Source organism: Periplaneta americana, chromosome 6, assembly GCF_040183065.1.
Source record: "Periplaneta americana isolate PAMFEO1 chromosome 6, P.americana_PAMFEO1_priV1, whole genome shotgun sequence".
NCBI lineage: Eukaryota > Metazoa > Arthropoda > Insecta > Blattodea > Blattidae > Periplaneta > Periplaneta americana.
Window position 1 is genome coordinate 1,528,353 of NC_091122.1, and position 67,182 is coordinate 1,595,534.

The 67,182-nt window shown below is 37.7% G+C and overlaps 2 protein-coding genes across 3 annotated transcripts in view; one reads left to right on the forward strand and one right to left on the reverse strand.

The window, feature by feature from the left end:
* The window catches only part of LOC138700884 (allantoinase), a 42,545-nt gene extending 30,996 nt beyond the window's left edge, over positions 1 to 11,549 (reverse strand). Inside the window, exon 1 of one of the 2 annotated variants that reach the window (XM_069827276.1) lies at positions 11,410 to 11,549. The gene's annotated coding sequence lies outside the window, so the exon portion shown is untranslated. Of the gene's footprint in view, positions 1 to 3,536; positions 3,616 to 11,409 lie in introns of those variants that run through there. The other variant, XM_069827277.1, reaches the window with a different exon arrangement.
* Positions 11,550 to 19,271: 7,722 nt separating this feature from the next.
* On the forward strand, positions 19,272 to 60,676 carry LOC138702147 (probable cationic amino acid transporter). The gene is made up of 8 exons (XM_069829754.1): positions 19,272 to 19,489; positions 39,898 to 40,073; positions 43,676 to 44,082; positions 44,153 to 44,334; positions 46,580 to 46,956; positions 49,344 to 49,699; positions 51,213 to 51,740; positions 54,221 to 60,676. Exons 1-7 carry the CDS (start codon positions 19,272 to 19,274, stop codon positions 51,729 to 51,731), a joined length of 2,235 nt encoding a protein of 744 aa, XP_069685855.1. The 3' UTR covers positions 51,732 to 51,740; positions 54,221 to 60,676.
* Positions 60,677 to 67,182: the final 6,506 nt, after the last annotated feature.

The window sequence follows — 67,182 nt, forward strand, 5'->3', positions numbered from 1 at the left end:
ACTACTGAAAACTTAATTTGTTGTCTTCTGAAACGTACCGTTAATAAAGACAAAGAAAACTATTTCTCGTCAACATAATATCCATTAAATGCCAACAGTTATTTTAAAGTACTTGCACTTTCCTTTTCATCGTAGTAATATAAATTTAATGCAAACCATTCAAACTTTCAGCTTCATAAATAAAAAGAAATCTGTCCCTCATAAGTTAAATAGCAAATCAATATTCTGAAGAATGAAAAACATTTATACATTTTACAGGTATTCGTGAGGTTTTTAATTATTGATAAGGAAAAAATTAAAATGAAATATTTTTCTATAATAGTTGATATTCATAATAATTGTTACCAATATCTTTTCAACATATTTCCTTCTCTCTCCTCTCCTCTCCTCTCCTCTCCTCTCCTCTCCTCTCCTCTCCTCTCCTCTCCTCTCCTCTCCTCTCCTCTCCTCTCCTCTCCTCTCCTCTCCTCTCCTCAACATAATATCCATTAAATGCCAACAGTTATTATAAATTACTAGCACTTTCTTTTTCATCGTAGTAATATAAATTTAATGCAAACCATTCAAACTTTCAGCTTCATAAATAAAAAGAAATCTGGCCCTCAGAAGTTAAATAGCAAATCAATATTTTGAAGAACGAAAAACTTTTATACATTTTATAGGTATTCGTGAGATTTTTAATTGTTGACAAGGAAAAAGTTAAAATGAAATATTTTTCTATAATCCCTTCCCTTCCCTTCCCTTCCCTTCCCTTCCCTTCCCTTCCCTTCCCTTCCCTTCCCAACTAGTCACAAGTTACGAAATGTTACTATTTTGTTGAGTCAGATGCACTTTGTAGGAATATGAAATGTATGATATTGTCTTATTATTTTATGAATTCTGTAGCGCAATAAATCGTAAAACTGTGTTTCTTTAATCAAGAAATATCTACCGTGTTAGACCATAAGATAAAGATTTTTTGAAGTGACTAAATAGCCAACGAACTTGGGTTTCAAACTAGTACTGTTTCATCTTAACCAGCGCAGACTGGCTTCCGTGAATGCAAGTCACTCTACCTTATAACACGAGCAAACAGGCAGGCTTTCTTGGGTCCCGCCTGGACTGAACCTATAAAACCCGGGCTCAATGGGTTCAGGCTAAAAGTTAACTTGCTTTGTAGCGTCACCGGAACCCAAGCCTGACGGCAACCGGGTACGGGCGTGAGTCTTGTGTGATTTGCCGGTCTCTACACGGTATATAGCACTACCACCAGTAACTAATGACCACATACCAAGCTCGGTGGTGACCTGCAGCCGACTCTACATCGGAGCGAACCCGAAATATGGGAAAGAAACGGAGATGACTATGAAAGTGGGGAAGTGTAATTACCTTGTTATGAGTTCGAGGCCCAACGCCGAATACTTCTACTACAACATAGATGAAATGGAATGCGCAACCTATGCTTTTTATGTTGACGGATCCATAATTTGTTTTTGTACATTGAGAGGTTATGTGCATTTCCTGAAAGGAAGCATCCAGCCATCCGGAATGTCTCGTCTACTTATATACGCCATTTCAACAATAACGATGACGTATTAATTAATAAATGAATAATGTATTTTGATGTTTCTTTATTTTAGTTATTTATATCTTTACACAAGGAGTCTGTGTTAAAAACAGTTGCTGTAGATCTGTGATTTCGGCATCAGATGAACTTTAAAAAATGTTGCGTGAAACTTTTTTAACGTATATTTTTATTTGGTATATTTTACGACGCTTTATCAACTGTAATGGTTATTTAGCGTCAGAATGAGATGAAGGTGGTAATGATACCTAAATGAGTTCGGGGTCCAGCATTTTTTGCTCTTAATGGATTGAGGGATGATCCCGGAAAATGCTTTCCGAGATAAAAATTATTTTATATGGAACATTTCATAGCGTGTTTTGGGAAAGCCATTGATTTAATTCCCAACATCTTCGGTCAATGTAAGAGAGCAGTGTATTATGATAATAAGTTATCAAAAGGATTTCAGTTTTGTCCTGTGAATAAGCATAAACTTGATTCAAACAAATGTAACTTTGTGAAATTCCTTTGTGCGAGATCGTGCGTATTTGCTTGTTTTCCGCACAAAACCAATCCGCGGTAAGTCTAAAATTCCACATTCAGTATTCCCAACCTAACACACATAACAATTTCCCTCTTCTTACCGCTTAAGTGACATATTCATTTTACTGCTTTAGGCTTTTAACATATTATTTTTAGAGATGTTTAACATAGTAATAATTATAAATTGGAAACTTACCACTGCAATTTCACCTAAATTGCACTGTTAATTATTGTTTTTAAATATTTGCAAAAATTAAGTAAACTCTACAACTCCACTAAAGTTACTGCATTCGTGATGCAAGTAACATCAAGGAAGCCGTGAAAAAATCAACAAGATTCCAGATTCCGATGTTATTACTGCAATATGTTATATAAATAATATTGTTAAAATATTAAAATGAAAAATCATTACATAACCTTACCGTTTGTTTTAAGTTCGCATTTATAGACTGGGGGAAAAAAAAAGACAGACGTATATCACGGCCTGCTGCAGTATAGTAAACACAGAAAACATTTTAAAGCAACAATGTTGAAGATAGATATTTTTGTTTCGCAAATTTGCCGTCATTGAACAGAAACCAAGATGGAGATTTCATTGCAACTAATTAGAAATTCGTCTTTCAGGTATGTAATAAACGATCTTCGCACAAAATAATGTACGATACACGAGCGGTATGTTTTCTTTCAATTCTCGGAAATTAAAAAAAACTCAACTACGTTTCGCTTTTTCAAACTTTTCCTCGAACATGAAAACTTCAACATACCGCTCTTGTAACGCATATTACTATTTCAGAATGAAAAGTTACATTTGTTCAGATCAAATTTCTCTTTATTTAAAGGACAAAACTAAAATTCTTTAAATAATTTATTATCATAATACAGTGATGTCTTAAATTAACTGAGCAAATTGGGAATTAAATCAGTGGTTTTCCCAAAACACGCTATGAAATGTTTCATATAAAACAATTTTTATCTCGAAAAGGAAGCAAAAACTCGAGCAAAATTGTATTATTTTTTGTTTGTTTGAAATATCTAAAGAATAACCCCCTGAAATTAATGACATTACTTACGATTTACTCTGTATATAGATTTAGTACAGCCGCCCTAATTTTAATTTAATCAAACATTGTTATTCGTACACAAATGGGGTGATTAACAAATGCGGAGAGTATAAAGACAAATAGTTAATTTAACACAGTCTAATTTTGTTCTAAAGTAGTTAACTGTGATATTAATGTCCAATTCTCTGTAATGACCAATGGCATATTATTTACTCATTACAGTTACTTAAAACAACTCATTGACGTCGTGTTTGTATGTGAATATTTTCGACTATCAATATTATTATTGCGTTGTTGTATCGAGACAGGCCTCACGGAATGAGGAGCGATTACGAAGTGTCGTGTAATCGGCTAGACAAGCATGATTCACATAGTCACTTGCTTCTTACCTTTATACGTAATGTTTCTCTGACGACAAGCGGTTTTACAGTGAGGGTCACATAAGAACACAACAAATATCGGCGTCTAGTCAGTGTTGCCAACTGTTAACATCTGTTACCATATATCACACGATCTTTCGTACTAAATGACTTATTTACTTACCGTACTTTATGTTGGAAGGTTATTCTAAATAATTCAATAATTTGTAACATATTTTCGTAGGCAAACTATACGAGAAAGGGATCAACATGTCAAATATTTTGTTTGGCATTACGAAATTCATTGGTTTGACTCATGAAACCTAACCTAAAAATGTATTTTGTTTGACCACATGAAATTATTATTACTAACTCCGAAAACTTACCTGGCCATAGTCTTGAATTATAACCACAACGCAACACAAAATAACTATTATGTATTAATATTAATACTGATATTAATTAATTATTAGTATGTTCAAATTTCACTAGCTTCCAGTAACAGGCTCAGAAATCTAGTACAATTTCAATTTCATGGAACTCCAGTACCGACAAATATTGTCGATATTTGTCTCAGCTGCCAACATACTAGTTACAAAATCACTACCATCTGTAGTATTTGCTAGTATCGAAATTCGAAAAGAAGTTGGCAAAAGAAAATTCAACCTGCAAACTAGAAAATCACCACAATCCACTAGCATATGTAGTAATGGGGAAAAATGGTTAGGTTTCACCCTTACGGTATGAAGTAAGCTGACCCGGACTATACATGCTATGCACTCGTGAGGGCATTTTACATCAGTGACGAACACTGATGCGATAGCCATGCTACTCCTGTCTTCTTATAAATGTATGCTGTCTACGAAATCAACAGATCGAAGTATTAAATCGCCTGCCTTATGGGACAAATTTGCAGTACCACCCATAATACAGAAGTGGCAACGATTTGCTGCCGAACATGAACTGACAAGTCGGCCTTGGTAGCGTAGTTGGTATAGCGCTGGTCTTCTATGCTCGAGGTTGCGGGTTCGATGGCATTTAAGTGTGTTTAAATGCGACAGGCTCATGTCAGTAGATTTACTGGCATGTAAAAGAACTCCTGCGGGACAAAATTCCAGCACACTGGCGGCGCTGATATAACCTCTGCAGTTGCGAGCATAGTTAAATAAAACATAATTTAATAGGACATTATGCAACGAGCCTACAATGACAGTAATTAAGACGCGAGTATGTTTCTTTATGAAACGAGCGCAAGCAAGTTTCATAATTTTCATACGAGCGTCTTAATTACCATTATAGGCTCGACCATATTTCTAACTTGAAATTATTCATAAGTTTTCATGTTATGGTTATGTGACGAACGGAACTGACCTGAATTGTGAGATGTGCGCAGACGCGGAAGTATTGATTTTTTCCCGAGGCACGAATATCATTGACCTTGATATAACCTAGACAACATTAGTCTTGATATAACCTGGAAATTGATTTAGAATTGAAAAACGAGATGACAAATTGAATTTATTTGAATATTATTTACAATTAACGCTAATTATTATAGTAACAGAACATAACCTTCTGCGACAGTATTGGATTTCCAGCCTCCATGACTTTTCGCTAATTGTCTTTCGATTGTATATCCGAGAATAATCGATACTGGCGGGTTTATAACGGTACAAAGGCGATTTGTCATTGGCTGAACAACTGAATTATAATGAATAGGTGTACTTTAATGAGGTGCATTAAAGGGCTACTACCAGGTGTATAATTACTACATTTCGGGATGGTCGAGCATAAAAAATTTAAACTGACAGTGGGAAACTATATTTTAGACCGCCATGTTGGAGGAGTGGGTCAGCGAGTGCGAGATGCGGTATATCAACAAGTGCCTCATTATCAGCTCAGCTGTTTGTGAATCCTACAGTCCGCTGTGCAAAGAAGAAAAGAAATGACATGGCAAGTACCCAACTGCCGGCTGCACAGCTGCGTGGCTGAATCAAGGTCGTCGAGCGAGCGAGCTGGCGTGACACTGCCAATACCAACACGACACCGAACAGCCTTTTCGGTTTAAAAACAAAGACTCTTGCAAGGTGGCGGTGGTTAGGGCTGTGTAGTAAGGTTTTACCAGACACCCTGCATTTTCCGGGGACAATCCCCAAATTTTGTTTTTTGTTTCCGGATAAAATTCGTCTCCTTAATGTCCCCAGATTTATTTACGCCCAGATATGCTGGATTTTCATTGCTAAATTAATATGATTCAGTGATCCTTGCACATTGTTATGGACGAATTTTGCAAATAAAACTTCGCCGCTTTTCCATAATCAAAACTGAAGGTGAGGGCGTGACTGCAGTCGAGTCTTGTGTTGGTATGGAAGTTAATAAAAAAGTTCAACTGGAGCAAAGAAAATAAATTTATTCCATCAATTAAGCAATGTTTGCCATCCCTAGAAGAAATTCTTATTCCACGACATGGTTGTCAGTGTCTCTTGTGCATTTCATGAAAATGCTGTTAAATATCTCAGTGTCTGGATTATTCATTCACAAGATAAGATATCTGTGGAATGTATCTTGCTAAGAACTCCTCCAGAAAGAGAAGAAATTAAAGAGGCAGTTCATTATTTTTCTTAAAATGTAATATGGACTTGACCTGGACGAAGATAATTTATTTGATGGAATTTCCTGCATCGGAAGAGCGAAGTTAAATCAAAATGATGAAATATATCGATAACGTCTAGCACACCGAGGAAATATGTACGAACAAGAGCCGCTGTTGAGTAACACCCTGTACCTGTCGTCTGATTGCCTTAATGGATCTCTCAAACAGCTTGAGATCTGGCGACGATTCTGATTAGAAAACACTGCGCCATCACGTGATGCTGCATTACAAAGTACACATTCTGGTACCTGCGGCCGGAGAGTAATATGAGCAGTGCAATTACCAGACATTACCAATAAATCACCGTAGAATATGTTAAATTGTCCACGATTACATTTGTGCAGATACCTTTCTTTTAATGAAATAATTATTTTATGTAAACATTTGTTAAATCATTCACGATTACATTCATAGAGATCGCTTTCTTTTAATGAAATAACTATTTTATATAAAGATTTGTTCATTTATCCATATAATATATATCTTTTTTTTTCATAATTGCTGGAGTCTCTATCAGCCCCAACCCTGCGCCCCCCTCCCCCGGTTCATAGCTGAACCATGATCTTTTCATTGCGGCCGATAACCGGATTTGAGAATGCTTGCTTGCTAACAAAGGAATTATAATTTATAAAGTATAGCACAAAAAGTAGATTACTAAATCTCGGTTAATATATTTATTGAAAATTATTGTAATTGCTATGTACATAACGTTTCTACCGAAAGAAGTTTTCTATTGTGGCATACATAATCAGTTTCTATGACAGCATTTTTGGAGACGTAAGATCAATACCCTTTCGTTTGTCAGTTGTCTTACGTAAGAAGAAAATTGTATAAATCTGCAATGTTGCGTTGTTTATAAATAGGCCGTTATTAAAATAAAATACCTTAAATTGCATTGTATTAATTAATGTATACAGGGAGGTAAGCGGGCAAACAAGTGTAAAGAGATATTGGAAACACGTTTTTCCGTGTAAATCACGAAATATATATACACAGAATGTCCCATAACCAGCGTATTTTTGTTTTATTTAGGCCTATCTTAAGAGTAGTTTTGTATTTACATTATAAGATTAACCAAAGCGTACCGTTTGGTGTACTTGAAAATTATACAGCGTGTTACATAAATTCGTAGTAACACAAAGCTATGTTTTTATGGGACACCTTATATTTCAGTTTATAAATGAGTTGTACTCTTTACTTACTTACTTACTTACTGGCTTTTAAGGAACTCGAAGGTTCATTATCGCCCTCACATGAGCCCGCCAGCGGTCCCTATCCTGTGCAAGATTAATCCAGTCTCTATCATCATACCCCGCCTCCCTCAAATCCATTTTAATATTATCCTCCCATCTACGTCTCGGCCTCCCTAAAGGTCTTTTTCCCTCCGGTCTCCCAACTAACACTCTATATGCATTTCTGGATTCGCCCATACGTGCTACATGCTCTGCCCATCTCAAACGTCTGGATTTGTACTCTTTATCTTGATTAAAATTAATAAATTATATAAGCAAGACGTGCCATAGCTTAGGTCATTAACAAAACAAAAACAGTTTGAAAATCCTGTGTACATTTATAGCTATTTCTTGAAAATAAAAGTAACAAATTCCAACCGATTCCTGTAATTAAAAAAAAAAAATGTTACATCCATATTTCTACACAAATATCTGTCAAAAGTTTCATAGTTTGAAGCAAACTAAAATTTACCATGTTAGTATAGGTGGAAATGGCAAAATCGTTAGTTTCAGAAAATGAAAGTGTTTCTTCATGTAAATATAAGTCAGATATAATTAAATAACGCGTATGCAGGTAGAGACGACATAAGCAAGATACATTCATGAGGCTCAGTAGATCAGCTAGGCATGTCACATGGCGCAGATGTTTCCGTTGTGTAATTATTGTACATACGCGCTAGTCCTGCCTCCGCAATAACAGTACAGTGGGGGGGGGGCGAATTTATGCATAGGCAGCTGCCTACCACTGCAAATTTTTAAATAACGAATTTTCCTTTTAAGGGGAGAGGATGGTATTTTTGATGAAAAATGACTAGATTAAAAAAAAAAAAAACAAATTCTTTAAAATACTCTGTGATATGTATGGATCGCCATTTTTAAACTTCCTGCATTATGGATTTTTAAACTTCCTGCATTATGGATTTTTAAATCACTCGCCCACTTTTATTGTTGTTTCCGGTAAATTAAATTAAAATGCCCTTTGATATGAGTGGAATGCATTGCATGACATTTTGTGGGTATTTGTGCCCTTATCGGATGTTGAGACGTCATTTTTAAACTTCCTGCGCTATGGATTTTTAAATCACACGCCCGCTTTTATCGCTTTCCAGTAACTTCATTTTTTTTTTTTTTTGCTACATTGCCAGACAAAATGGATATAATTTCTGAACTATTAAAGATACATGCAAGAAATTTAGAAAACACATTCTTTAGGCTATTAGGAAACTTTTCTCTGTAACAGAATTTTGTTAATTGATTTCATTTTAAAAATACGTCCGTTTGTTTGCAAGAAAGGAAATCAGAAAATTGTTCCTAAATTTTAATTGTTTATTTTACAAACGTAGGGACTAATATCAAAATTCTGTTACAGATAATTTGTAGAACATGCTTTTGCAAATACATTGCAAAAATTGTTTGAATCTATCTTTAAAAACGGTTTAGATATATCGGTTTTAGTACAATCCTGCATTGGGTATATATTTTTTTTAAATTTGGGCCCCTAAATAATTTTTTTTTCAAAATGCTTTTATTTGGTTGAGTTGCCACAGCTATGAGCTCTCTACATACAAAAAATTAATAATTTACACCAAATAGGAAAAAAGTTTAAAAAAATACCATCATCTCCCCTTAAGATGGAAGGCCACTATTATTACTTTCTTAATATGTTGAATGAACGCGGATCTTGGACTACAGGAAGTGTTCCAACACTCGATTAATAGAAATTGATACTTTCGGGCTGTGGTAGTGGTTCATATACGTTGTTTTCAGTGCGGATAACATTATTTATTTGTAGCACTACATGATGGCAGAGTCGTATAGGTCAGTTTCTGTCAGATGCGTTTCCAATTCACTGCGGGCTGAAGCAAGGAGATGCACTATCACCTTTACTTTTAACTTTGCTGTAGAGTATGCCATTAGGAAAGTCCAGGATAACAGAAAGGGCGTGGAATTGAACGGGTTACATCAGCTGCTTGTCTATGCGGATGACGTAAATATGTTAGGAGAAAATCCACAAACGATTAGGGAAAACACGGGAATTTTACTGGAAGCAAGTAAAGAGATAGGTTTGGAAGTAAATCCCGAAAAGACAAAGTATATGATTATGTGTCGTGACGAGAATATTGTACGAAATGGAAATATAAAAATTGGAAATTTATCTTTTGAGGAGGTGGAGAAGTACAAATATTTTGGAGCAACAGTAACAAATATAAATGATACTTGGCAGGAAATTAAACACAGAATAAATATCGGAAATGCCTGTTATTATTCGGTTGAGAAGCTTTTATCGTCCATTCTGCTGTCAAAAAATCTGAAAGTTAGAATTTATAAAACAGTTATATTACCGGTTGTTCTGTATGGTTGTGAAACTTGGACTCTCACTTTGAGAGAGGAACATTGGTTAAGGGTGTTTGAGAATAAGGTGCTTAGGAAAATATTTGGGGCTAAGAGGGATGAAGTTACAGGAGAATGGAGAAAGTTACACAACACAGAACTGCATGCATTGTATTCTTCACCTGACATAATTAGGAACATTAAATCCAGACATTTGAGATGGGCAGGGCATGTAGCACGTATGGGCGAATCCAGGAATGCACATAGAGTGTTAGTTGGGGGGCCGGAGGGAAAAAGACCTTTAGGGGGGCCGAGACGTAGATGGGAAGATAATATTTAAATGGATTTGAGGGAGGTGGGATATGATGATAGAGACTGGATTAATCTTGCTCAGGATAGGGACCAATGGCGGCAATGAACCTCCGGGTTCCTTAAAAGCCAGTAAGTAAGCACTACATGATTAGTGAAATGAAAAAAATATGTACTTATTCAATCGTGTAAATAGTTACAAAATGAAATAGAAAAGTGGGAATTTTCATGTAATATTAAGTTAACTGTACTTTTACTTATAAATAATATTGGCAACATTGACTACAACAAATTTACCCAAACACTAAATTTGCTGTCCGGTTGTTTTGTACTCCAGCGTCCAGCTGCCCAGCTGAACGCGCCTTCAAAATAAATGCAGAATTCATAAGCCTGGTTTTGACGTAGAATACGTTCTTCTCCGCGCTGAGTATGGACGTACGTTCCGGGATCCGTGGTGAAACGAAAAGGGGCAGAAATCCTAATACTGACTGCAACAAGACTATGAGTTACAGCCGAATGCTAATGTTGTTAGTAAGGCCATGTAACTACCTCCCTTCGCTATGGACATGAGGGCGCCGAATTTGCGTGTAAAATTAGCCGTGCCGTGCAGTTTCTCTCAGTAATATCTCGGCATCGAGAGCAGCTGCGCCACTCGTTTGATTTGTAATCGCGAGTTAGTTCTGCAATATTAAAGTGATAACAGACACTTGAGTGAGCCTGTTGTGAGCTGGGACTAATGTCGGAATGTCGCTTCATATTAAGAATAGATAATTATACTGCATGCCCTTCCTTAATTACTTCTCTTATCATCGATCCGTACTTTGCATTTGTAAGCCGGAACAAAAATAGAACATTCAAACCAAGAAAACTAAGATAGTTTCATTCCCGGTGTATCCTGATGCAGCGCAGATATCGAGGCTGAAGTGGAGGAATGCATATGAAGAGATTTTTGCGTGCCTACAGACGATAGAATTGTAGATCCGGCACTGACACTGGGGTTTTTTAATACGTTATTTAACGATCTTGTATCAACGGAGTGGTTATCTAGCGTCTTTGGGATTGGTAATCGCGAATTGAGCTTGTGGGCTCACCATAGGATTATCTGACATTTACCTTAGAGTTGGGAAAACCCCCATTCAGCTAATCAGCCAGAGCGGGATTGGAATCGACGCCGAGTACTTCGGAACACAAACACAAATTTGCGCGATCGAATAGTGGACTACTTACACAACAAGAGCATACATGCGTACAATACGCATGTACGTACAACATGAAGAGTGTTTTTTCCTATCTCAAATACCCAAGCATTCGATGTCAGGCGGTGTATAAGAAGTAGCTGGCATCGATCCCATAAGCCCAAGCAAGCATGCATCCTTACCGTCCAGCAGCGTCGATCAGCTCTGCGCACTGCAGCTGCCTCGAGGGCGATCTCCCAAGTGTTACATGTGACGTTATCTGCCTCACATCAACGCGACTCGCGATCCGTAGAGCGCACTAGCTCCCGTGACAACGTTTCCATGGCAACACTTATAAAGTAATTTTACTCATTAAACATCATTATGTCTGTCATGTTTCCATTACACAACGTATTCTTGTCATGTCTCCGTTACAGTATATTACACAACGTATTGTTGTCTTGTCTCCGTGATAATGTAATATACAACGTATTGTTGTCTTGTCTCCGTGATAATGTTATGTACAACGTATTGTTGTCATGTCTCCGTGATATTGTTGTCTTGTCTCCGTGATAATGTAATATACAACGTATTGTTGTCATGTCTCCGTGATATTGTTGTCTTGTCTCCGTGATAATGTAATATACAACGTATTGTTGTCATGTCTCCGTGATATTGTTGTCTTGTCTCCGTGATAATGTTATGTACAACGTATTGTTGTCATGTCTCCGTGATAATGTTATATACAACGTATTGTTGTCATGTCTCCGTCATATTGTTTTCTTGTCTCCGTGATAATGTAATATACAACGTATTGTTATCATATGTCTTATTATTATTATTATTATTATTATTATTATTAATTGTTTTTTATTAGTTGTGTTTATTATTAATTGTCATTATTGACAATTAGTTACCACTGCCACCGGTTATATACCCATTTGCAGTGTGAATAAATACATACATGTCTCCGTGATATTGTTGTCTTGTCTCCGTGATAATGTAATATACAACGTATTGTTATGTCTCCGTGATTATGTTATATACAACGTATTGTTGTCATATCTCTGTCATATTGTTTTCTTGTCTCCGTCATATTGTTTTCTTGTCTCCGTGATAATGTTATATACAACGTATTGTTGTCTTGTCTCCGTCATATTGTTTTCTTGTCTCCGTGATAATGTTATATACAACGTATTGTTGTCTTGTCTCCGTCATATTGTTGTCTTGTCTCCGTCATATTTTTTTCTTGTCTCCGTGATAATGTTATATACAACGTATTGTTGTCTTGTCTCCGTCATATTGTTTTCTTGTCTCCGTGATAATGTTATATACAACGTATTGTTGTCTTGTCTCCGTCATATTGTTGTCTTGTCTCCGTCATATTGTTTTCTTGTCTCCGTGATAATGTTATATACAACGTATTGTTGTCTTGTCTCCGTCATATTGTTTTCTTGTCTCCGTGATAATGTTATATACAACGTATTGTTGTCTTGTCTCCGTCATATTGTTTTCTTGTCTCCGTGATAATGTTATATACAACGTATTGTTGTCTTGTCTCCGTCATATTGTTGTCTTGTCTCCGTCATATTTTTTTCTTGTCTCCGTGATAATGTTATATACAACGTATTGTTGTCTTGTCTCCGTCATATTGTTTTCTTGTCTCCGTGATAATGTTATATACAACGTATTGTTGTCTTGTCTCCGTCATATTGTTGTCTTGTCTCCGTCATATTTTTTTCTTGTCTCCGTGATAATGTTATATACAACGTATTGTTGTCTTGTCTCCGTCATATTGTTTTCTTGTCTCCGTGATAATGTTATATACAACGTATTGTTGTCTTGTCTCCGTCATATTGTTTTCTTGTCTCCGTGATAATGTTATATACAACATATTGTTGTCTTGTCTCCGTCATATTGTTGTCTTGTCTCCGTCATATTGTTTTCTTGTCTCCGTGATAATGTTATATACAACGTATTGTTGTCTTGTCTCCGTCATATTGTTTTCTTGTCTCCGTGATAATGTTATATACAACGTATTGTTGTCTTGTCTCCGTCATATTGTTGTCTTGTCTCCGTCATATTTTTTTCTTGTCTCCGTGATAATGTTATATACAACGTATTGTTTTCTTGTCTCCGTCATATTGTTTTCTTGTCTCCGTGATAATGTTATATACAACGTATTGTTGTCTTGTCTCCGTCATATTGTTGTCTTGTCTCCGTCATATTTTTTTCTTGTCTCCGTGATAATGTTATATACAACGTATTGTTGTCTTGTCTCCGTCATATTGTTGTCTTGTCTCCGTCATATTTTTTTCTTGTCTCCGTGATAATGTTATATACAACGTATTGTTGTCTTGTCTCCGTCATATTTTTTTCTTGTCTCCGTGATAATGTTATATACAACGTATTGTTGTCTTGTCTCCGTCATATTGTTTTCTTGTCTCCGTGATAATGTTATATACAACGTATTGTTGTCTTGTCTCCGTCATATTGTTTTCTTGTCTCCGTGATAATGTTATATACAACATATTGTTGTCTTGTCTCCGTCATATTGTTGTCTTGTCTCCGTCATATTGTTTTCTTGTCTCCGTGATAATGTTATATACAACGTATTGTTGTCTTGTCTCCGTCATATTGTTTTCTTGTCTCCGTGATAATGTTATATACAACGTATTGTAGAGCTCCACCGCTGTGGAGTAACGGTTAGCAAGTCTTTGAAACGAGTGTCCCGGGTTCAATTCCGGTTTTTCCCGAAGTTTTGCTCCTCAAGCAAATGGAGCAGAATTGCTGGGTAACTTCTGGCGTTGGGCCTCGGGACTTCTTTCGCCTTAATTTCAACTTCACCTAAGAGTGCAGTACCGTAACTTGCATACAGATGACGTCTGAGGGAGCTGCAGGGGACTCTCGGACCTGGGTGATGTGTAGCTGCTGGCTACTTAAAGGAATGCGGTCCTGCGGACTTCAACAGTCATCCCCGTCAGCTCAGCACAATAAGCCTCAGGCTGTAGTGCAAGCCTAGGACCACAGCAGTAATGTTTTCTTACTCGTCCACATCCCGTTGTGTCCTCGTTCAGACGATACAATCACGCACTGTATTGGAAAACACTCTCCGATCAGGGATTTTGTGTCAAGGCACTCGTACAACTGCAGTCGGATTATTCCGCACTTGCGCAGATGTGTGACATCTTGAAAGCCACGTGTACAATAAATAGCACTAACAACACAGCGAGTAGTCAACGCAGAGCCTAAATCACAGTAAACTATAACTAATGCAATACTTATAGCACTATAACATATCAGTGGTTTCTATAACAACGCATGGCCACCTAGAATGTGTCTATACCGGTAGATAAAGCTTTAAACTCGATAATCGTTCGGTATAGTTGGCATATTCATATTAACTTGTTTTGTACTGAGCATGCGCAGTATGTTGTAACTGGAAGTTGGAAAATTCAGGTGACCCAAATTTTGTTTCTGGGTGTGTACAAAATGACCGGAATATTGATCTTTTCTACTGGTACACCCTGTATAATGAGATAATGCAGTGAAGGTAGATAACAAGGTTAAGGTTAACCATGTAGTGAATAATATGGCTGCTGCTTCTGCCATGCGGGGAAGAGAATTTGGAAATGAAATCCGAAGAGAAACCAAAACATTAGTGCACCGTCATTATAAAAACTGTTCGTACCGGATTAGTATGCAGCTGGTCTAATTACCTTAAGAAGGCTAGCACTGATTGAACATGCGATGCTGGGGGAAGGCTGTTCGACTTCAGAATACGTATTGTAAAATAAATAAAATAAGTTATTGTCAGAGAGACACTTTCTTTGCTTTTTGGCTAAGGCCCAGTTGTACGATCGCGGAATAGCAATTTGTATAATAGCCTAACTATAGAATAAATGGAGTGCGATGTCGTGTTGTATGACGTTCGTTTATTCCAAGGTTATCTATTCCACAGAGCTTGGCATTGCTTTAGAGAGTGTTTTGTTTTTAAAGTGCATTCACAATGCCAATATGTTTTTTTTAAATATTTCTGAACATATTATATACTATTTTGTCTACGGAGTTTATTATAAATAAATAAATAAATCAAAACTATGAGATAGAAGATCCACTTAAACTAGTTGGAATAATGAATGGTTATAAGAATGTGCTATAAAAAACTGACGTCATAACGTCTATCAAAAGGAAAGAGCATGGGAGTCTAAAGTTATGTTATATGCTCAGACTACTACCTAAAGGAATGTAGATATAGGCCCGGTTTCTTCAACCTTTGTTAAATTATAACAGTGTGTTATTCCATTTTAACTGTAAACTTAACAGTTGAAGCATTTCTTCAACTACTGTTAGTACTAACAGGCTGTTAAAACCCATGTTAATTTAACTGCCCAATTTCATGCAGTTAAATCATTTAGCTCTCTGTTAGCATAGAAGTATCCAATATGGCTGGTGCGTTAGATGCTAAACTTATATATCTGGATTATTTAGAAAATGATATCCATGAATACATGAACATAATACATTCTGTGATTTGACAGAACAGAAATTTATACAAAGGTACAGGCCATTTTCTGCCAAACCTCACTTTTCGCTTTCAACTTAGATCTGTTTGTTTGTTTATTCTCATTAATTGGTTTATACTGCGAAATAATTTACAGCAGAAGGTTTCTTTCGAATAAAGATAAATTAGTCCCACGATTTCTTTTTGATCCAGTGTTTTCCATTTCATAACAGCAATACCAATACGCCGCTCCACGCTATTGTGATACAGACGAGGAAAGAAGCAGAAACCAAACCTGAGAGAATAGAAAGACTTCTATCCTCTCTGAATCAAACAACGGAAACAAGCGAGAATCGTAATTGTCAGAGTTCAGAAAACAGAACTGAGTCTATACTTGGTTATAGGTTATGGTTAAACTCTAGAATCTCTGGTCCTAACAGAGAGTTAACAAACAGAATGTTAAAATGTGAAATGTAAAGTTGAAGAAACGCAATATTTTTAACAGTTATTCATACTTTTAACTTACAGTTAATTAACACTATGTTAGGTGCATTTTAACAAAGGTTGAAGAAACCGGGCTATAATATTGTCTTTATCCTCTGATTGACGTTCTGGCTGATATGTACATCTATCATCAGGCAGTACATCTCACTTCACGATATGTGTCGGAGGAAGAACAATTGTTTGTATGCATCTGAAGTCTGATTAGTGTAATATGTAGCGAGTCGGAGATGAATACAATGGAGGTGCAAAGGAACTGGCCACCCTACCCCATTATCTCTTGGCCTAGTTGTCTTATAAGTAGTGCCTTCTTGGTATCACTTGTGAGGTTCAGACCTGTCTTTATGACGCTCCCTTTTAACATGGTTCCTCATAAAGCTTTTCTAAGTTAGGCTACTGTAAGCATCTGATAAAATTGAGGGGAGTTCCATGCCATTTGATTCAGTTTCTGTTCGATCCTTATTGAGTCAAAATGCCTCTAAGTAGAGAAAATGTACCCGTATCGCCTTACTTGAGGACGGTCGCAGCCTTCGGTATGCGGCCTGTGCTGTAGGAGCATCTTATGGAAGTGTCCAGAGGGCCGTGGAACATGCGAAAGGAGCCCTGGATCTGGACGTCGACGGATTACGAACGCCAGGGACGATCGCTTTCTTGTCCTCCAAATCTTGAGATACTGAAGAACAACAGCGGTTCAGGCGAGAAATCGTCTAGAGGCCACAAGAAATGTCCGTGTGAGTGAGAGAACCGTGAGGCGAATACTCCAGGAGGCTAATCTACTTCAAGAAGGCCGCTATTAAAGGGCAGCATCGGAGAAGACGACTCGAGTTCGCGATGCAGCATCGAAACTGGACCGTCCAGGACTGGAGCGCGGTGCTTTTCACAGATGAGAGCCGCTTCTGTCTGAGGTCTGCAGATGGGCGAGAAACAGTGTGGAGGAGGCCTGGAGAGCCATTCTCGCCCTAGCTCGCTCCCAAACGACACCATTTGAGGGAGGCTCTATGATGGTGTGGGGGTATAAACACTGAAGCCCATACCGAGATTGTGATACTTGATGGCGGTTCCCTCACTGCACACCGCTATGTGGAAGAAGTTCTGGGGGATCATGTTGAACCATTTGCACAATTTACGGGCGACCATTTCATTTTAATGCAAGACAACGCTCGTCTGCACATCGCCCATATCGTCACACATTACTTACAAGAAGTCGGGATTCAAACTCTGGACTGGCCAGCAAGGTGTCCTGACTTAAATCCCATCGAGCACGTGTGGGCTATGATTGGGAGAAGACTTCGGTCTCAGAATATCGAGACCCTGGCTGAACTGAGGTGGTAGAATGGAACAGTCTTCCTCAGGAAGCGATTAGGAACCTAGTGGTCAATGTGCCTCGACGCCTCCAAGAGGTCATCACTGCCAGAGGAGGAAACATCAGATTTTAATGTTTCTAGTGGTTTACTAAAACGTTTTTGACAGTGTACATCAGTGGAAGTGGTGAAATTGAATACAGTGAAAGAAATTCAAAGGAGTAAAAATAACAATTACAAAAATTGCAAAATGTCATAATAAAGTGAATGTGAGGTAAAGTTTGAAAGTGCATTTAGTGTTTAAAATGTAAGGAACGTGATATTTAATTACTATTATCAGTATAATTCATTATTTAAGACCCAAGGCTAACATATTCAATAAAACAAAATTTTTATAAGTGATCCACTTTTTTTTGCCGGCGAGTGTATTGTGAAATTGATATTGATGTGAAAATTTCACATTTTTGTATAAATTATTAATTTTAATAGAGGCGTCATTTAGGAGGGCTGAATGGCAACTGCTTCCCCCCCCCCCCCGAGTTTAAGATTAAACGAATCAATAATTGAGTAGTACATTCAACTTACTATGGCTTTTAAGGAACCCGGAGGTTCATTGCCGCCCTCACATAAGCCCGCCATTGGTCCCTTTCCTGAGCAAGATTGACCCAGTCTCTACCATCATATGCCAACTCCCTCAAATCTATTTTAATATTATCCTCCCATGTACGTCTCGGCCTCCCCAAAGTTGCTTTCCCCTTCGGCCTCCCAACTAACACACTATATGCATTTCTGGATTCACATTTTATTGAATAGTACTACTATAGAAATTTTTAATATTTTTAAATTTATTATTGTTCCGTATTCTCTCCGCAATCATATTGTATTTTTCATTTAACATCTGCTTTGTATTCTGGATCCTAGTGGTCAGCCGTAGATTTCGGCCAGATGTCCAAAATTGTGGAATTTGTTGAACTGTACTTTTAATATTAAAATATTCCACTTTTATAAACGCTTAAGAAATAAAAGCTAGTTAATGACTTTGCTCAGTTGAATTGCTGCGTTAATGGTTGTTATCTATTGTAAATAAAAGTACATTTCTTTTATTGAAACTAAATTTTCCTTGTCAGTAAATCTGTATTGTTCATTTGTTCGCTCCTACGTCGTATTGACAGCAACTGCACGTAAATTACGTGTCACAAAATTAGGATAAAAATTAAAACTAGGCTTATGTGTGGAAACTGAAAATGTACTGTAATGTGGGGCAAACTTGACCGTAAAAATAAAATAAAAACCATGATATCAGGCGTATTTCTGACTTAAAATAATTAAAATAAATACTTAAGGAATGGAGAAAAAAATATGTTCAGTGCAGCTGATATCATAGTTCAAGTATTTTTATGTTCAAATTTACCCCAGTTTGCGGTAAAGAAAATAGCTCATTTCGGAGGAAATAGAGTAGCAGTGTGCTGTACGATAAGGCCTTTTCTAAAGAATCTTGACTCCCAAGCAAAAATTGAAATGATGCCCCTGAATTTTAATTTTACCATTTTTATAAACAAATATGAAGTCAATTAATCATAACTAATCACAGCACTGTTATAATAGCGTGTTTTAAGGATCGTGTTATTTAAAACTGCCGAAGTCCCTGCATCATTTATTTGCACTTCTTCTCCACAAGTGTCTACTGCCTAGTTAAAAGTTTCGTCTACTCGGCTAACTCTGACCCAAAGTATGGCTGCAACTTTTTGTGCATATTATGATGATTTTCCCCTTACGGCTTACTTGCGGCTTCCCATCTGACCAAGTACTGAGTCACTCCCTCGCGTGCACCTTTCTTGGACCGTCCGAGGTGGGGTCGCCGGATCGATACTCCGCCGCGCCCGCCCGAGCAAGAGTCGCACAAGACGCCCGCTGTGACGTCACGCAATGCCGCAGTGTGCCGCGAGGCGCCGAGCTGAGTGGACGGGTGTGTGACAGGTAAGGAGGCCACGTGCGGCTCGAACCCAGGACTGCTCTTGTTAGGTGCTTCCGAACAAGGCCGCAGTAACTTGCCCTGCATCGCCGCAAACAGCAACCGGGATTTAAGAGAAGTAATAGTAAAATAAAAGGGCGGCCAAGTCGAAGACGCGGGGTGCGAACTTGGAAAATCTGTAGGTGGACGTGGTGCGCATGTGCGCCAGCGATGTCAACACGACACACATCTGCTTCTCGGAAACGGTCCCGCCACGCAGTCCGGTTGTCTTGAGGAGGTGGAGGTTTAATTTCATTACCGTCCCTCGGCCACTTCCACGCGATGTGCCGGGCCTGCAGAGTCGCAAAGGTGCCGAAGCCCCGTTGTTTGTGTAGTACGTGCTTGGTGAGAGTTGTGTTATTACACTCATTGCTGATGCTAGGTTTACATATTTACAAATGTTCCCAGCGTCTGTCTCTTTTAATTTCATGTTACTGTAACACAATATTCAACACAGCACGCGAACAACTCTACAAGCTTTCTCTGTAGTTTCTGTGCTTTGGATTAATTTAATTGAAGTCAAGATTTCAGTCTTTGTAAGGCTTTGTTAGTTTCAGTTATAGGGATTCTTTCCGTAGATTGAACGCATACCGTGTGTTTTTATAGATATTAGACACCGGGATTTAACTTTGCCTTAAGAAACGTATGTATAAAAACAGTGAAGAAATAACTTAATCACTGGGCCATGTTTAGAAATTAGCAGGCTTTGACAATTTGTAAAACAAGAGGACATCACTTATGTTTACCGACAACTCAAAACATGATGTTCTCTTGTTTTACAAATTGTCAAAGCCTGCTAATTTATAAATGAGGCCCACTGATTAAGTTATTACTTCATTGTTTTTATATATAGGCTTATTATGGCAATATTAAATCTATATTATGTCCTATACCCAGAAAAACACGCTGTATATATATGCTATATCTTTATGCTCAATTTTATTGAGCGGGGAATGTACTTGGATACTTTTCAGCACTTAGCCTACTCATTGATTGTGCAGGGAATGCCTGGCATGTTATTTACTGGATTATTTTCGTCTGTCTGTCATCCTGGATTTCGTTTCCAGGAAGTGGCTTGCTCTGCAGTGAGCCGCGCCCACAGAGTTAGTTTTGGTGCGTTACAGTTCACTAAATTTACGGCGTACGCCACAACTAATGCATTGCGTGGCAGTCATAGTCACGAGTTCGAATCAAACCTGTAGCATGTTTTTAGGTGCGTCCGTATAATGCAGTTCAATACAAGGGCTCGAGTAAATACCCTCTCCATATCAAGAAAAATCTTTCATGGACAGATGAGTGAATAGATTTATTGGTTAGATAGATTATTTTGATGGATTGATTGATTGATTAGGTAGATTGACGATGTAGATCAGTTGATTAGGTTTATAGATTAGTTAACTGTATACATTGAATAGATTGGTTGATAAAGCTTATCGACTAGTTAAGATTGATGAAGTAAATTGGTTAGTTAGGCAGAGTAACTAGATAAACTGATTTAATTGATGAAGTAAGATAGATTGACGAGATACAGCATTAGTCCATTACACGTATAAAGGTGAAGCCAACCAATTGTTCCCACATTTACAGACAATCGGCATTAATGTCAGTCTACATGGTACTCCTCTGTTGAAGGCTGAGTAAACCCCAGGGCCATAGGATTAGATCAATGAACAAAATCCGTGACCCTATCGGGAATCGAACTCGCAGTCTTCCGACTTTGCAGCGTTACGTCTTAACCGCGACCTTACCTCGCGTCCCAAAACGTATATAGATTGATTTAATAAATGTTGTTGTTGAGAGGTAACCGTTGTTGATTGTTCAGACAAATTTATGATGAATATTTGTTGTTGATTAGGTTGTTTTTCTTTTAGGCAACTATCCGAAGACAGGTTGAACTGGCATCAATAAGGCATCACTCATAAGGCAACTAAACCAGGAGATAGTGGAGTAGGTTGACCAGATTAGGTAGATTGAAGTTTATATTAGTTGGTTAGATTAAATATATTGATTAGGTAGATCGATTAATTAGGTAATTGGTTGATGAGGTATATTGGCCGATTAAGTATATTGATAATGTAGATTAATTACGTATTGATTGATGAAGTATATTGGTCTATTAAATATTTTGATTAGATAGCTTAATTAGGTGTTTGTTGATGAGGTTTATTGGTCGATTAAATATATTGATTAGGTAGATAGGTTAATTAGGTATTGATTGATGAGGTAGATTGGTGAGGTATATTGGTCGATTACTTATGAATAGTCCACTGCAAGAATGATGGATGTCATTTGGAATACATTTTGCAGGAGAAGCAATAGAAAGTTTGAAATGCTTAGCGCTCAAAGCTTAACTGTGATTTTGCAATCATTACTGGACAATGACTATCAGTGTTAATGCCATATAACTCTCTATGTACATTCTGTATGTCATAAGCTATGCATTGACAGTCTTGGTTCATTTTCGACAAGAAAGTGACCCATCATTTTTGCAGTGGACTCTTCATATGTTGATTAGGTAGATCGATTAATTGGGTATTGATTGCTAAAGTAGATTAGTGAGGTATATTGGTCGATTACATATGTTGATTAGATAGATCGATTAATTGGGTATTGATTGGTAAAGTAGATTGGTGAGGTATATTGGTCGATTACATATGTTGATTAGGTAGGTCGATTAACTGGGTATTGATTGGTAAAGTAGATTGGTGAGGTATATTGTTCGATTACATATGTTGATTAGGTAGATCGATTAATTGGGTATTGATTGGTAAAGTAGATTGGTGAGGTATATTGGTCGATTACATATGTTGAATAGGTAGATCGATTAATTGGGTATTGATTGGTAAAGTAGATTGGTGAGGTATATTGGTCGATTACATATGTTGATTAGATAGATCGATTAATTGGGTATTGATTGGTAAAGTAGATTGGTGAGGTATATTGGTCGATTACATATGTTGATTAGGTAGGTCGATTAATTGGGTATTGATTGGTAAAGTAGATTGGTGAGGTATATTGGTCGATTACATATGTTGTTTAGGTAGATCGATTAATTGGGTATTGATTGATAAGGTAGATTGGTGAGTTATATTGGTCGATTACATATGTTGATTAGGTAGATCGATTAATTGGGTATTGATTGATAAGGTAGATTGGTGAGTTATATTGGTCGATTACCTGTGTTGATTAGGTAGATCGATTAATTGGGTATTGATTGATAAGGTAGATTGGTGAGGTATATTGGTCGATTACATTATGTTGATTAGGTAGATCGATTAATTGGGTATTGATTGATAAGGTAGATTGGTGAGGTACATTGGTCGATTACATATGTTGACTAGGTAGATCGATTAATTGGGTATTGATTGATAAGGTAGATTGGTTGGTATATTGGTCGATTACATATGTTGATTAGGTAGATCGATTAATTGGGTATTGATTAATAAGGTAGATTGGTGAGGTATATTGGTCGATTACATATGTTGATTAGGTAGATCGATTAATTGGGTATTGATTGGTAAAGTAGATTGGTGAGGTATATTGGTCGATTACATATGTTGATTAGATAGATCGATTAATTGGGTATTGATTGATAAGGTAGATTGGTGAGGTATATTGGTCGATTACATATGTTGATTAGGTAGATCGATTAATTGGGTATTGATTGGTAAAGTAGATTGGTGAGGTATATTGGTCGATTATATATGTTGATTAGATAGAGCGATTAATTGGGTATTGATTGGTAAAGTAGATTGGTGAGGTATATTGGTCGATTACATATGTTGATTAGATAGATCGATTAATTGGGTATTGATTGGTAAAGTAGATTGGTGAAGTATATTGGTCGATTACATATGTTGATTAGGTAGATCGATTAATTGGGTATTGATTGAGAAAGTAGATTGGTGAGGTATATTGGTCGATTACATATGTTGATTAGATAGATCGATTAATTGGGTATTGATTGATAAGGTAGATTGGTGAGGTATATTGGTCGATTACATATGTTGATTAGGTAGATCGATTAATTGGGTATTGATTGGTAAAGTAGATTGGTGAGGTATATTGGTCGATTACATATGTTGATTAGATAGATCGATTAATTGGGTATTGATTGGTAAAGTAGATTGGTGAGGTATATTGGTCGATTACATATGTTGATTAGATAGATCGATTAATTGGGTATTGATTGAGAAAGTTGATTGGTGAGGTATATTGGTCGATTACATATGTTGATTAGATAGATCGATTAATTGGATATTGATTGATAAGGTAGATTGGTGAGGTATATTGGTCGATTACGTATGTTGATTAGGTAGATCGATTAATTGGGTATTGATTGGTAAAGTAGATTGGTGAGGTATATTGGTCGATTACATATGTTGATTAGGTAGATCGATTAGTTGGGTATTGATTGAGAAAGTAGATTGGTGAGGTATATTGGTCGATTACGTATGTTGATTAGATAGATCGATTAATTGGGTATTGATTGATAAGGTAGATTGGTGAGGTATATTGGTCGATTACATATGTTGATTAGGTAGATCGATTAATTAGGTATTGATTGGTAAAGTAGATTGGTGAGGTATATTGGTCGATTACATATGTTGATTAGGTAGATCGATTAGTTGGGTATTGATTGAGAAAGTAGATTGGTGAGGTATATTGGTCGATTACGTATGTTGATTAGATAGATCGATTAATTGGGTATTGATTGATAAGGTAGATTGGTGAGGTATATTGGTCGATTACATATGTTGATTAGGTAGATCGATTAATTAGGTATTGATTGGTAAAGTAGATTGGTGAGGTATATTGGTCGATTACATATGTTGATTAGGTAGATCGATTAATTGGGTATTGATTGGTAAAGTAGATTGGTGAGGTATATTGGTCGATTACATATGTTGATTAGATAGATCGATTAATTGGGTATTGATTGAGAAAGTAGATTGGTGAGGTATATTGGTCGATTACATATGTTGATTAGATAGATCGATTATTTGGGTATTGATTGATAAGGTAGATTGGTGAGGTATATTGGTCGATTACATATGTTGATTAGGAAGATCGATTAATTGTGTATTTATTGGTAAAGTAGATTGGTGAGGTATATTGGTCGATTACATATGTTGATTAGGTAGATCGATTAATTGGGTATTGATTGAGAAAGTTGATTGGTGAGGTATGTTGGTCGATTACATATGTTGATTAGATAGATCGATTAATTGGGTATTGATTGATAAGGTAGATTGGTGAGGTATATTGGTCGATTACATATGTTGATTAGGTAGATCGATTAATTGGGTATTGATTGAGAAAGTAGATTGGTGAGGTATATTGGTCGATTACATATGTTGATTAGATAGATCGATTAATTGAGTATTGATTGAGAAAGTAGATTGGTGAGGTATATTGGTCGATTACATATGTTGATTAGATAGATCGATTAATTGGGTATTGATTGGTAAGGTAGATTGGTGAGGTATATTGGTCGATTACATATGTTGATTAGATAGATCGATTAATTGGGTATTGATTGAGAAAGTAGATTGGTGAGGTATATTGGTCGATTACATATGTTGATTAGATAGATCGATTAATTGGGTATTGATTGATAAGGTAGATTGGTGAGGTATATTGGTCGATTACATATGTTGATTAGGTAGATCGATTAAGTGGGTATTGATTGGTAAAGTAGATTGGTGAGGTATATTGGTCGATTACATATGTTGATTAGGTAGATCGATTAATTGGGTATTGATTGGTAAAGTAGATTGGTGAAGTATATTGGTCGATTACATATGTTGATTAGATAGATCGATTAATTGGGTATTGATTGGTAAAGTAGATTGGTGAGGTATATTGGTCGATTACATATGTTGATTAGGTAGATCGATTAATTTGGGTATTGATGGAGAAAGTAGATTGGTGAGGTATATTAGTGGACTAAATATGATTAGGTAAATCGATTGAGTATTGATTGAGTAGATAGATTGATAAGATATATCGATTTGATTTTAGAGTTGTTAGCGTCATATTTGAGACCTTTCTCTAAGCAGCCCTTAGAATTGTCTTCTTTGCACCTAATGGAATGCCGAGTTATAAATAATAATAATAATAATAATAATAATAATAATAATAATAATAATAATAATAATAATATTATTATTTTTATTATTATTTTTATTATTATTGTTATTATTATTATTATTATCATTATTATTATTATTATTATTATTATTATTATTATTATTATTTATTTGAGCTGGCCGAGTTAAGGCCGTAAGGCCTGCTCTTCCGCTCACCCAGCAGAATCTCGGTCAGTTGCTCGTAAAGATGACACCGCGTCGCCAACTGGCTTGACGCCTTTTTTCTTGTCAACGTGACAGCGTTACTGGAATTGCACCGTTTACAGAATAGAAATTTTGTTTCTCGTAAAGAAAATATGACAAAGTTCATTTCGAAGTACATGACCGTGAATTAACATGGCTATTCGGTTGTTCCTATTCTGCTCGTCCTTCATTTTTATTAGCTTTTATTAGCTTTCTTTGGTTTTCATAGTTGTTTATCTTTGCTGTGCTGTTTTCATAGATAATTTCTCTTTTACTTTTATGTTTACACTTTTGACTTCCTTATTACACTAAAGATAAAGAGACGGTATTGCTGTAGTCTATCGGTAATGTAAAACACAAATTTCGAAATTTTCGAGAAAAAAAGAGCTTATAGATATGCCGTTTGTATGTATGAAGCCACTCCAACACTATTGACTGACTTCGTAAATATTTACGACTCAGTTTATACAGAGAATAATGTAACTTACATGAAATATAATAATTTTAGTACTAGTCTGTCTGTGTACAGCGATTTCTAGTGAGGAAGTAAACTTGAATGCATGTATAGGAATTGAAGTATTTATTTTAATGAGAGTTACAGTGTTAGATAAAAAGCAAAAATATACCTTTGTAGGATACTGAACTAGGGCTCTCAACTGGTTATGAATGTTGTAATTTGTGTGTAATATTTATTTATTTATTTATTTAATGCAACAAAGACACTTCATTTACGTCATTGGTCTCAAAGAAATTGAACATACCAAGAAATAAATAAATGGTAGCAAGGCAAATGTAGTGAATAATGATGACTGGATCGGATTAATCTTGCACAGGATAGGGACCGCTGGCGGGCTTATGTGAGGGCGGCAATGAACCTTCGGGTTCCTTAAAAGCCATTTGTAAGTAAGTAAGTAAGTATTATCAGTTTATTTACGGATGCTTTGTATGCTTACATCATTCTATCAATAAGTTGATAATAGGGTACAGCGGGGCTATTTGAATAATTTTAACTTTGCCGAGAATTTATCAGGAAAATATATGCCCTATATATCGCCTTTTTCGATATAGAATGGGGATGCAATAAATTTAAAATTATTTAAATAATCTAATTATTCGATCTAATAAATACCTAACATTGAGCGGGGCTATTTGGATACTGGATGGGGCTATTTGGATAAGTAAAAAAAAAACACAATAATTGTGTCATTTTCATGAAACTGTTATTAGAAAGCAAGATAAATTTAAAAAAAGAATAGCAATACATAATTATTGAGAAACAATGAAAAAAGACTTTCTAAAACACATTTCAGACGAGTTACTTGCAGCGTCCACAAAGAAATTGTTTGCGACCCGTTGTACCCAGGCAATATTTGTGGTACCAGGTCTTGCACTTATGGCACTGGATCCATTTTTTTTTCTTTTCACCTTCAGATTCTACATGGGACCCTTTTCCCTGACAGAATCCATATCTCCACTCAGGATATTTATGTTCAGAATCTGTCACAGGCACAGAATCATCTAGGTGTGAATGCCACTGGCCTATTATAAACAGTTCACTCTAAGGTGTTAGTACACACTACATGCAATTTAAAATAAAAATATATTAATTTCTTTAGAAACTTTATCTTATATCCAAAAATGATAAAGATGTAATGTGTAGTTTAATCCTGCTGTGAAATATAGAATTGATTAATTAATTATATATTCTTACATCTCATTCAGTCATTCTAAATATTCTATTTTGTCTACATTTGAAATGGTACATGTGTTTAGAAGTAGAAAAAAAAAAAGAAAAAAAAATAGTGAATATCAAAACATAATTTAGACTTTTCAAAAAGTTCCGCTCTCTGTTATTTAAATAGTTCCGCGTGACATATTTAACTTCATGACCACGTAGTTCCCCAAAATGCTCACAGGTTGCAGCACGAGTGGTAAGGCTTGTGGATGAAAGATTAATTATCACATCTGAATGCCATTCACTTTCTATATATTTCAAAGTTTATCGAGCATTTTACAAGCTCTACAATCAATACACCAGAACCACCTACCTTCGGTACTTCAAATCATTCTTGACGAATCTTCTGAAGGTAACAATTAAAATAGATTTCTTCACTGCACAGTAGAGACTTCCACTCACAAAATGGCTTCTCCTTCCTGTTTACTTCGCTGCACATGCGCAAAAGTGTAACATTATTCAAGTGGCCCCCCCTATTCGAATAGCCCCGCTGTACCCTACTGATGGAAAAATGTCTGTGTCACGTATGAAACGATTTTATAGTGAAACATCACATTTGTTGTGTTTCCACATATATAACAGATTGCTCATCCCTATGTTAAAATCGGCAGCACTTTGAAGAGTACAACCGCCAGGATCGCCGCCCGTCCGCCGTAAACGAACACGAGATGGTAGTACAGTCGCTAATGCAATTCAAAAGGGAGTTATGACGTGACTCCTTATGTAACAACTAGATGGCAGCATAGTAAACCTGACAAGAGTTGTTATCTTCAAAGCCTATAAGGCCGAGCAATCTGGGTATATATGATCTAGGGTTTCCATAGAGAAAAAGGTGTCATAGGTATGTAGTTTTTGTAAGGTCGAGGATCAGTGACAGATTAGGTTTGGTTTGTTCAGCTTTGGTATGTTTTTCATATAAGTTTTTTTGATAACATTCGCTTTTCCGCGTTGTGCAAAATGATGGGTTTGTTTGTGAAAATGTAGGAGAAAATGATTCATCGGTGATATAAGAAACAAAGTAGAGTATCTGGGGCGGATTGAGCGGCTTTACAGCCTTCGCGGTAGTCACATCGTGTCTCTAAGGTGGTATGCTACAGTTTTGAAGTTATTTTCAATTATTTCAGTACACTTTTTTCTCCCGAGCTGTTTACATTCTAAATATCAAAATTAGTTTCAATCTGTACAAATCCGATCGATCGCGACCAGAAGCTGACAAATCCGACGGTTTATGCACATCGAAATATTTTCCATCCATTTCAAGTCCCCGCCACTAAGAATGACAGAGATTGTATTGTATTGTATTTAGTTACATTCCATGGCATTCATACATCGCTTCACAGCTAGAATATGGAACATGTCAGAAAACAAAAACAAACAAACAAATCTTTAATAGTAGGCCTATTATAAAGTCTTAATAATATGGTCACAGTCTAGTTGAAATATATACAGAAGAGTTTTACAATATAGCTGCTAGTACAACACAAAGATTTAGTATCAGTACTTAAAACAAGATAGAAATACAGTGTGAGTCAGTAGGAAAGGTACATGGTATGAGGGGTGATAATATAGGTGATATGAACATATGGCCTGTTCTTAACAGTATCTGACATACAGCTGTTTGAAAATCACGGGCGTCAGTCTCATGTCCTTCATCAGCACTCATGCGGACACGACCAAAACGACATGAGGTTGTAGTAGGATCAGTGAAACGTATCCTGGGCGTTGGATCGGTCGCGGTGGAATCATTTCTTGGCCACCGTGGTCACCCGACCTTACTCCATTGGATTCTGTGTGTGGGGTTGGCTTAAGAGCGAAGTCTACAAGCACAAAGTGGAAACAAGGGAGGAACTTCTCGCTCGCATTTTACATGCTAGTAAAGGAATACCCGAATCAGCTCAGATCAGCAGCACAGCAGCTGTCTGCAAGAGCTGCAAAGAGCATTGAAGTTGACGGTGGGCTTTTTGAACATGTTCTGTAAAGAAAAGTACACAATTACACAGAACATAAGGTAACAATGTGTCGTACGCCGGACTCCTAGTCGTTTCACTCTCCGATGTGATGTCGAGGTGGGGAGAGGAAACGGGAGTGACGTGACAAGAGGGTTGTGGTTTATGGGTGGGGGGATACGAAAATGTGGTGAAGTTCAAAGGAAAGACTGTTTTTAAAGTAACATTGTTTATTACAGAAATAACAGTGAAAGTATAACTATAGTTCCCTCCTAGTTCTGTGGTAGGGGTAACGGGGGAGTCGTGATAGAAATTGATAGTTTAGAAATTCGTCCTGAGGCTTCGATGCGGGGAGAGTTATGATGGGTGATAGCCTAGATCATATATACTAACAGATAGCTCTTTTATATAGGCTTTAGGGTTTGCAGTCGAGGCCGGCTTGATGTAGTTCAATAATCGTCAACAGATGGCACAATGACCAACACCATCACGAGACACGAACTCTGAACCGGTCTGGTCGGTCTAAATCGATTATTTCTTGCTTACGAGATATTCTCGTAAGCAACGGTATGTACTGTCGACAATTGATGACCATGGATAAATATTATTGGCCTATATGACCTAGGCAAGTTCGGAGCGAGGGAGTTCTAATTATAGTTGTCACGTGGGCGAAGCGGAGAGATAAGATAAAGTACGCCTTTGTATTGAATAGAATACAATGCAGAGTCTCGCGCAAAGCCAATCTACCTAGAATTTTTAGACCATGTTATAAAGTTATCGGTGGGCTAAATTATGATTCGTTATCTCTTCTGTTTTATATATTTGTCGTGAATATTATTTATATTATCAACTGAGTGTATAACATAATTTATCCGTTAATTGATATTTCACTAATGATAAATCCAAAGAACAATGGGAAATAAGGGACTAAACACTGAAAAATAAATAAAATAAGAGAATTTGACGTTCATAATTATAATGTTGTTGCAGTTTTGTTATACTTTACTTTGAATTATTTTAATTTGCACCACAAAAACTTATGAAAATTAATGTTAACATTACCTATTTAGTTATGATCGTAGTATATTGGAAAATTTGTGCATATAGCCTGATTACAATATATAAGTAATCCTATCCTAACCTAACCAATGGTAGTCTTGTTTATTTCAGACATGTTCGTATAATTATACAAAAACAAGAATAATCTAGTTTGCAGCCTGTGATATTGTCTCGTTTACAGTATTATATAATATACATATTACGATATTTACTAGGTACTTTAACAATATATAGTTAATAATATTATAAAATATACAGGCCTAATCCATTACCAAGAAATAGCCCTTCCCTCACATGTTCAATACTGTTTACCTCAAAAGGCCTTCAAACCTTAAAAACTATTAGAAACTGGATTAAAATAGTCATGTTGATGTAGGCCTACAACATTAAATTTTTTGTCACTACTCCTGATCCCATTCTAACAGTTTCAGGTTTTGTAATTTGTAACAATACTAACAATACTGATGGGTCATTCCATAGTCACACACGTAACATTTTCGAAGTAACTATGATCTTCACAGGATACTTAATCAAATACTTAGGAGTTCATGAAAGACACATCATTGTTTTTTAACGTAAGCATTCCAAAATATAAACAGAAAATCATAATGAAAAGGAATAATTAATAATGTAAAAAATATTAAATATTATATGGTGTGACACATGAATATTTTCTTGCCACTTAATTTATTACCAAAATGGAAAATGTTCATATTATTGTGCCAAATGTCATAAATCCATTTAATTGTTTTTGAAACAATTAAGACATTTGTGAAGTACATGTAACTGCTAAATCGCATACTTTAATAAAAATAACAGTGCCATTAACAAATAAAATATTACAAATTATATTGTGACACACGAACATTTCTGTCAAGTTGATTACTAATCTTTTCAAATGCATATAGAGATTTACCGTATACACTGTGTCTACAGTTCTTATTATACAAAGCAACACTTGATTACACTAAAGTGTCCACACCTGTGGAGTAACGGTCAGCGCGTCTGACTGCGAAAGCAGGTGGCCCGGGTTCGAATCCCGGTCGGGGCAAGTTACCTGGTTGAGGTTTTTTCCGGGGTTTTCCCTCAACCCAATACGAGCAAATGCTGGGTAACTTTCGGTGCTGGACCCCGGACTCATTTCACCGGCATTATCACCTTCATATCATTCAGACGCTAAATAATTTAGATGTTGATACAGCGTCGTAAAATAACCCAATAAAAAAAAATTACACTAACGTACACTTTCAGATTTAAAATATCCACGGTTGTTTACAAATATATGTGGTGATATCTCCTGTGTAATGTCACGTAACAAATACATCAATATAAGCTATCCACTTTTTCTGCCATTTGTAGTACGCTTTAAATTCTTCGCCACTACAAGCTTTTGTAACTTCCTCTGCTTATCTGACGTCTTTTTTTAAATTGATTATTTAACGATGTTGTATCAACTACTAGGTTATTTAGCCTCGATGGAATTGATGATAGTGAAATGATATTTGGCGAGATGAGGTTGAGGATTCGCCATAGATTACATGACATTCGCCTTACAATTGGGGAAAACCTCGGAAAAACCTCAACCAGGTAACTTGCCCCAATCAGGATTTGAACCCGGGCCCACTCATTTCACGGTCAGATGTGCCTACCATTACTCCACAGCAGTGGACCGAACATGGGTTATGTACATTAATCCTTTTGACTTTCGGTTAGCTTTCTTAAGAATACGCATAAAGAAATGTAGTGTTTTCCAGGCTATCCTCGTAATATTAGTGACTTATTTCAACCAGTTTGTTACTAAAATATATACAGTACCTAAGTGTTTACTTGTGATACTGGTGATCCATTTAATTGGTATATGAGACGAATTTAATTTTGTGTTTTACAGAAGGATACATATTGATTTACTTTTGCTCACATTGATTTTAATTTTATTTGTTGTAGTCCAGTTTTCAATAACGTCAAGCTAGTTTTGCAAGGCGGTGATATAAGATTTATCACTAATTTTTTCTGTATATTATACAGTCATCCACGAATAACCTTGCCTGAGAAGTGACATTTCTAGTCAAATCCTACAATAATTTTCAGTAAATATTTTGCACCGAGAAGCTATTATACATTTAATTTTACTTCTGAGACCAGTGAAATATATGCCAATTTTATTAGAAAGGTGCATGTATAATTATCTAATAGCATGATATTATCTGCAACAAAAACTAAAGGGCATGAAAGAAAAGAAGAAAACATTAATGCTGTGGTTCTTAGAGTTCCATTAGAGTTACACGTTCATTGTCCACTGAAAGTTGTATTTCTCTATTGAAGTGTAAAAGAGAAACTCTCATAAATTATGTCAGAAACAAAGAAAGGCACCACCCAAATATGTGGGATAATTAATTTAATAATGTTATTACCGGGACTTGAAAAAAGCAATCATATGTAATGGGTGGGGAAAAAAATACTTTTTAATCGTGCTTCTATAGTTCGACAATGCTGACTATTCAGAGTTTTGCCTGACAGGTGAGCTACCATAAATTCCTTGAAGTCCTAGTTATTACTGAAGCCAAATGTGTGTCTCTTGTCAAGAGTCCATTTTATTTATACTTGTTAAGACATCATTCTTAGACTAGTTACCGCTTTCAGTTTTGATACTACATACACTGAAATTAATCTATTATTATTCGTCCTATTTATACATTTATATTGAATGATTCGGTCTACCTTCATAACACATCTCATCAACAATACTCGATAAGAGTTGAATTAGCTTCCATGCTACGTTGTATTTATTTTGTCATGTTCCTATAGCAGGAATATTAAATAGGAATTCTTTAAAACAGATTTATATTCACTCCTATGCCTTTATATAGAATACCAGTACATATACTGTATTTCTTAAGATTTGGTTACTTTATAAACAGTATGTTAGTGCAAGAATTCTTTTTTTTCATATTTAATAATTCTGGCATGTGTCAATAAATATGCTTGAGACCTCTGTCTCTCTGAATTACTCTTTACTAACTGGAAACATATTCCAAATTTATATTTTAAAAAAGTATTAAAATATCCTCACAATTTAGAGCATAACAATTCCCGAAATAATCATCCTACATTAAATTATTAAGATAAAAATGATTCAATCTATCGCTTGTAACAATATCTTTACGGTCCTAATAAATTAAGAAATAATTTACATCCAACAGATTTATTTTAAAATGGCCTGCAGTTATTATTTTGAATTTTATTGTACCTTAATAAATTGAGTTAAGGTACAATAAAATTTCATCAAGTTTCAAACAAAGTAATTCCATCTTTCCAACAGGGGGACAATAAATACTTAAAGTAATGCTAAACTCGAAAAACTGATTGATGCAACTTAATTTCATATTCTATACCACTAACACCAAAAAAAAGTGTCTTATTGTTCATACTGATTCAAGATGAATAGTTTCTTAGTGTTTGTCCATTCCACTTTTTTTATTGTCCTTCCCATTTCTATTTCTCTCATTTTTAGTAGGTACTTCACATGTAGTATATGTTTTATTTTAATACATATAATGACCATGAAGATATTTGGATATGTCTTACAAAATTCTTGCTGAAGACCATTGTGGTAATATTCTGCCGCATCTGTAGTTTGTACATTTCGAAATTTTCGTGCTTCAGCCCAGAATTCAGGCGGGGGGAGGGGAGGTTGATGTGCCAATGTAGTTTTCCAGAATATAATAATATTCAAAACATTCTCTAATAGGAGGGGCCTCTGATATTAGCTCTGCAAAAAATCTGATATCGGTACTTCTGTTGCTGATAAATAAGAAAGAACGAAATATAAAAATTTTTAACCACTTTCGAATTTCAGGTGCTTTGTGTCTCAGCTGCTGGTTTGATATACTGTTTGTTTCCTTTAATTTTCCAGAGCAAAAACTGTCCTAAGCGAAATTTACACTCTGTACTTTTAACACTGGGAACATTTATTTTGGCAGCATTGTGTGATGCTATTTCATAATATAACAAGAGCTTTGAAATGATTAACTTCTAACTACTTACCTGGGTGAAGCGGTTCCTGTGATTTCTGAAGTGAAAACCGTTCAATTTATAAGGAATTTTTTTGTGGAGATGCATTTGATTGTATATGCAAGGTGTAAAAGTGCCTAAACTAACTGACCCCAGTGCTGTCATGGAGGCCACACGAGGCCATATATCGTATGGAACCTACAATTTTTTTTAATTAATCATATGGGGAAATGAAAATTTTGTCTGTAAGGAGCCATACGGCATATGGGTGCCTAAGTTTTGTACGTGGAGATCTATACAGATCTTAGATCATCTCTTCCTGTTCCTACTGTACCTACCGCCTATTTTGTTTGATGTTCATAAACAAAAATTATCCACCTCTTCAGCACTGGAATCCAGAATTATATAAAATAATGGTTGAAAAACAAGAAGTGCTGCAAATATACACTCCAAGATTCATCGAGACAAGTGTGCATCTATGGTGGTGCTACATGGTGTATTCTTTAAATCAAACTTGTACAATTAAATTGTAAAGCAAAACAATTTCTTCACTTCTTCTTTAATATTAAAAAAAATAATTAAATGACAATTGGAGAAATAGAGAGAGGAGAGTAAAATATATTTCAAGGGAGAAAACAAGGGGTGGGGTGTATGGCCAAGAAAAAAATTACCATGACAGCACTGACCAAACCTAACCTGTTACAGACTCATGTATGTAAGGTGAATAAGCTGAGTATGAAGGAAACTACCTCAGCGCTAATTTAACTCTTATAGATGAACTATATAAAGACCTTCAAGTGTCAATATTGTCTCAAAGGTTTCTGTGTAATAAACTTCATTTAGAAATGCCCATCTGCGATTGTGTTAACTGTAGAAGAAGGAAGAAATATTGTTGTCAAGTTACTCAAATTTCCAATTAAGGACAAGGAAAGGCTACAAAAGTTATTTTTGATTTCTCCCTTATAAATTGAACGATTTTCACTTCAGAAATCACCGTAACTACCTCAGCACTAGTTTCAGTAATTTAAGGACCAGTATAAAGTAAATTTGATTAAAGTGAGAAAGAAATTCGTAAGGGAGGCGGTCAGGAGGGATTGAGGTTGTCTACTAATTCGTTGCAAACAACTATTATAGGCTATTTCATTTGACTAACGATGATTTGTTGAGAGCAAAATACCTACAGTAGGGTAAAGAATCTAAATCAGTACGTTTGAGAACGGATATAAAAGTGTCAGGAAAATAACAGAATTACCGTATATTGCAATTAACTCTGCATTGGCAGAGAAACCGCACAGGGTATCGTAAATCTGCTGAAAATTAGAAAATTGTGTAAAAAAATGCATTCAGAGCGAATTTTCCAGCCTGATAATATCTCGCCCACGTTATAGACATAATTCAATACCGTAAGACTGATATGAAACGAATACTAGAACAATTTGTTAACCAAAGACGATGTTCAGTAGTTATTTAACAACATACAGAGCAAATAAAAACACAAACGCATATTCTAGCAATAGTTCAGATGAAAAGAAAATGATTAGTACGACCGCTTATTCGTAAAAAGAACACTGCCAGCTGTGTAGCCTACATGAAGCAATATATCAGGCCTACGTTATGAACACGTTGAATTTAATGTGGACGAGAAACGTACAGTTATTATTTATCTGCTTCCATATCGCATCATATAATACACTTGTAAAATGAAAACATATAGGCCTAGAAAAGAGGAAACAAGTTTGGATGGAGTTGTAATTCTTCCCCTTTCGGATAAATTTCAGAAGAGGGATACCTACTTATCCTTCATATTCAAAAATTGTAATCTTGTTCACACAAAATAAATTAGTGCCTTTTCGTGAGCATCATGATGTGCATTCAACAAACGCAGACAAATCTGATCTTTTTAGTATTTTGTGATAATTGTTGCTAGGGAGGTATTGTATACTGAAAATTAAAAACAATTAGATTTCGTACATCAAATGATGACAGATTATATATTGAACGCAAACAACATTATATCAGCCATGTACCAAAATGTCATCTATGTGTGTTGATGAATTTGGGTAAAACAAGCTTCTGTATACTACAATTTAGCGACACATCAAAGTCTTATTGTAACATAACCTCACATTACAATGAGAAAGAAATTTGGAGGTGGCATGACGTAAAAAAGTCATCCCACAGTCGTATTACTCTATGTACTGTTCAGGTACTCTGCCATCTAGTGTTTGTTATTGCAAGCTCATTTCTCGACACTAGCGACGCATAGCGTCCGTTATTTTCCAGTTGCGTCTAAATTTAATATAAGCTTGGTCAATCTGTTTTATATATGATCTAGGGTGATAGTAAAGTGCGACTTGAGTGAGAGGAAGGTAGGGGTAACGGGAGTGCCTGGGGAAAATCGGCTTGCTCTCGTGTGTGTTGTGGGAGGGGTAGGATAACGAGAGAGATGGAATGAGGTAGAAGGTTAGTTCTCTAGTTCGAAGGATCAACACAGCGTGCTGTGCGACTTACCGACTTCAGGAGCGGGGAAGGGTGACCTCTATCATCGACGGATCAACAGAGCGCACTCGCGACTTACCGACTCTAGAGGGGGGCTGAGGAGATGGTTGTGTTTAATCGAACAAGCCGGGATAAGAGCTGGGAGTCGAAGTCAGGATGGTGAGAGATAAGGGTGATCAGGGGAGAGAAGTGTGCGGGTTGGAGGTGGTGATGAGGCTTGTAGCGAGACTAGAATAAAATAAGTTTAGATACGTACGAAGTGAGGCTAGTGTAGGAAAGAATACAGGAGACGGGCGCAGCTTGGCTCCCTGTTCCCGGAGTGGTGGCCGTGTGCAGACACGTCCGAACAAAAGACAACCATAGCGTAGGCCTGGTTGGGAGACTGCTGCCAGTGACGGAGGTCGCGCCATCTGACGAACGAGTGGCCTGGCCTCGAAAAATCGAAAAATCGAAGGAGAATTGGGAGGAAAATTTAAAAGGTACGCAAAACGCGTCCTTGCAAGGGGTTGGGGGCTGTACAAAACTAAATATGTGAGCTCCAAGCCTGTTGGCCACTAGTCTCACTCCGGGTTACGCTGCTCCCCTGAAGGAGCTCTAGAAAATTTTGAAGGGGAAGCCGAAATTGGACGTAACCTCTTAGGTACCACATACGCGAGGGGGGCTGAGATTGATCAAGTGATCACGGAACGGGGCGAGGAGGAGTTGGCTGGTGTTTGCCGTCAGGATGGCAAGACGCCGTCATCTGTTGTTCGATGACAAGGCATGTGAAGGCCGTCGGAAGAAGCGCCGTGAAATCTAATCTGCAATTTGAGAGGTCCCTGTCCTTTCAATTTGCGACTTATTGAGTGACCTCGTATGTTTAATAGACTACTTATATTATCTGAACTAGGGCATACATCGTTTATAATAAGGGTGGAATATATTTGGGGAAGGGCATATAGGTCCGTGGCCCATTTCTTATAGGGCTCATCCCGACATTTGTCTTACGCCTGAGGAAAACCACGGAATACCTTAGGCAGGATGAGTTGTCTCATATAAGAGACTAGCCAATTTGGCTATTATGTAGGAGGTGATGGCCTGGCCTTGTGTCCAAGCCATATTTATACCCCTCGGACGCCGTTGACGTCACAGTGCCTGGGGGTATCTCTACTGCCAACGTGACTCGTCGCCGCGCGATCTTTGCTTTCTCCCTCACAAGAGGGGGAAAAAAAAAGCGAGCCAACCTGCTTTCTGAGAGAGAGAAAGCAGCGACTCTCATTTGCGCGGGTAGGTTTGAACCGTTTAAAGTAGGACGCACGGGCATCGAGAATTGATATACACAACAAATGTTTTAATGTACTACCACCTGCACTTTTCCCGTTCCTCATTGTTCCCATTAGTTTTCTCCAAAACCGTTAAGAACGGGACCTATGTTCATATAAACTTTTTTGTTCAGAATCACCAATATTTTCATCCCTCAAACCATATACAGTAGAACCTGTATTATCCGTGGTAATGAAGGGGGTGGATTGAACGGTTAATCGAAAAAATCGGATAATCCGTACCATAAAAGATTTTCATAAAATGTATAATATTTTGGCCTACAATTTCGTAATTTCCTCCGTGGTCTTGTGCTATGTAGTGGATCAGGAATTCACTAAAAGTTCAGTTCTCAACGACGGGTTCTTAAGGACCAAGGATTGATGGGTGATGATTGTCTGCGGAAAGATAAGAATAATAGAAGTCTGATGTTGTAGATTTACATACTTTAGGCACTTTAGCCTTGCTTTCTTTATTAAATCGCGTACAGTTTCTCCTTTCCCAAACCTCTCAATTATTTTTTTTTTTTGGTAATTAACACAATACGTTTTCTTATAGCTACTGCAGAAGACATTTTCCATAAAAGTTATACAATACGGCCACACGAATAGTAAGGATAAGCAGAGAATGATACACGGATTTGTAGAAGTTTTGGGGTAATTTATTTGAAAGCAGATAGTGATTATTTTACAAGTACACTATTTCTGTTGCCGATAGCAAAGCATTCCTACTACATACTGCGAGAAAAGGCTGTAATAACCCTGTGTAGAAAAACTGCACAGAAACATAACGTACAGTAGGCTACTCCATATTTTTTTCTGTAGTAAAAAAAGAAAGAAAGAGAAAAGGAGTTAGAAGAAAAAATCGGATAATCCCACAATCTGTTAATAAGTTGACAGATAATCGGGGTTCTAGCGTACCTTTCCTCCTGACTCACCCTGCATTCATGAAGCGTTATTGGATGTCATGAATTCACCTACAGAATAGAAGGCGTGAGAAATTAGGTACTTCTTTAATTTGGCCCTAAATAATCTTATGTTTTGAGTTTCACTTTTTATATCGATAGGGAGGCTATTAAAAAATTTTACTGCCATATAACGCACTCCTTTTTGATAGCACGATAGACTTGCCGATGGAGTATGAAAGTCATTTTTTATGTATATTTATGCTATGAACTGTTGAATTAGTTACAAAGTTTTCACGATTACATACGAGGAAGATTATTAATGAAAAAATATGTTGACAAGTCATGAGCATTATGTGTAGTTTTTTAATGGTCCTACACGATTCCCTAGATTTGGCACCTACTATTATTCTAATGACTTTTTTGTAGTAGGAATATACTGTTACTATCTGTGGAATTTCCCCAGAATGTTATTCCAAAACTCATTACGATGTTAATAATGTTGGCCGAGTTAGGAAGCTGTTTGCACGGTGTAGTTTGTATGAGGATTGGGTTGCAAGTGCAGCTGCATGAATTGGGTTCGCAGAGTGCAGGGCGCTGAGATGTGGCGCGTGCTGGAGGGGGCGCAGCTCGTGGGCGCGGGCCTAGCGGGCTCCTGGGCCATAGGCCTGTTGATCCTGGTGGGACAGGCGTCCGGCGAGGTGAGCGGGCCCTCCACCGTCGTCGCGCTCGGCCTCGCCGCAGTCACGGCGCTGCTCACAGGTAAGCGAGGGCTTCGGGAATGTGCTAAAAATTAATTTTATACATGGAAAATGTAAATCCCTTAATGAAAGTCCAAAATTATGTGAAATATATCCACAAATTTTCACGAAATTGATAGATATCCACAAAATTACTTCATAATCGTTATATCTTCAACAAAAATCGTGTTTTGTGGAGAATTCGCACAAAAAATTACTTTCTTCCAAATAAAATGTTAAAATTTTCTTCGACTATAGGCCTATATGAACATTTCTACGTTGATTATTCAATATTACATACGCGTGTGACGTCTGGCAACAATGTACGCAAAGTTTCAGAGACTACTTCCAGAGAGCAGCACAAGCAGACAACGGTTATTTCTCTTTCCCGCAACAACTGCCTTCGTGCCGTCACCCCTCACAGTCGAATGAAATTGAATTATGAATTTAATTAATGACGCAAACAATTTTCTGGGGACTGTTCCAATAATAATTTAAATAATGATATTTTATTATTATTTTTAAAATTTGTTTAAGGTGCGAAATATGCGCAGAATTGCTTGTTTCGTTTTTACGAAATATTCACCGAAATTAAATCATATTAAACACCGAAATCAGGGTAAAATAATCACTATAAAATCACACTCCTACGGATCAGTAAAAGCAATCACTGGTCTCCAGTTGAATAAAAGTTTACTGAATAAAGAAATGGACAAACATTCATTCAGATCTGGTATTGCAGATGGCCTTGCTAAATAACGTAACTTACAAAATGATTAATTTTCTGCTGTGAACTCAATGCTTCATATCTTATTTCACCGTATCGGGTAGAAAATAGCATTTTAAATAGTTGGGACCTCTTTGAAATCTCAGCTGCTTCTTCGAATTACTGCGACTGGTATTAGATACGTTTGTGCACTTCTTTCCCGACGCAATGTGGAAAAGCTGTCATTTTCTTTACAATCTAACAACAAATATCGAAGTCAAAGTTTTAGCCAACTTAAAAAATACCAGTTTCTGCTTCGGGAAAGGCAAGATTTTTAGGGCAGATCTTATTGGGATGGCGTGGCATACTCTCTGCCTATTTCCTCTGAAACCATATCAGATATAATAAACATATTTTTGAAGTGATTACTTTTTTCTCCATTAAATTTTCTTATGTATTTCTTAGTATTATAAGTCACAAATAGTAATGGTTTATTTTTTTAATTTTCCTGTTGTTTTGTGGTTAAGTTTACCCCACTTTACAATACATTTCCAGTTTGCACACACAGGCCTAGCTTTAACTTGTCAATTTATGCGATACGTAATTTACATGCACTTGCTGTTAATTAATGCGACGTAAGTGCGAACAAATGTACACATACAGATTTATTGATAAAAAATGTAAATGAAAAAAAAAAACTTTTATTTGTAGTACATAACAAGCACTAATGCAGCAAAGAGTAAGCCTTGGATTTATTTGATCAACGCCACTAATTAGCTCGTCTTTTATTTCTTAAGCGTTTATAAAAGTGGAATATTTTAATATTATTATTTTGAATTTTATTCGGCTTCCTCCAAGTGAAGGCTGCCTAGAAGACAAAGCTTACCAAAAAATTGTTGTTTTTTCGAGTAAATGGTAGGTACACAATTATAACGAAAAAAAAAATAATGGAGAAGGAAAAGAAAAAGAAATAACACAATTATAAATAATTGAAGACGACTAAACAAAAGATTATTCATTCCAGAAAAAAAAAAAAAACAAAAAACAAAATTTCCTAGTACGGTATCCATTTGCTATCAAGTGATTACAGTCGTCTATTAGCACTGGTTGCAAGACCCAACTTAAGTGAGCAGATCGCCATAGGAAAGAGATCAATCTATTTACGTGTAGAGATGGTTTCTTAGGATTCTTATAGATCCCTTCACTGCAGACAGAGATACTTCAGTGACAAGAGTTTGTCCTAGACCAAACTGCTTGCAAAATGCTGGAATCTTTTTGTGATAGTCCCTCTAGCCCCAATCCAATAACTTCGATCGACGTTAGATGATATTTTTCCTTATAATATGATATAGTGGGGTCGCATATGTCGCATTTTTCCTGTTTTCACATTTTTTCCTTAAATAGTACTATTTTAATTACTGTATGTATATTTATTTTTTATATTAAACTCCGCCTGTTATTACAGAGTACTCTTCCTCAACCACACAACAGTCCACAGCAGTGGTTCCCAAAGTGTGGGTCGCGATCCCCTGGTGGATCGTGAGAAGTGCTGAGGGGGTCGCGAGATGATTTACAAAATAAACAAAAAAAGGCGTTATTAACGTAAATTTATGTTCTATTTAGAAACATGAACAAGACTGAACATGAAAATAAAAATGTTCCGGTAGTTCTACAGCAAAAATAATCTATCAATGCGATAATGCGTCTGTTTTCCAGAAAGTAGGTTCTCAAATCTGAACTCTACATTCATATACTATTATAATTTTTGATTTCTCGCTTTTGTTTTTTGACAGTCATATACTAGAAACTTCTTTTGTGTAAATAGGAATTTGCGAATAGGCCTACTATCAAGAATTTAGTAGCTTCTTTCGCAAGGTCGATGTATTATTGCCTTCTTTTGACCCAAAACTGGTCTACACTCTGCGAAAAAAGTATAGTTTCAGCGTTCCATCAATTCATACATATTTCAATGAGTCTTTTCTTAACATATATTTTTTCTAATTAAACCCAGTTGAACTCAACTGTGTAAAAACGGATTCAGTATCCAATTCTGACAGTCACAGTAAGTTGTGTTGTGTTTTTTCCTATAAAATACGCACGAGAATTGTGCAGACTTAAGGCCCATTCACAATGAAAATTAAACATAACCGTAACATAAACACAGAAGTTTGCACCCCGGCTACCAAATGGGATCATTCACAATGATTCACATAAGCATTGACATAAACATTACCGTAAGACGTTAACATGAAAGTTTGCAAACATAATACAATCGTGGAGCGCTGAAGTATACGACAGAATATGAGGAAATGGCGTCGTTGTTATGTTTCCATGGTTACCAAGTATGTTTGCTGTTATGTTATGTTCCCATCGTGAATGATGGTTTGACTTCTTGATTTTACCGTAACGTTTACATTCTTAAGTTAACGCTTACGTTATGTTTAATTTTCATTGTGAATGAGCCTTTAATTGTAACTTATATCCACAAAAAAAAAAAAAAAATTCAGTACTTTTCGTATCACACGGTACACAGCAAAATTTTCCATGAGTTTTTTTAACGCACTGCAATGTATCAAATTTCTTTTTTGTCAAGTGATGTCGATCAGAAATAAAGTTTCCTTGTTAATCTGTCGATTTTATCTCTGGCTATTATTATGTTAACATCTTGGCCTTGCAGGCCAGTATTCAAAGTGGTTACATGTTCGAAAAATTTATCAGCAAGGTAGACTAGTCTAACAATCCAAAGAGAATTGTAAAGTAGGTTTGCATATTCCGATAGTTGGTGTTGCATTAGCAGTTGGGTGGTATTCGCTGGTTTTAATAAAATTGTAGTTATTTTCGATTATACAAGGATTAGTATTTCCCGAATGTGGTTATGTGCGGTCACTGGTCTATGCTCCTTTCTCCTCTGCCCGCAGCGCTGTGCCACGGCGAGCTGCAGGCCGCGCATGCGCGCAAGCGGGACTTCCCCTCGTTCCTGTCGCCGTGGCTGGGGCTGCTGGCCCACGTGGCGGCGCTCGCCGCCTGCTCGCGGGGGCTCAGCGCCACCATGGACTACATCAGCGGTGGGCGCGGGCTGCAGTGGGCGCGCGTGGGGCCTCTCCCCGCGCTGCTGGGGGGCTGCCTGCCGGACCTGCTGGCCCTGGGCATCGCCGCGGTGCCGTCGCTGCTGTTCATGCTGGGCCTCGAGCACTCGGCCGGCCTGCAGGCGCTGCTCAACGCCGGCCTGGCTGCCGCCGTGCTCTTCTTCGTGGGGGTGGGGGCGGCGCAGGCCGACACTGTCAACTGGGACGGCCACCACTTCCTGGCCGCGGGTTGCTCCGGGGTGAGTGTTATCCGGTGTCGCGTGACACGCTCCCCGCGCCACCGCGCTGAGTCCTCGGTCTCTGTTGCAGCTGTTGGCGGGTGCCGCAGTGTGTTCCTTCGGGTTCCTGGGCTTCGTGAGCCTCGCCACACAGGCTCGTGCGCAGACGCAGGGCCGCAGACTGGCGCTGGTCGCCGCGGCTGTGGTGCTCACCGTCCTGCTCCTGTCCTACTGTGCCGTCGCCGCCGTCGCCTCGCTCATGGTGCAGTTCCAGTAAGTGATCAGCATTCTATCCCGCCTACCTGCGCATAGCATGTTACATAAACAACATTTTATGCAGACTTGGGACTGCCAGATACTCGTAACTGATGCCGTGATATTATTAAAATTGTTGTTTCTTAAATTCAAGTGTAGGTCTAATCAGGAGAACTGTCGTCACCTTATTATATTTAAGACGAATTTGAACCATGAAACGAAGCATATTTCAAATATTCTGTTAGAGTTCCTTCCCCAGTCTTATATTCTTCATATTTGTTTATTACCTCCCCCTCTCTTTCTGTTCTGGATGAATGGTAGGTTCAGCAGCCCAGATCCTAGGAGGAAATATCTATCACACAACTGCTGTATCGCTTCGTTTCTGCTTTGCAGAATTATAGGTAGAGATATCCTACATATTCTATACACAGATTTTCTTATTAATGGCATGTTGTTATGTAATAAGCTGATGTTGATCCCATACTGCTTCTTGTTAGTTTGTTCAGTCGATAATGCACATCTTTTTCAGCTTTCCATTTAGCAACAATTCTTACAACTTCTAAAGAAATTTCCTGTCATGAAATGGGTTCATGATAGCGCTCTCCACACCACACTTACAATTTTCAAAAGTTTTGAGTCACTATACACTACTACACTGCATTTTCTGTTCATACATAGGAACTTTACCTTTCCATCTTTTAATTCAAATTGTTTACTTACTTTGAAATTGTCAACCACAATACAAACATTGCCCCTTTTTGTAGTCAGTAAGTGTTGTGTCCTGAGTCCTGAGACATTTGTTACTTTGTTTTTTTAAAATTCAATATAGTTCTACACTTCAAAAAAAAAAAAAGTCTGAAGAGTTATTTCACTTCCACGCTGTATAAATTTTTCATAGAATTTTTGTTTCTCTAGGAAATTATTCTTATCATTATTAGAGAGATATTATGAAATTAGATAATAAATCGGGCAAAACAAGGAAAGATATCCATATATGCAATTAAAGATGTCAAATAAAAATATATATGCATTTAAGGGAGAAAGCCCTCTAAATATGCATTTATGCAAAATAAAGTTGGCTTCATTGGAATGTTGTTGTTGTTGTTTTCTAATGCCAGGCGTTTGACAATAAAGTCATTTGACCTCTTGCACTCCAATATTTTTCAAAGATATTATCATGGCCAACCACTGAAGCACAGATTTTGAGGTGTTCCGAATCCATTTCTTGGTTTGAGTTGCACAATGGGCAGTTAGGGGACTGATATATTCCAATTCTATGCAGGTGTTTGGCCAAACAATCATGGCCTGTTGCCAATCTAAATGCAGCTACAGACGATTTTCGTGGTAAATCGGGAATTAACTGTGGATTTTGATGCAGAGAGTTCCATTTTTTCCCTTGAGATTGTGTTATCAAATTCTGTTTGTTGAAGTCTAAGTATATAGATTTAATAAATGTTTTCATAGAGTAATACGTAGATTTAGTAACAGATCTGTAAGTAGCAGTGCTGCCCTTCTTTGCTAAAGCATCCGCATTCTCGTTGCCCAGGATTCCACAATGGGATGGTATCCATTGGAATACAATTCTTTTATTGAGTGATATTAATTGAGAGAGCATTTTAGTTATTTCTGCTGTTTGAGATGAAGGTGCGTGTTTAGAGACTATTGATAGAATAGCTGCTTTGACAATATAACTGCATTCTTAAATTTCTTGATGTGGCATAGAAGATTCCTGAGACTCTCACTTATTGCAATGATTTCACCATCAAAACTTGTTCCATATCCAAGAGATCTATAAAGTGAGAAGAGACAGCACGTAACATCTGCACCTGCACCTTGTTCTCTGGAGATCAAGAATCCGTCGGTGTATAAATGAAGCCAGTTTTGTGGAGGGTACCTAATATTAATTGTCTCTAAAGACAATTGTTTTAGTATTTCAGCATTTACTTCTGATTTTAGTATTTCTTCTGTTAAATTTAGATTATATTGTATATTTAATAGAGTTAAAGGGTTTGGTTTAATTTGTAGGTTTTCTTTTAAATTCGGGATATTGATTTTCTGTTTTAATTCTTGAACATTGGATATGAAACTTTTTTGAGTTTTCAATCTACAGAGAGGACTGTATGAATGCCAATTGTTTCCTGGTAACCTAATAAGTTTTCATACTGAATCAGTGCTTTTTCTTCTATTGTCATTTTGATGCTGGAATGTAAAGACCAGAATCGGCCACTTTCTGAGTGTGTCAAGGCGTGCATCTGCTGTGCAGGAAGCTGCACTGGAGTCCGGTGCCGCTGCTGCGCGTGTTCGAGGTGCGCGACGTGGACTGGGCTCGCCTGGTCATGGCCTCCTTCAGCGTGCTCGGCCTGTCCCTCGCACTGGTCGAGGTGTGCGCGCCCCTGCATGCCCTGGTCGTGCTGCTGGGTGGCGAGGACTGGCGTGTGCTGCCGCGTGTCTTGGCACACGAGCACCCGTGCACCGGCACCCCCGTGCTGGCCATCGCAGCAGGTGCCGTGCCCGCTGGACTGCTCGCCTGCACGTGCCCCCTGTGGCTGCTCGTGCGCCTCATGTGCGTGAGCCCCCTCGCCGAACACGCCGTGTGCGCTGCCACGGTCATCATGCGTCGCTACCAGCCGTCTGCCACAGGTGATCATGTTACTTTGGTATTTACTTGGATTCTACTCTTTATATGCACAAAAAAAACAGTTCATTCTACTTACCCTCTACTTAAACTACTGATATTTTTCAGAAATGTGAATTTTTTAATCAGGTCTCCTCTGGATCCCAATTTTGCAGCAAATACCTGATAAGTTATGTTGAAGCTGGTTGAGATAACAAGCATGGCTCGAACTGTTTCTAAACTCATTCTGGATTTTTGGGATGTCCACAAAGAACTTTCTCCACAGAAGCATTACTTCCAAGAAGAAATAGCGATGGTTCTTCTTTTAACTAGAGATGAGCGATAGTCATTTACGATAATACTGTCGACTGTTGTTCCTACTATTGATAGTCCTATCGATAGTTATAATCAAAACTATCAACACTATCGATAGTCATTACAAACTGTTTTGTTAATTGGTCATAAACTGAATATGTATCTGAATTTATGTCTAAAAGCATATCATACTGAATTGAATCTGAATTATATACTAGTAACACACAATATTATAATCTGTCCTTAAAGCCCCAACATTGGCCATCATTCATTTAGTGTTTTGCCCAAGGGCAGATGTTTCACTGCAAACCCAGCATTCTCCAGTCTTTCCTATTTTCTGCCTTCCTCTTTGTCTCATATGATCCATATATGTTAATGTCGTCTATTCATCTGATATCTTCTTCTGCCCCGAACTTTTCTCCCGTTCACCATTCCTTCCAGTGCATCCTTCAGAAGGCAGTTTCTTCTCAGCCAGTGACCCAGCCAATTCATGTTTGCAGTTTTTCTTGGGAAAGGTAGCTTCCCGTTGCTTTCCACACACCACTCTCTTTTCCGCATCTTAAAAGATCCCAGGGGGCCCCAGCGTGGAGGTGAGGAGAGTGGATTTGACTAATTAGGCCCTCCAGACTGCACCAAGATTCACCGCAAGGATTAAATATCAGTTCTATCAGGGTTTTTGACTCGATCAAAGACTGGGAAATCCCAATTAGCCTTTGCCTCCCTGGCCATCATTATAATGTTTTTTTTTTTTAACATGTGACCAATTGATCTAAGAATAGTCTAACTTTCCCCTTAAAATAAGCATTTCCACTTTGTTGGGATGCAGATGGTTTCTCCTTTCGTTTTCAGTTTTGGATAACAGTCTTTCCGAGGCATTTGAAGGTCCCAGTGGATACAGATACTTTCTGACCAAATTACTTAGTTGTGGGTGAATGGTGTATGGCTAAAGGAACAGATAAGTGCAAACAAAATACTGGATTTACTTAGTTAAATAATAAGTGTGTGCCTCAAATTTGCGTAGTAGTTAAATAGGGATTTAATGTAAAAATTGTACTTGATAGTAAGGTAGGGTTTATAAATTATAATTGAGGACAACTGTCTTCCATAATTTTGTAAATTAATGGACGTCATGAAAACTGGTTCCAGCCAATCAGAAAGAGACAATCCAATGTCTCAACTCTCATTATAAATGAACTGGCCCTACTCTGCCATCTATGCGAGATATGTAGAACATTTTTATTCTACCTATGATTGAAAGTGAAGACTTGTGTGAGTCGTTCATTTACGATTCAAAAGAATACTTGGAATCATAGACTGGGATGAGTTCTGAACAAACCATGAATGAATCGTTACAAACAATTTGTAATATCATATTGAATCACTGAAAAGAACCATGTTGCCCAGCTCCAGTTTGAAACTCTTATAATATTATGAATGATTTTGCCATTTTTCGATACTATCGATAGTATTGGAAACAATTTGACCATCCATTCGATAGTTTGTCATAACTATCGATAGTACTATCGACTATCGCCCATCACTACATTCAACTTCTGAAGTTATGCACAGGGAATCATTTTTTTCAGAGAGAATTAAAAAAATATCACTTCATTTTGAGCAAAGAGTAGCATTTTCTTCATTCCAGTTTGGTATTTTCTCTGAAGTAGCGTATTCCTTCAAGCACTGAGATATTCAACAGGATTTTCATAATATTATTCATAAGAGGCATTGAGAATTACGTTGTGGAATAAGAACCACTTCTTTTAAAAATGTCAAAAGTTGCTTAATTGATAATGGACTAGATTTCTTTTCTTTCCTAGGTTCAGTTTTTCTGTTAATCTTGATAATCTTGAAGACTCGACTGCAGTTACGTCCTCACCTTCAGTTTTGATTATGACATCATGAAAAAGCAGAAAAGTTGTGCAAGAATCATTAATCCATGATAATTAATACTGACAGTCCGGGAATATCTGGGGACAAAAAACAAAATTTGGGAACTGTGGTTTTTCCAGGACTCTTTGAACACTGCTGATACATCGTTCAAAGAGCCCTTTTTCTAAGGCATCTCTCTAACTCCATTGGATAACTTTGTGAGCAGACAGCGTGACGCAGTACCAGCGCCTGGACTGCGCAGCTGAGGGGAGGCGCCACAAGCTGACAGTGCGCTGCCTCAAGTCGCAGTACTACACGAGTCTGTCCAGCCCCTGCTCAGTGACGTACATGGACCCCGAGGACATCAGCCTGGTGCAGGGTGGTGGCACAGTCGTCACGTCACTGTCTCATGGCTCCATGGCTTCCCTCAAGTCCATTGAGTCCATCATCATGGACATGTCTCTGGACGATGCCGAGGCATCTGATGACACCACATCCATGACCGATGCCGAGGCAGAAGACAGCAGCAGTAGCAGCACAGACATCGACGCGATTGTTGCGGAGTACAAGGAGCAGATTAGAGTGAGTGCACCAGAGCGATGCAGCTTCAGGCAGAATGCATGAGAGATTGAAATCCTTGCAATGTGCTTAGTTTGAGCTATTCGAAAGACTTTCTTTTGTTTGAATAATTTCAAAGAAAAATAGTTCCGGGGCTGGGTATCGATCCCGGGACCCTTCGCTTAGCGCGCGAACGCTCTTCCGACTGAGCTACCCCAGGAACTATACACGACGCCGTCACAATTTTTCCTTTGTATCCACACGACTCAAATGAGCTGACAAGACGCCAGAACTCAACTATGAGTGCACACAAATACTTGTGCGACTTAAATTGTGGCTTTCTGTTAACGTATCTCCAGTAACGAATGTATTATGCAAATCTGGCTTTCAGGTAGTAGCTCCCTGTAAAGCAGGTTTGAATAATTTCAAGGAAAAATTGTTCCGGGGCCGGGTATCGATCCCGGAACCCTTCGCTTAGCGCGCGAATGCTCTTCCGACTGAGCTACCCCAGGAACTATACACGACACCGTCACTTTCTTTTGTTTATTTCTCTAAGTATCTGCAAGCTTAACAGTTTTCCATTATTTTTGTTTTTACTAATCAGTTGCTGATAGCTTGACTGGTCTGCATGTGGCTCTAAGCACATTAAGCACTTCTGTTTACTAGTAACACTACAGCTGTGTGGACTTCTGTTTGCCAGTAACAGTACAACTGTGTGGACTTCTGTTTGCCAGTAACACCACAGCTGTGTAGACTTCTGTTTGCCAGTAACACTACAGCTGTGTGGACTTCTGTTTGCCAGTAACACCACAGCTGTGTAGACTTCTGTTTGCCAGTAACACTACAGCTGTGTAGACTTCTGTTTGCCAGTAACACCACAGCTGTGTGGACTTCTGTTTGCCAGTAACACCACAGCTGTGTAGACTTCTGTTTGCCAGTAACACCACAGCTGTGTGGACTTCTGTTTGCCAGTAACACCACAGCTGTGTGGACTTCTGTTTGCCAGTAACACCACAGCTGTGTGGACTTGTTTGCCAGTAACACCACAGCTGTGTGGACTTCTGTTTGCCAGTAACACCACAGCTGTGTGGACTTCTGTTTGCCAGTAACACCACAGCTGTGTGTACTTCTGTTTGCCAGTAACACCACAGCTGTGTGGACTTCTGTTTGCCAGTAACACCACAGCTGTGTGGACTTCTGTTTGCCAGTAACACCACAGCTGTGTGGACTTCTGTTTGCCAGTAACACCACAGCTGTGTGGACTTCTGTTTGCCAGTAACACCACAGCTGTGTGGACTTCTGTTTGCCAGTAACACCACAGCTGTGTGGACTTCTGTTTGCCAGTAACACCACAGCTGTGTAGACTTCTGTTTGCCAGTAACACCACAGCTCCTTCTGTTTGCCAGTAACACCACAGCTGTGTGGACTTCTGTTTGCCAGTAACACCACAGCTGTGTGGACTTCTGTTTGCCAGTAACACCACAGCTGTGTGGACTTCTGTTTGCCAGTAACAGTACAACTGTGTGTTGAACTACAGGTGGCAACAACGCAGCCCACGATCAGTGAGCCGAATCAGGCGACGGGGCGCCACGTGTGTCTGGCACTAGCTGGCGTTGTGGTGTGTGTGTCACTGGTGGGGGTAGCCACAGTGCTGCCGCCAGTGGCCAGCCTGTGGTGCGGCGGTCTGGGCCTGGTCGGCACACTTCTGCTCCTGGGGCTGATTGCGCGGCAGCCACAGAGCCCCCCAGACAGGGCTGGGGTGCCGCTGATGCCCTGGCTACCGGGTGCCACACTTGCAGCCAACGCCGTGCTCTGCACGCAGCTGCTCGCCACTGTCTGGCCCGCCGTCGCACTGTGGCTCGTGGTGGGCGCCGTCCTCTACTGGAGGAGGCAATGTCGCAGCCGTCCAGGTGCTGCAGGCCGCAGGGAGCGCATCCGCCTGCACGCACCACCCCGCCACTCCACCGTGTCCACCCTGATCCCCAGCCACCGCTGTCTGCCTGACGACCGTATGCGGCGCCTTACACAGGTCGACACCATCCTCATATCGAGGTGATGGTGCCAGGTGAGATTACGAGAAAGCCTTTGACATAGTTAAAGACAACAAAATATCACATCATCTGATCAGAAGTATACACACAATATAATGAAAATAAAAATGAATTCAATTATTATTTTTATTAATTTATACATTAACTAAATTGTTATACAATTGTTATGTTAGAGACAAACGTTTTAATAAAAGGAATTGAAATAATAATAATAATAATAATAATAATAATAATAATAATAATAATACTAATAATAATTTATTTATTTACTTATATTTAATGTGCTGTACAACAGCCAGAGGCCAATTACAGTTCAGCACAAACAATGTAACAAAAACATTATCAATAATTTACAATAAAAGTACAAAGAAATAATTAAATTAATGGCAATTAATTAAAATGATAATTACAAATGAAATAATGGAATCATGAATGAAGAATGGAATCATATAAAATAATATTACAAAGATATACAAGATTATAATACAACGACAATAATGACAATGAATGGACGGGATAAAATGGATGACTAAACTACATAGCATAATGAGCGAGAATAATATTAAAATACATATTTAAACAAAAGATATAAATGAAAACTGATATAAAACTTCAAAATATATACTACACATGAAATGGATCCAAGCTTGATCCATGCAAATTAGCATATTTAATACATCTGCAGACCGGAGAGAGAGATTTAGAATTTCTATTGTAAAACATTTTATGATATCTTAAACCCTTAGCAGGAATACGAAGGCTGATATTGCTTGGGAAAGATTCACAATCAATATCACCCTTAAGAACTTTACAAAAAAATAAATAATCAAGATCCTGACGTCTGGCAAATAAACTACAGCAATTAAAATATTTGCAGTTAATCTCATATTTATAATCATCAGAATTAGGTAAAAATCTATAAGAACAAAGGGAAATAAATTTTCTTTGAATATTCTCAATCTTAGCCGAGTCAGTGGAAGTAATAGAGTTCCATACAACAGATGCATATTCAAGCTTGGATCTGACCAATGTTTAGTATAAAATTAATAAACACATAGGAGTAGAAAAAGAATAAGTTATAGATCTAATTAGACCAAGCATTCTTAATGAATGGGTATAAATATATTGCACATGATCATGAAAATATAATTTAGAATCAAGTAAGACACCAAGATCTCTAATACAATCTGTCCTAGTAAGTATGACATTATTAAGAGTATAATTAAATTTTTGGGAGGTTATTTTACGTGTGAAAGAAATAGCAAAAGTTTTGGATTGATTAATTTTCATTCCGTTTTCAACAGTCCAAAGTGCAATTGAATTGATATCCTTTCGAAGAATTTGACAATCAGCCAAACTACTAATTTTGAGAAAGATAATAATAATAATAATAATAATAATAATAATAATAATAATAATTTTAAACAACGTTATTGTTCCTTCACTCCATTTCATACAGAAACCCAATGGTTCTTTTCTTCATATTCTTTTGCAGCTCACACCTTCAGAGCTAATGAACTGTATTGCTTTAAAATTATTTTAAAATTGCCCTTTTTTTTCTTTTCTATCTCAAAAATGAAGTTTTTTTTTTTCCGCAGAAACAGCCAATTTAGCCTGCATTAATAAGTCGAAACCGCGTCTCTTTCTCAGATTTCGTGTTTATCGCTAATAAGAAGCAAACCTGGTCCTAGCTATAATTAATGATGTTAAATAATTTAGATTTTGGCATACCGTAGCTCTTGTCTCGTTATTTCATTACTCCTTTCCTTTATCATCTTACAAATTATATTTAGATTCATTGCCTTGATTTCTTTCCATAACATTTAGTACCTAATCTACTTACAATCTTTTCTGGTTCTGTTAACATGTTGCATCTAAAGCCTGTAGAAATTGCACACGTCTTTTCTCAATAGTTTTATCATTCCCAGACATAATATGATCTAATATTTGATTTTTCTCAATAGCATAGTACCCATGACATTACCTATACTCATACTTCCTACCTACCCTACAGTAGCTAGGTTTGAAGCATTCGAAGGGGTATATTAAATATTTCTTACAAAATTTGGCTCTAATTCTGTCAATCAGATGTCTAGGTAACCCAAAGTTCTATATTGTACGATATGGTTTTATCAATAATATTCTCCGTTTCCTGGAGGAAAAAGGATGTATCTTTCAGTTGAAGAACTCATAAATATTCCTAGGAAATGAATGAGTTTTCAGTATAGACCCTATTTATAAAAAAACGTGATTCTGCACAAAATTTCCCCAGAAGGAAATCCTGCATACGCCACTGCTTGATGAAAGTCTAGCTTATGCAAGGCTGTAGAATAAAAGGTGATTAATTGTTAGAGTGGTCACGTGACGTGATGATTGTGAGGCTGAAGGAATGTACCAGTCATAATTGTTTCATTTGGGAAATTGCCTCTGTCCCAGCATGCTTAGCGCCTTCACCCTCTGGGATAGATTCTAGTAACGTGTTATGGTTTTGCAGATGTCCACAGATCGTCTTCTGTAGGGGCTCTCTGCAGAGTGGGAACCCCTGTGTGGCCGCTGCCGACATGAGAAGAAACTGCAGAAGTGAAGGTGTGTGAGAGCGTGGAGGTGAGGAACTATCCCACGCTGTAGTGCACAGGTGTGGGAGAGAACCTTCATTCCCAGACTGCGGCAGGTGTTGGCCCACAAACCACTAGTTGCTGCTGCTGTTTGATACAGACTGCATTGATTTCAAGTTCTGCCTGACAAAGCACTAGATTAGGGATGCCCAGCTTTTGAGTCAGAAGGCACATCAGTCAAACTGCAGGGCAGTAGTGGTGTTTTCGTTCCTAGAATTAAGAAATTGCAGGGATACTTCGGAAAGAAGCTACTGTCACTTACACTGACGGCATTTCTCAGATACAGAAGTAATGTAATGAGTTTTATCCATAATGAATGACTAGAACATACAGAGCCTTGTGCAGACTTCGCTTTCCTTACAGACCGAGCAGTTTAAAATATCTGAACAAAACAATATTCAGGATACATAGGAGATCACAATGTATATCACTTCAGTAATAATCAACGAGAATCGTGTTGTAGAAATACTGCTAGCAGTTCCAACCAGATAATTATTCAACTAACCCGAAATGTCAGAACATTTTTCTGTTTTGATAACTGATCTAAAAAAAATAGTTGTTTATTCAGCTGTTCTGTTTGTGCCCATGTTCAATTTCATTATTGCTTACACATGTGTGGACATCAATCAGTCTATCCCAATGGAAGCACCTGTTGGAGATATAAAGAGCTACCAGGATCGGTTTTGTCAACAAAGAAGATATGAAAAAGATAATCTACCTGTTGGATCAGTTACAAAGAGCTACCAGGAACAACTTCATTGTTAAGGAAGACGGAAAAGGAGAACCAACCTGTTGGATTCGTTATCAAGAGCTACCAGGATCGATTTCATTGTCAGGGAAGTCAGGCAAAAGGGAACCTACCTGTTGGATTCGTTATCAGGAGATACCAGGATCGATTTCATTGTCAGGGAAGTCAGGCAAAGGGGAACCTACCTGTTGGATTCGTTATCAAGAGCTACCAGGATCAGCTCCATTGTCAGAGAAGACAGAGAAAGGGAGTACCTACCTGTTGGATTCGTTATCAAGAGCTACCGGGATCAGCTTCATTGTCAGAGAAGACAGAGAAAGGGAGTACCTACCTGTTGGATTCGTTATCAAGAGCTACCGGGATCAGCTTCATTGTCAGAGAAGACAGAGAAAGATTCATTGTCAGAGAAGACAGAGAAAGGGAGTACCTACCTGTTGGATTCGTTATCAAGAGCTACCAGGGTCAGCTTCATTGTCAGAGAAGACAGAGAAAGATTCATTGTCAGAGAAGACAGAGAAAGGGAGTACCTACCTGTTGGATTCGTTATCAAGAGCTACCAGCATCAGCTTCATTGTCAGAGAAGACAGAGAAAGATTCATTGTCAGAGAAGACAGAGAAAGGGAGTACCTACCTGTTGGATTCGTTATCAAGAGCTACCAGGATCAGCTCCATTGTCAGAGAAGACAGAGAAAGGGAGTACCTACCTGTTGGATTCGTTATCAAGAGTTACCAGGGTCAGCTTCATTGTCAGAGAAGACAGAGAAAGGGAGTACCTACCTGTTGGATTCGTTATCAAGAGCTACCAGGGTCAGCTTCATTGTCAGACAAAGGGGAAATGTTTTACCTAGAACTATTCGCCAGGACTGGAGGTTCCGCCTTCACTGTTGGTATTGGTTGTCCCTTCTCTTCGTGTGCAGATGACAGTCCTAATGCCACTGATAAGGAAATCTGAATTCTTCCATAGGATTGAACTCTTGCAATCATTTCTTACTCTAAATTAAATAAGATGCTGAACGCAATGCAGTGCTCGCAGCAGCAGCTAGTGGTGGTGTTCTCTGTATGTGTTCACGTCTCTCAAGAGCCTCGCAGTGGGCGTGGTCAGCAGTCCAGGGCGGGTCGCAACACAGCGACTCAATCACTCAACATAATGGAAAAATATTTTATCCATGACCATAACGAAAAACATGCCTTTACTAAATACTTTTGCTTTTGTAAAGTAGGCTTTTATTCAACATTACTTTATTTCACTAGTGAGATAAAGACTTTACCTCACAGTTTGAACTTTATCTCACAGTTCATTAGTATTTTCCTAGTACCCGGGCACACACGTATACTTTTCCATTCAACTATTACTCAAGAAGTTAATATATTAGTTACTAGATGTCACTACCTCTACTTCTTTGTTACCATTTCTTAAATATACATACACTCAATCTCCTCCTCTTTTCTCTATCTGCTACGTCGTAATTTGTACATTACATCCATATCTAATATGCATCTTTTTTAAATTTTGTAATAATTTACCTTTTGGGATGCGAGGAGACTTGAACCTGCGAAGTTGGGTTTATAGGATTTTAAAACAACACGCGTTAGCCAACTGAGCTAAACAGACACGATAATTAAGTTTTAATATTCCTCTTAAGTTTACAGAAGTAAAATGTGAAATTATTTTAATCACATTAGTCCCGTGAACACTTCTAAATAATCCCTGAAACTTCAAAAAGACGAAAATACACGTTTAAAGTGAAAAAATATATATTAAAATTATATAATTAATTATAATTTGTTATTTATCCAACGCCTTAGATACAATTCTTTACTAATCATGGCCTCTTACATCATGACCTACCTAGTACACGTATTGATTCTAAAACCCATGCCATGGTATGTGATAACATGAGGACTTATTTTCAACATATTTTCTTTTATAAAACAGAATTTTTCGTTATGGTCATGGATAAAATTACGTATGGTACTGGTGAGCGTGATCTTTATTGCACTCGTGTAATTTAAGCACGAGGCTCACGCCTCGTGCTTAAATCTTTCCACTCGTGCAATAAAGATGCACTTACCTCACAAGTACCATAAATAACTATTATTTACTCCAGGTTCGTTACCTCCTTTTCTTGTTCCTTGGGTCAGTTCTTCTTTCAGGCTACACTGGAGCCACTCTGGAAACTGATCTTACTTAGAACTCCGTCATTTGCAAAGCATTCCAGATTACACTTAAAAGGGGAGGATGCGTGATATTTATGTAAATATAGGCCGACAGAATAGATTACAGATAGGGCTTAAATTGGAAAACAAAAGCAACCAGTAATCATCTAACACTTCAATTATTTTCCATTTGAGCTCTTGAGGGTGAGATTCTGTTTCAATTTTGTTTCGTGGGAGTTGGAATCATCTGCTAGGATTCAGTCAAATTAATGAGCACTTCCGATTGAGTTCCATCATTGAGCTGAAGGCTCCTCCACACCCCGCTGTGGCTATTGCTGCAGCTAGGAATATCTTCAGCCAGTTCATTTCTAGCCGTCCAGTTTGGCATAAGCAGCAAGGGACATTAAATTGTTCTTCTTATATATAATTGCAATAAATTCTTGCCTAAACCATTTAAATTAATATTATGTTTTGAAATATTTTATAGAATACAGAAAATGAGTACTGGCAGTGATGCGAATCATTTTGAAAAAGCCGGAAACTTCTGGTACTACATGAACAGATTATATAAACTACAGTTAGGGTACACATATAAATGGTCGACTATTTCTTTTTCTTAAAGTTTTTTTAAGGATTCTTGCCTAAGCATCAGTTTCAATTGACCTGCTAACAACTAGAGTGATGAATTTCTTCACTCCTTCAAATTTGTCTTTCATAGTTATTTTATTTCATTTTGCAGTAGCTGAAATGATGGTTGGGGTAAGAGGCATTATGAATATTTGTGTCTTGTGGCATTGATTTATTTCTATGTAACAACGCTATTATTATTATTATTATTTTTATATTATTATTACTATTATTATTATTATTTATTATATTATTGTTATTATTATTATTATTTATTATATTATTGTTATTATTATTATTATTATTATTATTATTATTATTATTATTATTATTATTATTATTATGTACCGGTATAAGATCAGTTATGCCTGTCAAGTCCAATTGTATTATTGGTTTCTCCACCAAACAAAACAGGAAACTGATTTCTTTTGTTTATCCACAGTTAGTAATATGTCGGTAACGCTGTGTTTCGAGTGTCGTTTCATCATTCTCGTGCGCTTCGAGTCTTGCTCATCATTCTCTAAATAGTATTTGGTCGGCGTGGAAAGATTTCGTAACTTTGAATAACATACATCATTGAAATAAATAACATTATAAATGTTTAAATGAGACAAAAACACAAAACAGAAAGGTATCTTAGTTATCAAAACGTTCTGGTTCTATTATCAGATATTACCCATGGTTATATAAATAGAAAAAAAAAACAATTCTCAAATAAATTTACATTTCTAAGGAACATAAAACATAACATTAATATCTTTTTACTTGAGATTGCACACTTGATCTCAAACATATGAAAAGAAAATTCCTAGCCTTTTAATAAGGGCCTAGTAATTAAATAAAGACTGGGGAACGGATTATTATACGCTGAAAGGTAGAGATGATGTTTCAAATAGGCTACTTGATTGTTTATACATATATAAGTTACCAAAGTAGATAAAAATTCAGTTGGGTATAAACAACTGTGCAATTCAAGGCTGCTTGATGTTCGGGACTTCGGGAGTGATTAATCTCGACGTCTCAAAACACTCACAAGCAATCTTTACATCAACAACGCGATGTATAGAACATTGTTGTGCGGGTTTTCGGCTTTGTGGGCGCTGTTAGTCTTGCTTTCTCGATCGTTGTTCATCTCTTAATATTTACGACCAGCCACTACATGGTCCGCAACGTGGTCTTTTGTTAAGTACATGTATACACGCTTTAACATCTGTTGTCATGTCGCGTGTGTAGGATATTTGGGTATATCGGTAGACCATTTTTACTACTGTTGTTTTCCCCTTTCTACCGTCTTGTGTTATAGATGGCTTGTGTTCATATAATTGATTTTAGATTTTGATTAACGTTTATAATATTGGAGACTGAGGGTGTGAAGAATCATGGTACAGTGAAACCTCTCCTTATGGACACCCCCAAGATACGGACACTCCTCATATACGGACAGATTTTTATGTCCCAACTGAAATAATGATAAATTTAACTCTAGTTTACGGACACGGACAGCTGTTTCACAGTCCTAAAGCTTGCTTTACCTCCTGACTGCGGACAGAACTTGGATTTCAAGACCTAATGTGTTGCAAAAATGGAAAATTTAGTTTTGAGAACTGTACAGAAATTCCTTAACATGAAAGAAGACAATAAGGGTCTCGTAGGCTACCACTAGCCCAGCCGGCTACCCCTTTGTTAGCTAGAAGCTGGTGGATAAACGAAGTCATAAAATTTAACCTGTCTGATAGTTCAAAAATTTCCGCGATCGTGAAATTGTATTCGACACATGATGGGGTTGGTAGGATTATTCTCTTCACTTCAATCAGTTGTTCTGTTTCGAGAGACATGGCACCTGAACGTAAAGGTTAAGTTGAAAATTGTAAATTACAGTACTGCATAACTGTTGACCTAGAATAAAATTGCACGGCACAGTACTGTATTTTCCTTTTTCGCCCTCGTCTACTGTAGTTGAAAGTTGCAAAGAATTTGCTGCAGTACAGTTTACTGTATTTAGAATTAAACTACAGCGTGAAGGGATACATAATACATACTGTATTATAAATTTACTGTTAGATTAGGGAGCCACCCTCCCAATAAAGGACACCTCCCAGATACGGACAGATTGTTACGTCCCTTCGATGTCCGTAAATGAGAGGTTTCACTGTATGTAAATTTCCAACCCAGCATTTGCCTTTGTGACTGAGGAAAGAATGAAAAACTCCAGTCAGATTAGCTGGCCATGAGGTTTGAACTCGTTACCTCCCAAATGCGAATCTCATATGTTACCGTCTGAGCCAACTAGTGTAAATGAGTTAAGAAGGCGTGACTAATCCCCCGCCAGGGGTTTGTCACGTGGGACATTGCCACCCCATGCTAGCACGTTCAGAATGCATTTTGGTCTTTTCTGTCTATCTAATACTGGATTGATTTGTCAGTTGCCCACCCCTGGACATTTCTTATGTTGTTCCTGATGATGCTGATGTTGTTTGCTCGCCCTGCACTACTCTATGTTGTGTGGTTAGACGCTACTAGAAAGGCTTCAGAATTGTTGGTTGGCAAGACTATTTATCCTGCAAATACACGTCGCGAATAGCAACACCAAGTTATTACGTCATATTGATACTGTAGCACCTGCCATGTATCCTAGAGCTTCACCTCTTGCGTCACTTTCCCCGGAGCTCGACTGATCGAGCGGTGCGTTTGCTTGTTACGATGTCTTCCTGGTTGTATTTATAATATTCTATTTTATTGTTAAAAAGGAACAAAAAAAGAGTTGTATTTTGGCATTCATAAAAGCACTTGGATATTGGTTTAACTGTATGTGTGAGCCTTGCCCTGCCCGTCACACTCCCTGTCCGTGTATTAACAGCTCTGCAGTTTACTTTCAGAAGTTGTCATCTTGCTGTTCGCATTCAGATAACTCTCTTCTGCGTTTACATATTGGTTAATGTTGTCTATATACATTATTTTAATGTACCGAAGTACATATGATATTTCCATGTAGATATTCTGCGTCATCATACGATGAAAGAGTAATGGAACGGAGAAAAATTCTCTCCGGCGCCGGGATTTGAACCCGGGTTTTCAGCTCTAATGTATATATGATATGCGTAAATCACTTGTGATTTAAGACGGCACTTATTCCGTCGGATCCCGGCCAACTAGTCACTCATAACGAGTGCACCTCAGCACATGTGTGGACTTCGGTCCTACGTTCATAGACATCTATGACGTAGTGCAGAGGGCTGCCACTAGAGGGAACCCAAGAGTTGGAACTTAATCAGAGACAATTCTGTCCGACGCCAGGGTGGTATCCGGTGTGGCTTAGTGGATAAAGCATCAGCACGTAGAGCTGAAAACCCGGGTTCAAATCCCGGCACCGGAGAGAATTTTTCTCCGTTCCATTACTCTTTCATCGTATGATGTTGTCTAGTCAAAGATGCAGGGTCCAGCAGAAACAATGAACATGTTTTGATCTTACATTGTTTTGAATCTGGTGGGTTTATTGTGGCTAGCCTGTACAGTTGCCCTTGAAGATTAGTTTATTTATTAATTAATATTAGAGGAGAAAAATTCGCTCCGGCGCCGGGGATCGAACCCGGGTCCTTGGTTCTACGTACCAAGCGCTCTGACCACTGAGCTACGCCGAATTCAATCCACAGCACCGGATCGAATTCCTCTCCTTCAATGTTTCCCTTTGTGGCCTGACTCCAAGTTAGGCATATATGTTGACGTTTATGTCCAATGTCAACTGCCATTATACTAGGAGCGCACTCAGCTGAGTGACTTGTTTGGCCGAGATTCTGCAGTTATATCACTGCTAGCTGTGAGAATATTATGGATTTATTAATTTGTTCTACAGAATAATATCTGTAATATTAACAATTAATATTGCGGAATCCCGGCCAAACAAGTCACTCAGCTGAGTGCGCCCCTAGTATAATGGCAGTTGACATTGGACAAATAAACGTCAACATACATGCCTAACTTGGAGTCAGGCCACAAAGGGAAACATTGAAGGAGGAGGATTCGGTCCGGTGCTGTGGATTGAATTCAGCGTAGCTCAGTGGTCAGAGCATTTGGTACGTAGAACCAAGGACCCGGGTTCGATCCCCAGTGCCGGAGCGAATTTTTCTCCTCTAATATTAATTGTTAATATTACAGATATTATTCTGTAGGACAAATTAATAAATCCATAATATTAGTTTATTTAGTTTCAATGTGTTAGTGAGCCATGGAGCGTTGGACAGTCGAGAATTTCATTAGAACTGTTTCAATCACGGAAATGAAGAGATTGTTTGGAAGGCAGTTGAATCCTTCGTATGTTGCTATTCATAGCTGAGTGCGACAGTGTCATGAAGAAGGAAGTGTAAAAAAAAAATCTCCACCTGGTTGGCCGCATTCAGTGCGCACTTCAGAAAATGTAGCACGAGTATGGGAATCTGTGCAGCGGAGTCCACGCAGATCAGCAGACAAACGCCATTGCTCTGCAAATGTCAGACAGAAGCATGCAGCGGATTTTGCATGAAGATCTTACATTCCATCCCTATAAGATGCAAGTTGTACCATGGCCATCTCGTTCTCCAGACCTAGCAGCCTCTGATTTCTCCCTCTGAGGCTGTCTCAAAGGGGAAGTTTATGTCAACAACGTGCGAACCTGTAAGACCTAAAGGAGCGAATCCAGGAGGAAATAAACAGACTACAGCCAGAGACGTCAGGAAAGTTAATGGACAATTTCTGTCACCGCATACAGCAGTGCATTGACATCTAATAGATGTCGTCTTCAAAAAATGAATAATGCTTCTGAATCTCCAAGAAGTGTAGTTTCAGGTTATGTGAATACATCTTGATTATGTTGTAGGGATTAAAATATTTTTTATAGTTTAAAATGTGTTCATTATTTCTGCTGGACCCTCTACACACTTGAACGTACATTCGTACGTTAAAACGCAATCTGTAAGAAGGTGAGAAGACTCTGTTGTGCCTCTACATCAGTCACTATCAGAGAGCACGATTCTGGGCAGCAGTGAGTGGAAGTTACGTTATGTAGAAATAGTAGGAGTAACTGCAGCGATAACAAGCATCATAGCTGTACAGTGCCCGGTTCATTCACCCTGTGCGGCAAGTACCTGGAGCCTGATGGGGCGCTGTAATGATGGAGTCTGCTCTACATGAAGAGAAACTGAATCTGTATTGACAAAACAAAGAAAGAAGAAACTGTGTTCACCAAGAGGAAACTTAATGAGATTGTCCTAAATTAGGAAATTTGACTGAAAACGTCTTGCATAATCATTTTACAACAGATTAATTAAATCATTATATAGAGTGATACATTGCAACACTTTCTATACAAGAACTTTGTAAGGTCAATGGTAAGTACAGATAGATATCGGCCTTTCCCTTGCACCAGGTGGCACCTGCTATCAGAGTCTGTTAATGTGTAAATGTGTTTAATATTATTGTGTGAATGAGATGACACGCCACAACTTAACACTAGAACAGCGAATTTCTGCATATGACACGTGAAGACAGTCCTGTACAGGGTGACCAGATTCACATCCAGGGCTGGGTATTGAACCCGGGATCATTGGTTAAACGTACCAACGCTCTCCCCGGCCCCGGAACAATTTTTCCCTCAAAATTATTCAAATTAACTTTACAGGGAGTTATTCCTGAAAGCTTAATTTGCATAATACACGTCACTGTACGTAACAGAAAACCACAATTTAAAGTCACACAGAGTTAGTGTGCACTCAAATGTTGGTTGCTTGACTGTTGTCAGCCCACTTTGAGGTCTGTGGATATAGAGGGAAAAATTGGATCGGTGTCGGGTAGAGTTCCCGGGTAGCTCAGTGGGAGAGCGTTGGTACGTTTAACCAAAGGTCCCTGTTTCGATACCCGGCCCCGGAACAATTTTTCCCTCGAAATTATTCAGATTCACATCGATAAAAAGAGGACAGAAAGTATGTACTTAGATTTAGGCTTAGGCCCATATTATACTTTAAATTACGTCAATATCTATTATTACAAAATATTTACAGTACAGATTTAGCCTTATATCATACTTAAAAGTATGTTAATATCTATTTTATTACAAAATAATTATGAAAAAAATAATAATGATTTTGTAGTTAGCTATGTATGAAAGTCATGGTGACAATAATAAAATTATTAAAGAGGACAGAAAATATCTATTTAGATTTATATTAGCACCTCAATTTGCTAGCTATGGTCATTACAAGGACGAGCAAAGGGACTTATGACATTGACAAAGAGTATATTCCGTCCATGCGGCTGCCACCTAGACGAAAATTACTTGGAAAGGCGTCAAAACAGCTAATTCAAAATATCAGTCATACAAGTTACGAAAAGGAGGACATTTCTTGATTTTTTTTTTAATCCGCCTGGATCCCAGACAAAGGCCTAAAAAGGAGGACATGTCTGGACAAAAGAGGACGTCTGGTCACCCTAGTCTTGTAGAGAAGTGAGTACACCAGTTGTCCCTATAATAATGTTCCTTACTAGATAGTATTTACTAAAAGGGAAAAATATTTAAGTAAGTAAATGGCATATCATATCAGCACCCAAATATCTGCCTACAAGAATGTTGCATATAGCAATTTACCAACTTTTAAGGTAAGAAATAAAACTTTTCGCAACAATAGACAAATGTGTTATTTTTATTGCCATACATTGGTTACAGAGAGTAAGCCTGAAATTTACTAGGTAGCTACATAGAAATATTTGAGAACAAATTTTATGGTCCCATACCTCACAAACAAAAATACAACAAATTCTCTTCGTTTACTGTTACAACATTCCTTCAAGCAGGCAGGCAGGCAGGTAGGCAGGTTAATGGTTCAAGAGAGTTCTTGTGGCTTCAGTATGTCTAGTTCCGGTGGACATAGATCACTCTTTCCCTTTCATGACCATGGTTACCATAAATAAATCTATATGCAGGAGCTGATCACAGCACTCCTTCCTAAACCCTTAATCAACTGCTGCTTTAGTTTTTTGGGCAAAAGAAAATTAATAATCGCAATGCAATCGGAGAACGAGGCAACTGCTGGAACTCTGTTTACAGTGTGAGTCACCAGATGGCAGCACGTCGTCACAGCTTTCAGCACAAATAATATTCATTTTTGAGCAGCCTATCAGAGTCACTGTTCCCAGTGCATTGTTGTACCATCACACTTTTTTTCAAATGTCTCAGAAAAAGAAATTAAAATGCATTGTTGTCGACAGTAAAGACAGATTTTGATTTAACATTGAGATTCCTTAGTTTTATTCGATTAAGATATGTATCGACAACACCAGAGAAGCCTGGATAAAAATTAATTCTGAAGGAATAACTAAGTTGCTTCCCATGTGATTATACCCCATGCTGTTAACTCTTTACCATGTGTTAAATTATGATTAATTTGCAGTCCATATAATATAGAGTGATTCGCGAAGTTATACTGGCATTTATTGAGCTTGTTTCAGAAGCTATTCTGAATAAAAAAGTTTCTATAAGCATGGCTGTAGACAACGTAATAATAATAATAATAATAATAATAATAATAATAATAATAATAATAATAATAATAATAATAATAGTGGTGGTGATAACAATAATGTCAACTCATATCCAATAAGTTACTCATAACAGTAGGATACTGTAGCCCTCAACTAGGGTTTCTTCTAACAAATGAATAACATTTTGATCAGTTTTCATTATAAGTAGATGACTATTGCCATCAGGCAGGGTTGAGGTGTGGTCAATGTGTGTTGCTGAGCTGAATCTTGTGCAACTGGTACTGAAGTCTTTAATGTGCTTAATGAGATTACTTAGTGTAGAAATAGTAGGAACCACTGGAAGTTCAGTGTTGGCTGGTCTGGGAGCATTCAGTACTAGTAATCCCTAAACAGTATCTAATAAGTATTATTCCATTGTAGCTACAATAATTTTAATTCTAGTTAATACAAACGAGTGCAGGATGTTCCATTCCAAACAAAGGTCACCGATACCTACAGCTTCAATTTTGAGTGGAAGAAGATGTTTTTGTTTATGGAAAGGGATGAAACTGCAAAATGCTTAATTTGTAACAAAGTGCGTAATAGATGAAGAAATATAATTACAACGACATCAGTAGAGCGTCGGTTTCCCTACTGCTTGCCATGTAAGTGAATAGTCCTATCAGAAATATGAGGGAGCAAAGCGCTTAGAAGTGATAGAGGATATTTTTTATTGATTTATTTTACGATCCTTTGTCAACTGCAATGGTTATCTAGCATCTGAGTGAAATGAAGATGATGTCAGTGAAATGATTCGAAGGTCCAGCGCCGAAAGTTTCCTAGCATTTGCTCTTAATGTGTTGAGGAAAAACCCTGGGCCACTCGTTTCACGGTCAGAAATGTTTTTTCTCCACAGAGGTTCATGATAGATGCAAAGAAAAAGATGATGATGATGGTTATAGCCACTGAGTAATTGTTAAATTGTTATGCAGAAAAATATTTCTTAGGAATTAGTTATTAAATCAGTTCATAAAAGCAGTAGCGGTATATTAGGCCTATTATTATTATCAGGAACACAATTTTTTCCAAATCTAAAAATGTGTATTTATATGCAAATCAAGATTTCAGGTATAACTCCCTGTAAAGTTGATTTGAATAATTTCGAGGGAAAAATTGTTCCGGAGCCGGGTATCGAACCCGGGACCTTTGGTTTAACGTACCAACGCTCTACCACTGAGCTACCCGGGGAGAAAAATTGTTCCGGAGCCGGGTATCGAACCCGGGACCTTTGGTTTAACGTACCAACGCTCTACCACTGAGCTACCCGGGGAGAAAAAGAGTTCCCGGGTAGCTCAGTGGTAGAGCGCTGGTACGTTAAACCAAAGGTCCCGGGTTCGATACCCGGCTCCGGAACAATTTTTCCCTCGAAATTATTCATGTGTATTTATATGTCTATAAATATAAAAGTAAGTGGTGGGACCCAGGGAACCTGCCAAATATCGTCAACATTATTTTATATTTTCTTCCTGTCGATATAAAATCTAGTTGAGAATTTTGCATTTTTATAGTGTTTCAAACATTAATAAAATTAATGGTTTTACCTACTTCTGGATAATGGCTATCACAGTTAAAGAAGAAAAATTTACTTACTTACTTATGGCTTTTACAGAACCCGGAGGTTCATTAACACCATCAGTCCCTATCCTGAGCAAGATTATTCCATTCTCTACTTTCATATCCCACCTTCTTCAAATCCATTTTAATATTATCCTCCCATCTACGTCTCGGCCTTCCCTAAGGTCTTTTTCTCTCCGGCCTCCCGAC

Coding starts and splice junctions, on each gene's coding strand:
- LOC138702147 (XM_069829754.1), top strand. CDS start 19,272: ATGATTTTCCCCTTACGGCTTACTTGCGGCTTCCCATCTGACCAAGTA. Junction 40,074..43,675: donor AGTCACGGCGCTGCTCACAG/GTAAGCGAGGGC, acceptor CTCTGCCCGCAG/CGCTGTGCCACGGCGAGCTG. Junction 49,700..51,212: donor AGTACAAGGAGCAGATTAGA/GTGAGTGCACCA, acceptor GTTGAACTACAG/GTGGCAACAACGCAGCCCAC.